Here is a 71,428-nt window from a genome sequence, read left to right on the forward strand (position 1 = left end):
TCATCATGTGCCGTCCATCAATAAAAATCTCGTTAGCGGTTCCCGCTTATGTTGAGATGGTTTTAAGTTGGTTTTCGAATCCAATAAAGTTGTAATTTCTAAGTGTGGACAATTTGTTGGAAAAGGCTATGAGTGCGGAGGCTTGTTCCACCTATCTTTGTCAGATATTTGCACTAAAGTTATTAATAATGTTTGCCACAATAACGAGTCTGATATTTGGCATTCACGACTCTGTCATATTAACTTTGGTTGCATGACGCGGTTAGCCAATATGAATTTAATTCCGAAAATCTCTACTGTCAAAGGCTCCAAGTGCCAAGTATGTGTGCAAGCTAAGCAACCTCGCAAGTCCCATAAGACTGCAGAGGCAAGAGACTTGGCGCCACTTGAGCTTATACATTCTGATCTTTGTGAGATGAATGGCGCGTTGACAAAAGGTGGAAAGAGATACTTCATGACGTTGATTGATGACTCCACTAGATATTGTTATGTGTATCTTCTGAATTCAAAAGATGAGGCTTTGACTTTCTTTAAAAACTATAAAGCTGAGGCAGAGAACCAACTTGATCGAAAAATTAAACGGCTTAGGTCCGATCGTGGTGGAGAGTATTTTTCCAATGAATTTGATCTGTTTTGTGCGGAACATGGTATAATCCATGAGAGGACGCCTCCCTACTCACCCCAGTCAAATGGGGTAGCCGAAAGAAAGAACCGAACTCTAACTGATATGGTTAACACCATGTTAGACACTTTGGGTCTATCCAAGGAATGGTGGGGGGAGGCGCTAATGACTGCGTGTCATGTCCTAAACCGAGTTCCCACAAAGCATAAGACCATGACTCCATTTGAGGAATGGGAAAGGAAAAGGTTGAAACTCTCTTACCTATGTACTTGGGGTTGTTTGGCGAAAGTCAATATACCAATTCCCAAGAAGCGCAAGCTTGGACCAAAAACCGTGGATTGTGTTCTTCTGGGCTATGCTTTTCATAGCATCGGCTATAGATTTTTGATAATAAAATCTGAGGTATCCGACATGCATGTTGGTACGATTATGGAATCAAATGATGCAACTTTCTTTGAGGACATATTTCCTATGAAGGATATGTCGAGTTCATCAAATCAGGAGATACCTACTCCATCTAGTGAGGAATTCACTGTAATTCCTGAACCCACCATTGTGATGGAACACGTTGAGAGTCCTGTTGAGGGTACCAATGGAACTCCTATGAGGAGTAAGAGACAGAGGACTGCAAAGTCTTTTGGTGATGATTTCATTGTGTACCTCGTGGATGACACACCCAGGACTATTTCAGAAGCCTATGCATCTCCTGATGCTGACTACTGGAAGGAAGCTGTACGTAGCGAGATGGATTCCATCTTAGCTAATGGTACCTGGGAGATCACTGACCGTCCTTATGGGTGCAAACCTGTAGGATGTAAGTGGGTGTTCAAGAAGAAGCTTAGACCTAATGGTACGATTGAAAAGTACAAGGCATGGCTTGTGGCCAAGGGTTATACCCAGAAAGAAGGTGAAGACTTCTTTGATACTTACTCACCCGTGGCTAGACTGACCACAATTCGGGTGCTACTATCATTGGCTACCTCACATGGTCTTCTCGTTCATCAAATGGACGTTAAGACGGTTTTCCTCAATGGAGAGTTGAAGGAGGAAATTTACATGGATCAGCCAGATGGTTTTGTAGTACCTGGTCAAGAAGGAAAGGTGTGCAAGTTATTAAAGTCTTTATTTGGCCTTAAACAAGCTCCTAAGGAGTGGCATGAGAAGTTCGAAAGAACATTAACTACTGCCGGCTTTGCAGTAAACGATGGTGACAAGTGCGTGTACTATCGCTATGGTGGGGGCGAAGGAGTTATTCTTTGTCTGTATGTCGACGACATATTGATCTTTGGAACCAAACTTGATTTAATCAAGGAGGTTAAGGATTTCTTATCTCGCTGTTTTGAGATGAAGGATCTAGGAGTAGCTGATGTTATCTTAAACATCAAGCTGTTGAGAGATGAGAATGGTGGGATCACACTGCTTCAGTCTCATTATGTGGAAAAGGTCTTGAGTCATTTTGGGTATAGCGACTGCACGCCTTCTCCAACTCCATATGATGCTAGTGTGTTGCTTCGAAAGAATCGACGGATTGCTAGAGATCAACTGAGGTATTCTCAGATTATTGGCTCGCTTATGTATTTGGCGAGTGCCACGAGGCCTGACATCTCTTTTGCTGTGAGCAAGCTGAGTCGGTTTGTGTCAAAACCGGGAGATGATCATTGGCATGCGCTTGAGAGAGTTATGCGCTATTTGAAAGGCACCGCGAGCTATGGGATTCACTACACCGGGTATCCAAGAGTATTGGAGGGTTATAGTGACTCAAACTGGATATCTGATGCTGATGAGATTAAGGCCACGAGTGGTTATGTTTTTACACTTGCTGGTGGCGCTGTTTTCTGGAAGTCTTGCAAGCAGACCATCTTAACGAGGTCAACTATGGAAGCAGAACTCACAGCATTAGACACTGCCACTGTTGAAGCAGAGTGGCTTCGTGAACTCTTGATGGACTTACATATGGTTGAAAAACCAATACCCCCTATCCTGATGAACTGTGATAATCAAACTGTGATCGTCAAGATAAACAGTTCTAAGGACAATATGAAGTCCTCAAGGCATGTGAAGAGGAGACTAAAATCTGTCAGAAAATTGAGGAACTCCGGAGTTATTGCGTTGGATTATATCCAAACGTCGAAAAACTTGGCAGATCCATTCACAAAAGGTCTATCACATAATGTGATAGATAATGCATCGATGGAGATGGGTTTGAGACCCACCGCATGAGTTGTCCATAGTGGTAAACCACTCTATGTGATCGGAGATCCCGTGAAGTAGAAGTGGGAGACAAGCTGTTGGTCAGATGGGAGGAGAGTATCCCTATATTAATTATCCCACTCCGTGAAGATGCAATACTCTCCTGATCTGCATGGCAGATTGATACTTATCTTAATGTGTTCCAAGTGGCTTATTCGGGTAAGCAGAGATGTTGTCCTGCAGAACATCTTCTGAGGAACACACCTATATGAATTTGACTATTAACGTCGCAGTCTGTGAGAATTGGGTGTTCTCTAATAAATTCATGAAAGGCCCTGGAGTATGACGTATACGCTCCACCCGCGGGGAAGCCTTGCGGCAGCCCAGTATCGGTCAAGAATTTGTGTGAAACTAGTTTCACAGAAAACTTGTAGTTCAAGGCATAGTCCACTATTCAAGTTGTGATCTAGTGTAGCATAAATTTCTAAGTGGAAGTTCAACTTCACAGTCTCCACTAAGCACCGATATATAAAACAATGTTTTGGAACTAAATGATGAGATGTGCCAATGAGACTTTGTGGGGGATTGTTGGAATTTTGCTAGTAGGCCTTTGGCCCAAAGCCCAACTAAAATTCTGAAATTCTCTTGGCCCATTCATGCACACATGTGAGTGGAGTGAGTGAGGCTAAAGTTTAGTCCCACCCCGAAAGTTGAGAGAGAGTTGCACCTCTTTATAAGGTGAGCTCTTCTACCACTTGTATGAGCATGAGAAGAGGAGACCTACACGCGCGCTCCTCCTTCTCGCAACGCCATGCCTCGTCACGACGCGCCGCGCCGCGCCGCGGCGCGGGTTGCGGGATTGAGCCGAGCCGAGGACAGAGCTATGCACGTTGTCTATATTTTTGCTGCATGGGAAAATTAATGAGTCATTAATTAATAATTAACGGACGCGTTAATTACTAAACCGTTTCCGATTCTTTTGGATCGTGACGACTCGGACGTGGGGTTTACTCCCACGACCTACCCGGCCCGCACTATATAGTCAGGCAGACGTCTACCCTAGCCGTCGCTGCTTCGTATGGTTTCTCACCACCGTTCCAGATCATTGCGCCGCCAAGCAAGTCTTCTCCATCCCTCCTTCCGGCGTGCACCGCGAGAAGGGACAGCAGGCCTCCGGAACCCCGCCTCTCGTGATCCTGTACGGGAGAGGGGCGATCAGGTTTTTGGGGAGCGCACTCGCGCAACTGCTGGCAGCGACGACTTCGCGAACGACGACTTCTTCCCCGACCTCGGCAACCTCATCCTCGACGACATGGGCGACAATGTCAACGCCGGCGGTGCTGCACCCGCTGCATCGTATGTGATTCTATCCTTCCTGTTCGAGATCGTGGTAGAATTCATGCTTCTAGTATGTGCCCTAGATGTGATATATTCATCTGCTATGCTAGTTCGCATGATTAGTTTAATCTCTGCTGCTGTGGTCATGATTTATCTTCTGTTTATTTGGATTAAATCTCGTAGTAATTTGCTCATATTTCCAACATTATTTATCTTTACACTTGCAACATCATTTTCATCACTTTACCACTGCTTTGGATCACTAAAATTTATAGGCACTTTATTTGAACCTTTCAAAGGACGAAAGATTGATTCATGTGCTCCTTGTGGAATCGATACTGTTACTTCGAAAAAGCTACAACCAAACCCTATGCACTTGCAAGACATCAAACTTTTTCTGGCGCTGTTGCCGGGGAGCTGAGCGCTTTTGATCTTTGTCTTGAGTTTGGTTTGAATTTCGTGTACTAAGTTGTTTGCAGATCCAGAGTTATCATGGCTCAAACTTTTTCTGGCGCTGTTGCCGGGGAGCTGAGCGCTTTTGATCTTTGTCTTGAGTTTGGTTTGAATTTCGTGTACTAAGTTGTTTGCAGATCCAGAGTTATCATGGCTCAAACTTTTTCTGGCACTGTTGCCGGGGAGCTGAGCGCTTTTGATCTTTGTCTTGAGTTTGGTTTGAATTTCGTGTACTAAGTTGTTTGCAGATCCAGAGTTATCATGGCTCAAACTTTTTCTGGCGCTGTTGCCGGGGAGCTGAGCGCTTTTGATCTTTGTCTTGAGTTTGGTTTGAATTTCGTGTACTAAGTTGTTTGCAGATCCAGAGTTATCATGGCTGAGTTCGGCCACAACTATCAGCTATATCGACCATGCGTCTTACGGGACCACCTATGCGAGAAATTTTCGCACCATCATGACCCAATCCAACCTCTCATATGTAGTTCTTGCGTTGGTAGTTCTTTTTTTTTAGGGATGCCCTTTGGAAGAAGCTTGGAAGAGAATGTGAGATTCTCGTTGCGAGTAGCCCGTTGGGCCCAATCGTGAACAACTCCGAGCTCGACTAGACTCCGGCCCGCGCCCGTTACGCCTTACGCCGGACCCACATCAGCGGGACCCACATGCATAGAGACGCGGACCGACCAAACCCGCACGCCGCTTGTTCTATAGCTCGGCCGCTCGGCAGGTCAAGCCGCCCGCCCGTAAACCCTATCTTCTCCTGTTCCCCTTCGCCCCCGGCCGGCGACGACGCCGCGCGCGCAGCGAACCCAGCCCCTCCTCCGGTACGCTCCCCTCCCCCCCGCCCCCTCCGTCAACTCCCCACGCCGATTGGCCCGCTCCTCTGCTGAATTCGTCGGCGGTTTGTACTCGGGGGCGTGCTCTGTTCGTCTAGGGTTTGGTGCGGGCGCGCGGATCTGCAGCCGCGCCTCCGCCCCCTCGCGGTTTTGATTTCCTCTGGAGAATCTCGGTGTTCTAGGGTTTGTGGGCGCGGGTGTGGCAGGACGGCGGGGATCTCTCGCGCCTTGAACGCCCCTTCTTGGGGATTGAAATCGTAGGCTGTTTTTGTCGGGAAATCTAGTTTTGTTCGTGCTTTTACCGGCCTGAAGTAGGCCATCAATTTCTCAGTGTGCTTGTTCGCCGTGTGAATTTGTTTGTAGTTGTGTTCGCTGTTTTGTTTGCTGTATCTGAATTCAGATATTCCTGTCAGTCTTCTTTCTAGTAGTAATAACTGTGCTGTGCTCTTCTGGGCGTGATAGGTTGCAGTAAGCAAGGAAGGATGAGTAGGCGCTGGAGCCGGACCATTTACGTTGGGAACCTCCCAGGGGATATCAGGGAGCGGGAGGTGGAGGATCTCTTCTACAAGGTTGGTATTCCCACTTCCATTACTATATGTATATATCGAAGGTGATGAAACAGTGACAGATGTATTTAGTGTATTTTTCCTGGAACATAGGAATATTGTTTAGTTTTGCTGTAATAGTACTTCAGTTAATTCCCGTCTTTTAATTTGAGTGGTATAAGATAGCATTATGGTTGTGCCACTCACTATTAAGAAAATAATGCGCAGTTACTAATTTGATCTGCTGATTGGAGTTTTATACTTGAATTCTGTGTGAAGATCTGATGTTAAAAATATTTCTTGCAGTATGGACGGATAGTTGAAATTGACTTGAAGGTCCCCCCAAGGCCTCCTGGCTTTGCTTTTGTTGAGGTAACTTGTCGAATATGTTTTATATTTGCTTCTTGGTTGATTACTGTTAGATTTGTTGGAGGTCACGAAAGCTACTTTTTGTGTGTAGTTTGAAGATCCCCGTGATGCTGAAGATGCGATTCATGGCCGAGATGGCTACAACTTTGATGGGAATCGGCTTAGGGTAGGTGCAATGTTTTCTTTGTAGTTTGCTCTTCTCAGTTCACATTTCTAATCCTTACTATGCACAGGTTGAACTTGCACATGGCGGGAGGGCCAACTCTTCATCCCTTCCGAACAGCTATGGTGGTGGGGGACGCCGTGGTGGTGTCTCTAGGCATACGGAGTATCGTGGTACGCAAAATATATATCTAAACATAATATTGATTGCTCATATTCTTTGTCTATAAACTGAACTCGTGTGCCTGCCATTTGACAGTTCTGGTTACTGGACTACCTTCTTCTGCATCATGGCAAGATCTAAAGGTCTGTAGAAAGAGTACAATATCATATATTCTGTCAACTTTTCTGTTCTTTTTCGCCTTATCATGTTTTCACTCTTCATTCTCTGAAGCTTCATAAATGTTTTTATCAGGACCATATGAGAAAGGCTGGTGATGTTTGTTTCTCTGAGGTGTACCGTGAGGGTGGTGGTGAGTTAGTTTGGGTCCCTGCTGCAGTTCTCTTCTTCCATCATAGCATTATTAGAGAAATCACTTCACTAACTTTATTTCCTGATCTATATTTAATTGTAGTTCTGCTATTATTATTTTTTTGTAAATGCTGATATACTGATGTCTTTATCCAGATCATGTTACAAAGATTTAAAATGTATTCATTACACTGGATACTCTAGCATTTTAGGCTCATGCTGTGCACTACGCCTTTAATATGCCCAGCATGCACATTGTCGAGCTTAGTACAAAAGATGACTCATTGTTAGAACATTTAATCTAGCCTTTTTGTGTTGTCAATTGCACTGACAATTTTTTCTACACTGTTTCTATTAAATTAATAAGCTGCTGTAACAATGGTTCTTTCTGTAAAGTCATGTATGCTATGTTGCTGCTACTTTTTTTGACCTACATCATTGTTTGCTATAGGTACTATTGGAATTGTTGATTATACAAACTATGATGATATGAAGTATGCTGTAAGTTCTGCTTCTCCTTTTCGGTGTCACTTCTGGTGCCTTGCTAATTTTCATTACATGGAATGCTTATTTTTCGTCACACTTATATAATCTAGTTGAACATATGGTTTTTGAGCTGTCTTTACTTTTTCATAAAGGTGGAGAAATAATTTTCTGGAATTAACCTTTTGCAGATAAGGAAGCTTGATGATACTGAATTTAAAAATGCCTTCTCTCGAGCGCCTATAAGGGTACACCGAGACGTCTATTTGTAGTTCAGTTTTGGGCATTGACTTGTTTTGAAATTAACAAATGGACCACCTTGTTGTTTTCTGAAGGTGAAGGAGTATGCTGGAAAAAGCAGCCGCTCCTATTCACGCAGCCGTAGCAGAAGCCGAAGTGGCAGCTACAGCAGGAGTCCAAGGTCAGTCTTTGATTAATTCTGTTGGTCCTGTATAATGTAACTGACCACTGACCAAATTTGGATATGCTTTCAGTCCAAAGAAAAAACCATCACGCCGTTCAGCGTCAAGATCTCGGTCGAGATCAGTTTCTTCCCATTCAAGGTCACCGTCAAAGGAACGCTCTCCATCAAGGTAACTGAGCTCCTATGGCCTGCGTACCTCCTCCTACCCCAAGAAAAAGAAAAAGAAAGATGGAACAAGTAGACATCACTGCAATTATTTTTATAATCAAATGTTGCTTGATTTGTTGGCACATCTATTACAAAAGAAGTATGTTCTGGTTGAAACTTGAAATAATAGTCTGGAAAATCCTAAATATTGTTTCTCATTGATGCAATCTTTATCAACAAAAGATGCATCAAATCTGACATTCTAAATGTCCATGTTGCCAGGTGGCAATACACCATAACCCTCTTGCATTGGCATATTGGGTTTATGTATGATATTCTGGTTAAACCTGCTGATTTTTCCTAGTGTTAAATGGAAAACTAGTGGCATAATTATTATCTATCTGGTTGCTTGGAAACTTTCACAAGTTTTATCACGCTCTGGTGTCACATGTTTCTTGTCTAACTGAACTGGCTAGTGTCCGGTGTTTCTTAAAGCCTCGAATCATTTCTTCCTTAGATGAGGGATTGTGCGGCGATCTAGGGATTGCATATTAGGAAATTGAGGATGGGGATTTGGTCAGTTTGCACCAGCTCCATTGGTTGACCGAGGTATGGTAATAAACTGGGAATTGAACTGGAAGCTAAAAATCATCTATTGTTTTTCTTTACCTAATGGACTGTAACTGATTACATCAGAGCTTGGGCATAGAGGTTTGGAACTCTGGAAGTAGAGCATTAAGGATTGACGGTTTGGACTATGACGGCACAATGGTATTTGCTCAGATTTGAGTACGCGAGGACTGGCTCCTTCACAGGCTTCAAATTGGAGGGCTGTTCTAGCGTATATGCCGTAACATTGACACAAAACACTTTCAGTACTGCATGTTTTTTGACACAAGGAACTGATTGCTTTTAATTTCTGTGAACCCATTTTACTTGCATTTGGCGATTGGAATGCCGGGGAGGATGGAGGTTCTTGGAAGCAAGCTATTAAAGCCCCATTCTGGATATTGATTTCTCTTGTTTTCTGGAACTTTTTGCAGATCACCAGCTAAATCCCGATCCCCTGTCGCTGCATCTGTAAGTATTCTCAATCGTACTTTCGCAATATCTGTTTATGAAACTTACCTTAGTTGTTTTTGCTCAGCCCGTCGTCAATGGTGAAGCAGTAAGCCCCAAGAGGGATCCAAGCAAGAGCCCATCACGTTCCCGGTCTCCTGATGTAATATAACTCTTGTACTTGTGTTCACTTATTGTCGATTGGGAAGTGTTTGTTGCTCTTATACTAAGTATCCAATTGCATTTTCAGGCCAAATCAGAGTAAAACTGATGCGAGGTTAGGGGCGGTGAGAGGCGGAGCCATGGTCTTCAAATTCTTCATATTTTGTCTTCGCCGACTTCTGCATCCGCTGTTATAGTACTATCTCTGTGTTCGGTTATTCTAGGTTCCTTGATGTTTCTGTAAAAACTTGTTTGGATGGATTCTTGAGATTTATGTACTCTTTTCATTGTCAGCATTTTTACTTGGATTATTATCTATGGTCGTTGACTCGGAAGATATTTGAATACAGTAACATTGCCGTTTGTAATGCTGAAAATACAACCTGGATTTGAGGTATTGGTTCAGTTTTCGCGACACTGTTTACATAGTACTATTTGTTTGACATCACTTGCACGCACACAAAACTACGGATTTTACAAGAGATACAACAGGATCGGCGCCACAATGACGCGATCATTTCTTGGTCTTGGGCTGCTTGACTATCATGACGGAGCAGTGCGCATGGTGGGCGCAGTAGTCGCTCACGCTCCCGAGAAATGCCCTGCAAGAAGCGTCCATGTTCAGATAAAACCCATGGCTATTAGCCAGCAGCATGCGGAACAGATCATCAGTTAATTACCTCTTGATTGCACCGTAGCCATGGCTGCCGACGACGAGCAGATCGGCGTGGTGCTTGTCGACGGCGTCGCAGAGCACGTACCTCGCCTCTCCTTCCATCACCTCTATCAGACCATGCACCTGCGATTTGGCATGAGCAGTACACTTTGAGCAAATGTCTCCGATCGAGCAATGCGGTGAACGGTGGTCGTGGCTGTTACCGAGTTGGCGACGCAGAGGCGTCGCGCCCTGTCAACGACGTCCTCGGCCCTCTTCCGCAGGTCCGCATCCACCACCCTCACCACGTCCCCGGCGGCGGCTGAAAATTCCGAAGCAGAGAGACGGAATCAAGCCATGTTTTCCCCTTAAAAAAGGCTACAAAATGGGTCTATGGCAGGCACCAGGGCTGCCGAAGGTGACGACGGAGGACGCGGGCGGCTTGGCGTGGACGACGACGAGCTCGGCCGCCACGCCGGCCGTCGCCGCGTGCCGCACGGCCCACTCGAGCGCGCGGTAGCTGTGGTCGCTGTCGTCCACGGCCACCAGCACCACCGTCTTCTTCCTACTGCCATCCTCCGCCGCAGGCGCAGTCTTGGTTTCCGCCATCGCAAGGAAACTATTGCTTTTGGTTGGCAGGTTTGCTGTGTGTGATCTGATGAGCAGCGCCATCGAGGGGCGTACATATAGGGCCACGGCCAAAAACCGGAATGGATGGATCATGGACAGTGGATACTGGTGGCGGCAGCCGGCAGGGTGCCCCGGTTTTCGCTTCGTTTGGCTGTTGGTTTTAGCTCCAGCTTTGCAACTTCCGTCCTGCGGCTGCTGGATAGCGACCCGCTAATAGTACAGCCACTCAGCCAACCAGTGCGTGCTGACTGCGACCGTTAGTTTTTCAGTTTCTGCTCCCGGAACCTGTGATTAGCCATAGTAGGCGTAGTAAGATACTTACTGGTCAACACACACACGCTTTACTTTTAAGTTGTACACGGAAGAAGATTACATAGTCTCGTATAGCGCGGAAGTGCTATTTTGATCCCGAGCTCACATGCCCCCGCCTCTTTTTTCAGCAACACCGCTTCCGATTATTGCAGTGGTCGGTAATAAGTAATAACACGGTCGCAGAAACGAAGTTTACAAGCAGCAGCATACATTGTCCATAATGTAAGACGTTTTTTGGCACTACATTTGCGTGCATTGTCCTCGAGTCCTCATGTACTTGGGTGCATCGACCTCGAGTTCTCATGTCTCTTGGCAACACAGCATCTTGGGTCACAAGTCACAACACCCAATAGGTGTGTGTGCGGCACCTTTTTGAAAAGAGAAAAAAAAAACAGTTTTGCAGTGGAAAAGCCATGCAGCATTTCGAAAGGACTTCCTTTTCGGGCTCGCGCGGAATTTAAATGGATCCATATATTGATATTCATACAACACTAAAACAACAGCTATGGTATCGCTTCTCAGTGTTAATAGCTGCGTACCTTTCTCGTCAGATGTTTGTCTTGTTAAAAGTTGTTTCAGCTATGCATGCAAAAAATGTTGCTATGCATGGGTTAACATGCATTAGCACGGCAAACATGCAGGCGTACATGTCAAACATAAAAACCTCAGGAACTACTAGTCCCACAAAATTTCTACAGAATTCATGTGATTTTTAAAAAAACGGAGGCATAAGCTGCTGGCCTTACAAGGACACCATTAAGGTCAGGCAAAAACTCGCAAAGGTAACGCAGCTTCAAGTTGTCTCTGCCAAGATTGACATAAGTAGCGGTCAACATATATGGGAAATATGGACATGGCAATTGCGTCCAGGATTCACGTATAAGAAGCACATTTCATAAAGGCATCACACCGTCTCCCATAAAAACTTGGTAAATAATCAGGCCAGTCCAAAACAAGCAAACTTGGTCAACATATACAGGGTCTTAATGACTGAAAGCATTTCATAGACATATCAAGACTAAATCAAAGCAAAAGCAAAAACTGCAGAGGGAACAAGAAAAGTTATTAGAGAGCTATACCAAAGCTGTAGCCCTATGGTTTAGCTGTGATAACTGGAGGTCCAACACTTCTAAAAGACTCCATATAATTGTCGGTAACAACTGTCAGCCTCCACCCTGGAGTCACGCTTCCACTCTTGGTTTGCCAATGCGCGAGAAAAATGGAACATAGGGAAGATATGGAGGAAATGTGTCATACAAGTGATATTTTAGACTGCAGATAACACAAACTTTACCACGGTCCATGTCATATGACAGTAGCACATCCTTGCACCTCCAAACAAAGAATATCAAATTGCATTCAGGATGGATTGCGATCAAAGCATAGTCCCTCTGGAACAAGAGATCAGCATAGTCCCGTTGTAACATGTGATTTTTCTCCCCAAAAAGCTCCCCAAAAAGTTGTGAAGTGCTGATGTTGTACTTAAAGATCCATTCATTACCATTATAGTCCTCAAGAATCCAGACTGATAATTTGGAGCTATCGTTGTCTCTCATATTTATAAAATACAATCGCCCTTGAGATTGACCAATAAAAGCCAGAGGACCTAAACAAATGTTTCCAACACACATGGTTTCAAGCAAAGAAATGGTCCTCCATGTCTTGCCTTCCGTGTCAACTGCTAGTATCTTAAACTCACATGTGAGCAAGTGCATCATTCCATTGAAAAAGACACCTCTCATGTCAACTATCTGAATCTCATTGTCGCCCCAACCATTTTCCTTGTAACTCCAGGCTCCTGTCTCTGATGAGTAGATATTAACACCTGAGATATATCCATAGTCCTCATCACCCTCTAGGATCTGGAACACATGGAAGTGGGGTGACATGGCTCCATCGAAACCCAAACGGTACGCCAATGCATCGCTTTTATGGCCAGCATCAGGCAGGACTACCCATTCCTCAGTGGCAGGATTACATACCACATAATCAGCTTCGTCTATTGGGGAGTCCTTCCAGCAGAGGCAGAAAATAAGGCCATTGCAGCAGTCCTTTGGCAAAATCTGCCTGTATCCCGTCAAGAAGGACAACGAGGAATCAGGGAATAGCTGCTCTTGGTCCCTTGATATACCATCAAAAGTGGGAAATGCTATCAAACCATCCTCATAGTTGAGTCTGTGCTTGGGGTAGAAGAAGCCGGAGATGGTCTGGGGCAGCTTTTTGCGGTGTTGGGAGATGAGGAGGTACCAGAGCCGGGAGACACACTTGAATCGGCACACTGACTTGACGGGCAGCAGGGACAGAATCTCGATGATAAGGTCATCTGTCAGGTCAGCAGCGGAGGTTGTCCCGTTCTTGGAGCAGTTCATCTGTGTGCAAGCCATTCTGACAAGTAGAGACGGAACACTAAAATAGTCATATCAAATATCAGTGCATGACAGAATGAAAGGAAGAGCACGGAGGAAGAACAGGCATACCAGTCTACTGAAGCAGGGAGCGGCAACGATGGAAGTGGCTATCAATGGCGGTTCTGCGGCTGACGGCTGGGAACAATAGTTACAGTGGCTCAGATAGTTGAATAAAATGCCAAACAACAAAGAATAAATCAAAATAGTACAAGCTATTGACAGCGACGTGTAACAAGTTGTACTATTTGAAACTTACTGGTTAGAAACAATGCCTGGGAACAAAACATCAAGACTTAAATACACTTTGTGAAAGTAAAATGTAAAGGCAGTCTTTCGTTTTCACCGCTTCCTTTGTTCTCACCAACGGTCGCCTGGAGGATGGAGCGCCAGGCACGGTGGCTGCAAGTCGGACGCGTGAGCCTGACGGACGTGCCTGAGTGAGGTGCAACCAAACACGGATAGTTGAGGCTCAAGCAAATCGCTCCAGCACAGCAACCAAACTAGCCCAACATGCATTAACATTGTGACATCTTTGTTCTACAACTGCTCCATTAAGTACAAGTTCAAAAACGAAGTCCAGCCAACTACTATAACTATTAATATGGATCGGAGGGAGTACTGAAATTTCTTTCGGATAGGTGTATATGGTGTTAGAATTTTACAGGCTCCTTTTACACCTTATTATGTTTTGGTTTTTGACGAGAATCCTTTCAGAATTTTTATTGAGTCACTTGACTTGCATTTCTGTGACTGTGAGTATACATCTGTAACTTCCACACAGAACCTAAGGCTGGAGGAGTATGAGCTACGAAGAAATGAGACCACCCATAGCATAGCAGTTAACCTAAATAGGTTTGATGTCGTACCTAGTAAGTCAGACGCCGCTGCTCTTTTCCTGTCCTGCCGGCGAGCTTCCAGACCGCCGCCGCTTCGTCCCGGTTCGTCGCCGCTGCCCGCCACATTCGGGATCGACTACAGGATCTCAAGCCATGCTTCCGCATAGTCGATCCATGGTCCGATTTAGGGATCAGGTCCCAAGATCTGAGAGTTGGCTGGAGGATTTGGGGATTAGGGTTCTTGTTCGGCCTGTGTGAAGCGGAGAAGGCCGTTTGTGCGGAGAAGAGAGAAGACGCTCTACGGGCTGCCGAAATTAGACCAGCCCACATAAAACTCCGACTGGACCTGCCATTCCACTCTAGCCACTGTAGAGACCCGGACCGATTTTCCAAGCATTTTTTATTCGGTTTTGAACAAAGCACAAAACAATGTATGTTCCAAATGGGAAAATTTGAAATCATGAAATTTAATTAAATAATGGAAATATTATAAAAAACAAACATTAAAAAAACAAAATTTGAGGACATGACATTTTTTGTTGAAAATTTCAAAAACGCGGACAATTTTTAGGCATAGTTGTGAAGCACATATGCACTTTTCACATGGTGTGCTTGACGCGAGGGGAAATACAGAACACAAAAAGATGGATCTTTTTTGTCAAGAAAACCTATGAAATAACAAACAAAATCCGAAAAACCAAAAAAATGCATGGAGACAAAAAAAAATTGTGCTCCCATGAATGCGCCCAAAGCGCGACACGTGGCGGCGGTTGGTCGCACCACATGGTTCGCCCATGTGCGCTCGTTGTGAGCTCCTCCCGGGGGTACCGCTGGTTAGTTGACCCCATTCTTAGGAGTTCTTATTAACCATCCGCAAGCTTGGCTAAGAGCAAGAGTAGGTCGGCGGCACAGTTTGCCCGTGAGCGATTTTTTAAAAATTATCTTCAGTCTTTTAGGTTGTCGGTTTGCCCGTGAGCGATTTTAAAAAAATTATCTTCAGTCTTTTAGGTTGTTTCTCAACCCCCCAAAAAATGGCTGTTGTTTTTTAGGAGCTACATATTTGAAAACCTATTTATTTTAATAATATTCTTTACAAAGTTGTTCAGTATGTTTTTTATAGAAAAGATTGTTCTATATTAAAAGAAGTTCATCGTATACTAAAAAAAATCAGTAGGAAGAAATGAATATGACATGTAGGCCCACATAGTAAGTGAGAGAAGTGAGTAATCCCGGTTTAATTTCGACCACACATACAATTTTTTTTAGGGGTAAACCATACATACAACTTCAAGCTTTAAAATAGACTTTACTCAACCCACTTCATTTCATGTGACCTTTAAAAACGGAGGCATACACGCTCCTGGCCTTACAAAGACACCATTAAGGTCAGGCAAAAACTCGCAGGTAACACACCTTCAAGTTGTCCCTACCAAGATCGGTATAAGTAGCGGTCAATGTATATGGAAAATATGGACATGGCAATTGCGTCCAGGATTCACGTATAAGAAGCACATTTCATAAAGGCATCAAACTGTCTCCCACTCTTCCATAAGCCACGAGTCGCATTGTGGCCTCCAGGGGTTGCGGATAAATTGTAGAGAGATCTATTAATGCATATACTTTAACTCCGCCTATGTTGTCTCAACATAGCCGGTCCCAAGCCCGGGTAAAGGAGGAGGGTTGTGATAGGCTTGGCGAGCCAACGTAAAAACTCAGCCACTCTTATGGAGATGAAACCCAAAAGATTTTCGTTGGGGCGTAACCCTCTCAGCGACGCGCCACATCGGAACCCGGGTGTGGTGAAAAATGGGCAAGGGCCGGGCCGTCACCCCCCAAGTGGCGCCCCGTATCTTGATCCGGATACGGTGGCAAGTGAGCGAGGATCGGGTCGTCGCATCCTTAGTGGCGCGCTACATCGGCGCCCGGATGTAGTGGAAAATAAGCAAGGGTCTTCGCATTTGACTCGACGAGTGCGAAGGGTAAGGAAGCTAGCCGAGCCTAGGAGGATTCGCTTAGGTAGCTGGAACGTAGGGTCTCTGACAGGGAAGCTTCGGGAGCTAGTTGATGCAGCAGTGAGGAGAGGTGTTGATATCCTTTGCGTCCAAGAAATCAAATGGAGAGGACAGAAGGCGAAGGAGGTGGAGGATACCGGCTTCAAGCTGTGGTACACGGGGACGGCTGCAAACAGAAATGGCGTAGACATCTTGATCAACAAGAGCCTCAAGTATGGAGTGGTAGACGTCAGGAGACGTGGGGACCGGATTATCCTGGTCAAGCTGGTAGCTGAGGACTTGGTTCTCAATGTTATCAGCGCATATGCCCCGCAAGTAGGCCACAATGAGAACACCAAGAGGGAGTTCTGGGAAGGCTTGGAAGACATGGTTAGGAGTGTACCGATTGGTGAGAAGCTCTTCATAGGAGGAGACCTCAATGGCCACGTGGGTACATCTAACACAGGTTTTGAAGGGGCGCATGGGGGCTTTGGCTATGGCATCAGGAATCAAGAAGGAGAAGATGTCTTAAGCTTTGCTCTAGCCTACAACATGATTGTAGCTAACACCCTCTTTAGAAAGAGAGAATCACATCTGGTGACTTTTAGTAGTGGCCAACACTCTAGCCAGATTGATTTCATCCTCTCGAGAAGAGAAGATAGGCGTGCGTGCCTAGACTGTAAGGTGATACCTGGGGAGAGTGTTGTATCCCAGCATAAGCTGGTGGTTGCTGACTTCCGCTTTCGGATTCGTGTCCAGCGGGATAAGCGTGCCAAGGTCGCTAGAACGAAGTGGTGGAAGCTCAAGGGGGAGGTAGCTCAGGTGTTCAAGGAGAGGGTATTTAAGGAGGGCCCTTGGGAGGAAGGAGGGGATGCGGACAATGTGTGGATGAAGATGGCGACTTGCATTCGTAAGGTGGCCTCGGAGGAGTTTGGAGTGTCCAGGGGAAGGAGAAGCGAAGATAAGGATACCTGGTGGTGGAATGATGATGTCCAGAAGGCACTTAAAGAGAAGAAAGATTGCTTCAGACGCCTATACCTGGATAGGAGTGCAGACAACATAGAGAAGTACAAGATGGCGAAGAAGGCCGCAAAGCGAGCTGTTGGTGAAGCAAGGGGTCGGGCATATGAGGACCTCTACCAACGGTTAGGCACGAAGGAAGGTGAAAGGGACATCTATAAGATGGCTAAGATCCGGGAGAGGAAGACGAGGGATATTGGCCAAGTCAAATGCATCAAGGACGGAGCAGGCCAACTCTTGGTGAAGGACGAAGAGATTAAGCATAGATGGCGGGAGTACTTCGACAAGCTGTTCAATGGGGAGAATGAGAGTTCTACCATTGAACTGAATGACTCCTTTGATGAGACCAGCATGCGTTTTGTGCGGCGCATCCAGGAGTCTGAGGTGAAGGAGGCTTTAAAAAGGATGAAAGAAGGCAAGGCGATGGGCCCTGATTGTATCCCCATTGAGGTGTGGAAAGGTCTCGGGGACATAGCGATAGTATGGCTAACCAAGCTTTTCAACCTCATTTTTCGGGCAAACAAGATGCCAGAAGAATGGAGACGGAGTATATTAGTACCAATCTTCAAGAACAAGGGGGATGTTCAGAGTTGTACTAATTACCGTGGAATTAAGCTGATGAGCCATACAATGAAGCTATGGGAGAGAGTCATTGAGCACCGCTTAAGAAGAATGACAAGCGTGACCAAAAATCAGTTTGGTTTCATGCCTGGGAGGTCGACCATGGAAGCCATTTTCTTGGTACCACAACTTATGGAGAGATATAGGGAGCATAAGAAGGACTTGCATATGGTGTTCATTGACTTGGAGAAGGCCTATGATAAGATACCGCGGAATGTCATGTGGTGGGCCTTGGAGAAACACAAAGTCCCAGCAAAGTACATTACCCTCATCAAGGACATGTACAATGATGTTGTGGCAAGTGTTCGAACAAGTGATGTCGACACCGATGACTTCCCGATTAAGATAGGACTGCATCAGGGGTCAGCTTTGAGCCCTTATCTTTTTGCATTGGTGATGGATAAGGTCACAAGGGGTATACAAGGAGATATCCCATGGTGTATGCTCTTTGCGGATGATGTGGTGCTAGTTGACGATAGTCGGACGGGGGTAAATAGGAAGTTAGAGTTATGGAGACAAACCTTGGAATCGAAAGGGTTTAGGCTTAGTAGAACTAAAACCGAGTACATGATGTGCGGTTTCAGTACTACTAGCTGTGAGGAGGAGGAGGTTAGCCTTGATGGCCAGGTGGTACCTCGGAAGGACACCTTTCGGTATTTGGGGTCAATGTTGCAGGAGGATGGGGGTATTGAGGAAGATGTGAACCATCGAATCAAAGCCGGATGGATGAAGTGGCGCCAAGCTTCTGGCATTCTCTGTGACAAGAGAGTGCCACAAAAACTAGAAGGCAAGTTCTACAGGACGGCGGTTCGACCCGCAATGTTGTATGGCGCGGAGTGTTGGCCGACTAAAAGGCGACATGTTCAACAGTTAGGTGTGGCGGAGATGCGTATGTTGAGATGGATGTGTGGCCACACGAGGAAGGATCGAGTCCGGAATGATGATATACGAGATAGAGTTGGGGTAGCACCAATTGAGGAGAAGCTTGTCCAACATCGTTTGAGATGGTTTGGGCATATTCAGCGCAGGCCTCTAGAAGCTCCAGTACATAGCGGATGGCTAAAGCGTGCGGAGAATGTCAAGAGAGGGTGGGGTCGACCGATTTTGACATGGGAGGAGTCCGTTAAGAGAGACCTGAAGGATTGGAGTATCGACAAAGAGCTAGCTATGGACAGGGGTGCGTGGAAGCTTGCTATCCATGTGCCAGAGCCATGAGTTGGTTGCGAGATCTTATGGGTTTCACCTCTAGCCTACCCCAACTTGTTTGGGACTAAAGGCTTTGTTGTTGTTGTTGTATCTATTAATGCATATACTTTAACTCAACGCATACTGTGCTTGAGCGTTCATTTTTTCCATTGTAAGTTGCCTTATCTTTATTAGCATGAGAAAGCAATGATTCATTCTTTCCATTATTCCTTAAGTATACAATTAACTCAAGGTTTTTCAATGGATATGATAAGCTGGAGAAGAAGAAATGAGCAGGCAAGAAGCCAATGACTACCACATATAATCAGGTCAGTACAAAACAAGCAGACTTGGTAAATAATCAAAGCAAAAGCAGACTTGGTAAATAATCTCAGTCAAGTCAAATTACAGGGTCTTAACGGCTGAAATCATTTCATAGATACATCAGGACTAAATCAAAGCAAAAGCAAAAACTGCAGAGGGAAAAAAAGAGGAGTCATTGGAGAGCTATACCAAAGCTGTAGCCCCATGGTTTAGTTGTGATAACTGAAGGTCCAACACTTGTAAAAGATTCCATATAATTGTCGGTAACAACTGTCAGCCTCTACCCTGGGGTCAGGCTTCCACTCTTGGTCTGCCAATGCGTGAGAAAGATGGAACATAGGGAAGATATGGAGGAAATGTATGATACGAGTGCTCTTTTAGACTGCAGATAACACGAGCTTTACCACGGTCCATGTCATATGACAGTAACACATCCTCGCACCTCCAAACAAAGAATATCAAATTGCATTCAGGATGGATTGCGATGAAAGCATAGTCCCTTTGCAACAAGAGATCAGCATAGTCCCGTTGTAACGTGACATCCTTCTCCCCAAAAGCTCCCCGAAAAGTTGTGAAGTGCTGATGTTGTACTTAAAGATCCATTCATTACCATTATAGTCCTCAAGAATCCAGACTGATAATTTGGAGCTATCATTGTCTCTCATATTTATATAATACAGTCGCCCTTGAGATTGACCAATAAAAGCAAGGTCACCTAAATAAATGTTTTCATCACACATAGTTTCCAGCAAAGAAATGGTCCTCCATGTCTTACCCTCAGTGTCAACTGCTAGTATCTTAAACTCACGTGTGAGCAAGTGCATCATTCCATTGAAAAAGACCTCTCATCTCAACTATCTGAATCTCATTGTCGCCCCAACCATTTTCCTTGTAACTCCAGGCTCCTGTCTCTGATGAGTAGATATTAACACCTGAGATATATCCATAGTCCTCATCATCCTCTAGGATCTGGAACACATGGAAGTGGAGTGACATGGCTCCATCGAAACCCAAACGGTAGGCTATTGCATCACTTTTATGGCCAGCATCAGGCAGGACTACCCATTCCTCAGTGGCAGGATTGCATACCACATAATCGGCTTCGTCTATTGGGGAGTCCTTCCAGCAGAGGCAGAAAATAAGGCCATTGCAGCAGTCCTTTGGGAAAATCTGCCTGTATGCGGTCAAGAAGGGCAACGAGGAATCAGGGAATAGCTGCTCTTGATCCCTTGAAATACCATCAAAAGTGGGAAATGTTATCACATCATACTCATCATTGAGTCTGTGCTTGGGGTAGAAGAAGCCGGAGATGGTCTGGGGAAGCCTTTTGCGGTGTTCAGGGTGGGAGATGAGGCTGTACCAGAGCCGGGAGACACACTTGAATCGGCACACTGACTTGACTGGCAGCAGGGACAGAATCTCGATGATAAGGTCATCTGTAAGGTCAGCAACAGAGGTTGCCCCGTTCTTGGAGCGGTTCATCTGTGTGCAAGCCAATCTGACAAGTTGAGAAGGAAAACGAAAATAACCAGATCAAACATCAGTGCAGGACAGAATGAAAGGATGGAAGAAAGAGCACGGAGGCAGAACAGGCATACCAGTCTACTGAAGCACGGAGCGGCAACAATGGAAGTGGCTATCAACGGCGGTTCTGCGGCTGACGGCTGGGAACAAAAGTTACAGTGGCTCAGATAGTTGAATTAATTGCCAAACAACAAAGAATAAATCAAAATAGTACAAGCTATTGATAGCGGCGTGTAACAAGTTTGCTAATACTATTTGAAACTTACTGGTTGCAAACAACGCCTGAGGACAAAACGTCAAGACTTAAATACACTTTGTGAAAGCTAAATGTAAAGGTAGTCTTTTGTTTTCATCGGTTCCTTCATTCTCACCAACGACCGCCTCGAGGATGGAGTGCCAGGCACGGTGGGCTGCAAGTCGGACGCCTGAGTCTGACGGACGTGCCTGAGTGAAGCTACGTCTCTTTGATCAGTTATCTTTCCAGAATAAATACTAGCTAGGGTTTTCAATTTTGCTCCCAGTGTATCCATAAATGAGACATTTGTTCAAGGAGGAACCCTTCCGGGAATGTAATTACGAATAAATGGTTTATTTCCAAATTAGCGCCATCTCAGTGTGGCAACCAAACACGAAACGTAGAGTCTCAAGCAAATCGCTCCAGTGCAGCAACCAAGCTAGCCCAACATGGTTAACAATGTGACATCTTTGTTCTACAACCACTCCATTAAGTACAAGTTCAAAAACGTAGTCTAGCCGACTAACTATTAACATGGATACACGGTGTTAGAATTTTACAGGCTCCTTTTACAACTTTTTTGTTTTTGTTTTTGAGAATCCTTTCAGAATTTTTATTGAGGCACTTGACTTGCATTTCTGTGACTGTGACTATACATCTGTTACTTCGACGCAGAACCTAACGCTGGAGGAGTATTAGCTGCAAAGAAATGAGACCGCCCATAGCAGTTAACCTAAATAGTACTTCCTCCATTCCTAAATATAAAGTCTTCTAGAGTTTTTAATATGGACCACATAAGGATGTATATAGACATAGTTTAGAGGGTAGATTCACTCATTTTGCTCCGTATGTAGTCTATATTGAAATCTGTAGAAACACTTGTATTTAGGAACGGAGGGAGTAGTTTTGATGTCGTACCTATTAAGTCAGACGCCGCTGCTCAACCTCCGCTTGTCCTGTCCTGCCGGCGAGCTTCCAGACCGCCGCCGCTGCCCGCCACATCCGGGATCGGCAGGAGCTCAATCCATGCTGCCGCATAGTCAATCCATGGTCCGATTTAGGGATCGGGTCTCAAGATTTGAGAGAGGGCTGGAGGATTTGGGGATTAGGGTTCTTGTTCGTCCTGTCTCCTGTGTGTATGAGGCCGTTTGTGATTTTGTGGGGAGTGCGTCACGCAAGGAGAAGACGCTCTACGGGCTTCGGCCCAAATTAGACCGGCCCGCAGAAAACTCGGCCCTAAAATCTTGTGACTGACATAATAAAGCTTTAGCGGTTTCTCAAAAAAAAAAAAGCTTTAGCGAGATTGTCAAAAAGAAACTGTAGTAATTGTTGTGAAATCATTGGTCAAGGATACTCTTTGCAAATGTCATCCTCACATCTTTTTGTGATGACAAATGGTGTACTGTATGTACGACACTTGTCACAGCCTAGGTTTTTTTTTGTATATTCATTCTTCCTAAACTTTTTATCTATTAAATCTTGCGCCCAAACCATGAACCATTATTATCCTTGCGTTTCTTGCGTTGACATCTTCAAAATTAGATCTCATGTTAATAGATTCGGACAAACCTTTTTCTGAAAAAAGCAGAAAACAAAAAAATCAGAAACTAATTCTTTTGGAAAAATGGAAATAAAAATAAAAATCAGAAAAAACACATAGTGTGCTTCACGCGAGGAAAACACACAAAAAAAGTATGGATCTTTTTTGTCGAGAAAATTTATGAAATAACAAACAAAATCTTAAAAAAACGCATGGAGACAAAAAATTGTGCTCCCACAGATGTGCCCAAAGCATGACATGTGACGGCGGTTGGCCATATCACGCGGTTCACCCATGCGTACCCGCTGTGAACTCCTCCCGGGGATACCGTTGGTTAGTTGACCCCATTCTTAAGAGCTCTTATTTACCACCCGCAAGCTTGGCTAATAGCAAGAGCAGGTTGGTGGCACAATTTGCCCGTGAGCGATATAAAAAAAATCTTCAGTCTTTTAGGTTGTTTCTCACCCCCCCCCCTCCCAAATAGTTGTTATTTTTTAAAATTAAAATGGTTGTTATTTCTTAGGAGCTACATATTTGAAAACCTATTAATTTTAATAATATTCTTTAGAAAATTGTTCAGTATGTTTTTTATAAAAAATTTGTATATTAAAAAAAGTTCATCATATATTTAAAAAGTTCAGTAGGAAGAAATGAATATGACATGTAGGCCCACATAGTAAGTGAGAGAAGTGAGTGATCCCAGTTTAATTTCGACCACACATACAATACAACTTCAAGGTTTAAAATAGACTTTACTCAACCCACTCCATTTCCTGTGATCTTTAAAAACGGAGGCATACACGCTCCTGGCCTTGCAAGGACACCATTAAGGTCAGGCAAAAACTCCCAAAGGTAACACAACTTCAAGTTGTTCCTTCCAAGATTGATATAAGTAGCGGTCAACATATATGGGAAATACGGACCTGGCAATTGCGTCCAGGATTCAGGATTCACGTACAAGAAGCACATTTCATAAAGGCATCACACTGTCTCCCATAAACCACAAATCACATTGCGGCCTTGATGGGTTGTGGATAAACTGTAGAGAGATCCATTAATGCATATACTTTAACTCGACGCATACGTGCTACAACCAGGCCCGTCGAGGAGGGTGTGCAAGCGGTGCAATCGCACAGGGCCCCGCAAATCGTAGGGGCCCCGATCAGAGAAAAAAACCATGATATGATCCGGTTCATGCGCTGCATGTTTGACTTTTTTAACTGGCTCGCCTGATCCTACCGCAAGAAAACTGCAGCCGAATGCAGCAACTCGCAGTCTCATCGTTACGGGTGAGGCCCATAGTCTTTTTTTACGAGTGAGGCCCATAGTCAATATCGTCGTTCTCCACTAGTCGCAGCAAACAGGCCCCCAGCCGGATGCACGAGATCAAATAGATAGTTTTGTCTCTCCGGAAAAAAAAAACAACTTCACCAAAGAGAAATAGGGAGGCGCCGTCTACCTGCTTCTACGAAGGGACGAGCTGCCGATAGATGGCGGACGGCCACTGCGCGTCCGCTGTACGGCCGAACGTGGGCACCTATTTCCCTGCTGCAGCAGTCTCATCTGATCATCCCAGAATATATTCCGAGGTACTCCCTCCGTTCCGAATTACTTGTCACAGGTATGGATGTATCTAGATGTATTTTAGTTCTAGATACATCTATTTCTGCGACGAGTAATTTAGAATGGAGGGAGTAAGTCGTAATCCATAAGCCCGGATTCAAAATATGCGGACGAGAAACTAGTTAGGGTTATATATTTTTTGATACAATTCTGGTTTTTTTGATGTTTTCATATCGTACCGAATGCAATCCCTACAAATAGAGCAGTGCTACTCCACTAGGCCTGTACTTCATTTTAATCAAAATTAATAGGCTTGAGACATTACCCGCAATCTAATTTTTAATTCTAGTACCATTCTTTGGTGTGTGCTTTTCTACTATACTACTAGCATATTTCATTGCAAAAAAGACTCAATCGATTTTTTCTTTTATGAGAATAGACTCGACAGATTTAAAGATTTTGTTTAAGAAATACTAGACAGATGATGCTTTTCGGTAGAATATACGTTTACTCTTTCGCATTACTATGTGATAAATATTATACGAAATAACACATATTCAAAACTATATTATTAAGTGAAAATATGTCTAGTTATATTAGTTATACAATTTTCTGCAAACCTTTGGGCCCCGTGTCACATTTTGCACTGGGGCCCCAAATTCCTGGAGACGGCCCTGGCTACAACGTCCATATGTTCCATTGTAAGTTGCCTTATTTCTATTAGCATGAGAAAGCAACAATTCATTCTTACATACGTTTAGATTTTTTCATTATTCCCTGAGGATACATCGAACTCAAGGTTTTTCAATGGATAAGATATACTGGAAGAGAAATGAGCAGGCAAGAAACCAATGAGTAGCACATATAATCAGGTCACTCAAAAACAAGCAGACTTGGTAAATAATTTCAGTCAAGTCAAACTAGAGGGTCTTAATGACTGAAACTATTTCATAGATATATCAGGACTAAACCAAAGCAAAAGCAAAAACCACAGAGAGAAAAAAGAAAAGCATTAAGAGCTATACCAAGCTGTAGCCCTATGGTTTAGTTGTGATAAACTGAAGGCCCAACACTTGTAAAAGACTCCATATCATTGTCGGTAACAACTGTCAGCCCCCACCCTGGAGTCATGCTTCCACCCTTGGTCTGCCAATGTGCGAGTAAAGTGGAACATAGGGAAGATATGGAGGAAATGTGTCGGAGAAGTGGCTTTTCAGACTGCAGATAACACAAACTTCACCACTGTCCATGTCATGACACTAGCACATCCTTGCTCCTCCAAACAAAGAATATCAAATTGCATTCAGGATGGATTGCGATCAAAGCATAGTCCCTTTGCAACATGAGATCAGCATAGTCCTGTTGTAAGTTGAGATCCTTCTCCCCAAAAAGCTCCAAAATAAGTTGTGCAATGCTGATGCTGTACTTAAAGGTCCATTCATTACCATTATAGTCCTCAAGAGTCCAGACAGATAATTTGGAGCTATCGTTGTCTGTCGTATTTATAACATACAATCGCCCTTGGGATTGACCGATAAAAGCAAGAGGACCTACAAAAAGTTTCCCAGAATCATAGTTTCCAGCAAAGAAATGGTCCTCCATGTCTTACCCTCAGTGTCAACCGCTAGTATCTTAAACTCATAGGTGAGCAAGTGCATCATTCCATTGAAAAAGACACCTCTCATGTCAACTATCTGAATCTCATTGTCGCCCCAACCATTTTCCTTGTAACTCCAGGCTCCTGTCTCCGATGAGTAGATATTAACACCTGAGACATATCCATATTCAACATCACCCTCTAGGATCTGGAACACATGGAAATGGGGTGACATGGCTGCATCGGAACCCAAACGATATGCCAATGCATTGCTTTCATGGCCAGCATCAGGCAGGACTACCCATTCCTCAGTGACAGGATTGCATACCACATAATCGGCTTCGTCTATTGGGGAGTCCTTCCAGCAGAGGCAGAAAATAAGGCCATTGCAGCAGTCCTTTGGCAAAATCTGCCTGTATCCCGTCAAGAAGGCCAACGAGGAATCAGAGAATGGCTGCTCTTGGTTCCCCAAAATACCATCAAAAGTGGGAAATGTTACCAAATCACCCTCGTCGTTGAGCCTGTGCTTGGGGTAGAAGAAGCCGGAGAGGGTCTTGGGCAGCTTCTTGCGGTGTTGGGAGATGAGGCGGTACCAGAGCGAGGAGACACACTTGAATCGGCACACTGACTTGACAGGCAGCAGGGACAGAATCTCGACGATAAGGTCATCTGGAAAGTCAGCAGAGGAGGTTGCCCCGTTCTTGGAGCATTTCATCTGTGTGCAAGCCATTCTGACAAGTTGAGATGGAAAGCGGAAATAATCAGATCAAATATCAGTGCAGGACAGAATGAAAGGCCGGAAGGAAGAGTATAGAGGCAGAACAAACATACCAGTCTACTGAAGCAGGGAGCGCCAACAATGGAAGTGGCTGTAAACAGTAGTTCTATGGCTGGCAGCTGGGAACAATAGTTACAGTGACTCAGATAGTTGAATAAAACGCCAAACAACAAAGAATAAATCAAAATAGGACAAGCTATTGATAGCAACATAAACAAGCTTGCTAATACTATTTGAAACTTATTGGTTGCAAACAATGACATGACCAATTATAGTTCTAGTCGTACAAATATTGACGACACACAAGCTGCTGGTCTGGACCAAGCTATTGCTGCTCCATTAGAGGTCGCAGCTGGCGGTGTATATGTTCCGACTTCCGACAAATCTACGATTGAGCTACAAGACCGCAGATGAGCTACTGTTCTATATATGCATGTTTATGTTTTGCAGAACGGAAGGGGTATGGACCAAAGTGAGATATATAGTACAGGAAATAAAGGAGAACAATAATAATACTTGTGGAGAGGCCAGATTCTACACGTACATATTTGGAGGCAAGCCGTACAGGTATTTTATTATTTTGCATGATTACGTGAGAGAGATAGCTGGATGGAGATATTATTATTTTGCAAACAAACTAATTAAAGTGGAGGACCTATCTGCTGCACTTATATGGTATAAATGGCAGAGGCTGGTAATCATCTACTCCTATTCCTACCACGCAGAGAAAGAAAGTGGGGATGTATTTCCATAGGTGATTTGTCGAGTCTTTGTGCTGTTGGATGGGGGCCACCTGCAAGCTTGGGGATGATGTCGGTTGCTAATATATTAGGATAGAGTTGTTTAGTTGAGGTGTGGCCGAGATGCAAAAGGCTTGCACTACCTAATATAAATAAGAGTTTGGTTCGCTTTTACGTACGTGCCGTTTCTTGTCGTCTAAGTTTTTGTCAAGTCGGCTACTCTATAAAGCCAGGGTATGAGACATTGTAAGTCAGGATATTTTAGATGAATTAGACACTATGCGTGTTCCGGCCCGTCGGCCATTATCGAGTTTAGAGAAATCTTGTTAAAAATCTCTACCGGCGTATGAGTTCCTGCGACACGACACATAGGAGATCACAAGCTGAGGCTCTACGGTTCGTTCACGTTAATTATTCCTTCGGATCTAGAGGTTAGCGTGTTGTTTCGGCAGGATTTGCGAACATCTTCGTAAACATGCTACGATTACTTGCTGCCATGGAGGTTTGTTACTAGAATTTTAAAGGCTCCTTTTAAACTTTTTGGTTTTGATGAGAATCCTTTTAGAAGTTTCATCGAGTCACTTGACTTGCATTGCTGTGACTCCGAGTATACATCTGTAACTTCCACGCAGCTCCTAAGGCTAGAGGAAAACTACTGGAAACGAAGAAACGAGACCACCCATAGCACGCTAAATAGTTTTGATGTCATACCTAGTAATTCAGGCGCCACTCTCAACCCTCCGCTTGTCCTGTCCTGCCGGCGAGCTTCCGGGCCGCCGCCGCTTCCCCCCGTTTCGCCGCCGCTGCCCGCCAAATCCGGGATCGACAGGATCTCAAGCCATGCTGCCGCATAGTCAATCCATGGTCTGATTTAGGGATCAGGTCTCCAGATTTGAGAGTGGGCTGGAGGATTTGGGGGTTAGGGTTCTTGTTCGCCCTGTGCAAAGGCCGTTTGTGCGGGGGAGTTTTTTTTTTCTTTCCAGTATACTGATATAGTGATATTTTCTTTCTCTGAGAACTACTGATATAGTGATATGCATCGCGCCATAGCCTGCCTGTAGCGGCGATCGCTCACAGGGACCGGATAGATGGGCCAGGCCCAGCGCGAAGAAAACGCAAAACACTCCGATGCAAGGCTTTGGATCATTGGATGGGGGGAATTATGGAGTCCATGCAAGAAGCATAATCTATCTAAAAAAAACACAATAAGCATATAATCCTATACGTATACTAGCAAAAATGCCCGTGCGTCACAAAAAATATATAAATATTGTACATGCAAATCCAACAATACATGAACTAAATGAAGCATATGGTTAGTATATTAGTATATATACATTTGAAATTGTAGTGGCTCAACACCGATCGTCTAGTATATACTAGTATTAAAACATGCAACATTTGGTTTTATCCTCGATAAGAAATACACATTGGATGTATAAATATCCTAAGAAAATTATTTAAAAGTAGTATATGAGATTCTTCTTATAAAAATGACAGAACACACAAGAAACTTGGAAGTGCTTAATAGCATTACATATGTGAGAATTAATCTAAGTCCAGCATATAATCGAAGGGTAGCAAATATATGTTATATGAATGCCCACGTATGTTATACGTGCAGCATGGGGCTGCAGTGGTCGGTCTCTCTCGATGCAGCTTCACTGATTTAATCAGGTCTTCATCGGGTCTTTGCCTAAGTATGTCCTCATTTAATTAAGGAGGGATCATCTCACCGATTTAACCAGGTCTTCGTCGAGTCTTCGCCCACGTACGTACGTCCTCCTCTAAATAAGGAGGGATCATCATGCATGCAAAGAGCATGTCGTTGCGTCATTGGTCTATGTAGGTTCACCGATTTAATTAGGTCTTCATCGGGTCTTTTTCCCATTAATTTCACCATATATGTCTCTATGGTAAACGGGCCAACTCTTTTCCTCCCCGTTAATTCCGTCATGGATGTCTCTCACGAATCTCAGATCTTTCCTTTCCTTCCTTAGTAAGGATAAACGAGCCCACTAGTTACCACCCCGCCCCCTCCTTATTTGTAATTCTCAAGATGACTGGTTGACTTCAGCTTGCTAACGTATATAAATTGGTAGTACTGCGTGTAAATAAGCGAGGTGGTACTATATAAGAGAAGCGAAACATGTTGCTCAAGGATCCTCACAGGGAGCGCGATATGCAAGACATGCTCGCGAAATCTTTTAGTGACCCAAATCCCACATATATGGGAGGGACCCCATGTGGAGACTTTCGCACACGACTACATAGTGTAGTGTGCTAGTCTTTGGAATACCGTTAGGAAACAACTTTTCACCAACACTATGCCCATCAGAATAGTACTCTCTCCGTCCGAAAATACTTGTCCTCGAAATGGTTGTATCTAGACTTATTTTAGTTATAGATACATCCATCTTATCTATTTCTAGGACAAGTATTTACGGACGGAGGGAGTACGATGGTAGCAGTGAATGGTCCATTTGCATTACATAGTTACATTACATGCCAAGATAGTACAATCTTCCACTTACAAGAACTGAAGTATAAGCTTTATACAAGTGCTAACAAAACTTGTAAGAAAAAGCCCAACTGTAAGGTGATAACCCTACAGCTATCACTACCGGTCTAGGCTAGTCTTGCGGCTCAATAACTCTATCATGGTGCACTATGATCATGGGTCCACATCTTCATCTCCTTTGCAATCATGGTAGTCCTTCCCCTCCAGGTGGTATCTTCTCCTTTGGTCCTTCTGGAACTCCGACAAGTTCATATTGACATCTATCAACCTAGGCCTAATGGAGACAAGATATCAAGGGAATACCTTGTATAAGTCAAGTTTTTTTTTACTTAAATTCAAGTTTTAGCAGCTTCGCAGTTAGCAATCCACCTTTGAGGTGCTTCCTCAACCTCCTCACTTTGAATTAACATCTCACAATTGGTGTATTGATGTTGCAGGGGGCATTCCAGTTTTTATAAACTATATCCTTGAAACCCCCAATTTGCAACCACCGCTTATCAAATCTAAATTGCTTATTTTTATGTGGTAAGATAGCACCGGTGTCAATAACCAGGGGTGTACGATCACTTCCAACCCTAGGCATCGTTTTCATTTGGACAACAGGGAATAAAGTTTCCCACTATGCAGAAATAAAAACTCTGTTTCTGGTGGACATGATGAGGTTGTCCTAGTTATTGGCCCATGTAAATCTCCTACCAACATTCTTATGTTTAATATAGTCAAACTTGTTAATCCAATCATTGAACAAATTAGCCCAAAGTTTTTACACCATTATTCTTGTCCCTATGTTGCCTAACATGGTTAAAATCCCCCCCAACATTATGCAACTCATTAATAATTCAAGTTTATGTTCACCATAAGGAGAACCACAACCAGAAATAAACCCCCAAGTAGTTGAATATTACTTGCACTTAATCATCCAAGAAATAAGAAAAGCAAAGCACTAAACACAATAACCTCAAAACATTATTTTTATGCCAACTAGGATACGCTCAGCTGCGTAATCACCAAGAAGCCAATTCCGCTCAAATTCACCAAGTTTATCTAATATTTAGATTCGAGAGTTAGAAAAATCTACTTCTTAGTTTCAAGAAAACCAGTGAATTAGGGTTTTTATTTGTAATGAGCTCATTTTTAGGCTTATTTAAGCCTCTGCCATTCCAGATTAGACCAACTACCATTTTAAGCTGGTGGATAGAGATTTTCTACAACCTTTCCTTCCACTGGATTCCACCCAAAAGTGGGGGTCATCATCACCATTAATGTGGGATGTAGAGGAAGGCGCAACAACATTAAAAATAGAGCAAGACGTACTGACAAATTCTTCACGGTGGATATCAATATCAGGTGGCAGAAACATGTCAAGATGATCACTATGAAACTTTTTGAGTCTACCGAGCTTAGTGGCCTTAGTTATATCCATTTCCGACTAATCTCAGCAATGGATTCACCTAACTTTGCATGATTCAATTTTTTTAGCCAAATCAATTTTCATTGACTTTTTAGATGACGTTGACTTATTAATTTTTTGATTGGGGGTTGTTGATTTGTTAAATAGGAAAGCCTATTTTTCTCTGGACCGAACAGTGTCTGGCCCAGTAAACTCTGATTCCGGCCCGCTCAGCATTTAGGTGCAAGGCCTGTTAAGCCGCCCCGAATCGATACGCTCGCCGCGACCGTCAGATCATCCTAAAATCTGACACCCAGACCCCACGCGTCATCCCCATCCTCCCCTCCGACTCTAGACTGAATCACCTCCGCCGCGTCCGATCCTAAAATCTCCGCAATTCGGCAGGATTTAGGCCCCTCGGGTAAGATTGCTCCCCTATAAATACAGAGCCAGAGAGTTCATCATCGAGCCAGGGAGCACTCGCCGGAGTCCACCATCGCCGCCGCACCTCCAGTCAAGCACCGCGACGCGAGGAAGATGTCATCGAAGCCGCAGAGCACACCCCAAGATCCACCGCCACCGGGAGAGCATCGTCCGCCTCTCAATCGGGACCAGAGATCAACAGAGCGCCGACCCAAGCAAACCCTCGCGCGCTCTGATCTACAACCACATCATCATGTCGGTGGAGCGACCATCGCCGTCCCTTTTGCCCTGATACGTCTCCAACGTATCTATAATTTTTGATTGTTCCATGCTATTATATTATCTGTTTTGGATGTTTAATGGGCTTTAATTTACCTTTTTATATTATTTTTGGGACTAACCTACTAACCAAAGGCCTAATGAAAATTGCTATTTTTTTTGCCTATTTCAGTGTTTCATAAAAAAGGAATATCAAACAAAATCTAAACGGAATGAAACCTTCGGGAGAGTTATTTTTGGAACAAACATGATCCAGGAGACTTGGAGTGGACGTGAAGAAAGAAGCGAGGAGGCCATGAGGCAGGAGGGCGCGCCCAGGGGGGTAGGCGCGCCCCACCCTCATGGGCCCCTCGCAGCTCCACCGATGTACTTCTTCCTCCTATGTATACCCATATACCCCAAAAACATCCAGGAGCACCACGGAACCCTATTCCCACTGCCGCAACCTTCTGTACCCGTGAGATCCCATCTTGGGGCCTTTTCCGGCGCTCCGCCAGAGGGGGGATCGATCACGGAGGGCTTCTACATCAACACCATAGCCTTTCCGATGATGTGTGAGTAGTTTACCACAGACCTTCGGGTCCATAGTTATTAGCTAGATGGCTTCTTCTCTCTCTTTGGATCTCAATACAAAGTTCTCCTCGATTCTCTTGGAGATCTATTCGATGTAATTCTTTTTGCGGTGTGCATGTCGAGATCCGATGAATTGTGAGTTTATGATCAAGATTATCTATGAACAATATTTGATTCTTCTCTGGAATATTTTATGCATGATTTAGTATCTTTGCAAGTCTCTTCGAATTATTAGTTTGGTTTGGACTACTAGATTGATCTTTCTTGCAATGGGAGAAGTGCTTAGCTTTGGGTTCAATCTTGCGGTGTCCTTTCCCAGTGACAGCAGGGGCAGCAAGGCACGTATTGTATTGTTGCCATCGAGGATAAAAAGATGGGGTTTATATCATATTGCTTAACTTTATACCTCTACATCATGTCATCTTGCCTAATGCGTTACTCTGTTCTTATGAACTTAATACTCTAAATACATGCTGGATAGCGGTCGATGTGTGGAGTAATAATAGTAGATGCAGAATCGTTTCAGTCTACTTGTCGCGGACGTGATGCCTATATACATGATCATGCCTAGATATTCTCATAAGTATTCGCTTTTCTATAATGCAAAATTTCTTGGGTAGCCATACTTTTGATTCTTATAATGCTATGATAGATTTGTTTGGCTGACCACCTCTCTTGGTTAATGGAACTATTTTAACTTTGGAACATGTGATGCAAAGGCTTGAAATTATTAAAAATAAAGTTGCCACTTTAGAGTTGATTGAGAATTTGGATAAAAAGATCCGCAACCAGATTACCCAATATGGATCTATGGTAGGAGTTACTCTGATTTTTTTAAAATAAAAATAACCCATAGTCAATGAAAAAATAGATCAAGATTCCACAGGAATTGATAAACTTGAGGATATTATTACCAACTTAGGGTCTGCCTTTTCTTCCGTGAAAAATACTCCAAATCCTCCCACTACTAGAGTTGCCAAGTTTATGTATGTGCCTAAAAATAAAAAGGGTGAATCTTCTAGTAAGGAAAATGCGGATCTTAAAGTAATAAGCGTTCACCCCAACTTTTTCACTATCATTAAGGAACCTTTTGCTACAATTGATTTTCTTGATTTCTTGCCTAGGAGTTTGATCATTAATAAAAAGAAGGAAACTCCTAAGGGTTATAAGTGTTCTATTGAAGAATTGCCTACCAAAGATGATAATACCTAGATCTATTCTTATTTTTATACCTAGCTAGGGGCGTTAAACGATAGCGCTTGTTGGGAGGTGATACGTCTCCAACGTATCTATAATTTTTGATTGTTCCACGCTATTATATTATCTGTTTTGGATGTTTAATGGGCTTTAATTTACACTTTTACATTATTTTTGCGATAAACCTACTAACCAAAGGCCCAGTGCAAATTGCTGTTTTTTTTGCCTATTTCAGTGTTTCGCAGGAAAGCAATATCAAACGGAATCCAAACGGAATGAAACCTTTGGGAGAGTTATTTTTGGAACAAACGTGATCCAGGAGACTTGGAGTGGCCGTCAAGAAAGAAGCAAGGAGGCCACGAGGCAGGGGGGCGCGCCCAAGGGGGCAGGCGTGCCTCCCACCCTCATGGGACCATCGCAGCTCCACTGGCGTACTTCTTCCTCCTATATATACCCATATACCCCGAAAACATCCAGGAGCACCACGAAACACTATTTCCACCGCCGCAACCTTCTATACCCATGAGATCCCATCTTGGGGCCTTTTCCGGAGCTCCGCCGGAGGGGGAATCAATCACGGAGGGCTTCTACATCAACACCATAGCCTCTCCGATGATGTGTGAGTAATTTACCACAGACCTTCGGGTCCATAGTTATTAGCTAGATGGCTTCTTCTCTCTCTTTGGATCTCAATACAAAGTTCTCCTCGATCTTCTTGGAGATCTATTCGATGTAATTCTTTTTGTGGTGTGTTTGTCGAGATCCGATGACTTGTGGGTTTATGATCAAGTTTATGTATGAACAATATTTGATTCTTCTCTGAAATATTTTATGTATGATTGGTTATCTTTGAAAGTCTATTCAAATTATCAGTTTGGTTTGGCCTACTAGATTGATCTTTCTTGCAATGGGAGAAGTGCTTAGCTTTGGGTTCAATCTTGCGATGTCCTTTCCCAGTGACAGCAGGGGCAGCAAGGCACGTATTGTATTGTTGCCACCGAGGATAAAAAGATGGGGTTTATATCATATTGCTTGAGTTTATCCCTCTACATCATGTCATCTTGCCTAATGCGTTACTCTGTTCTTATGAACTTAATACTCTAGATGCATGCTGGATAGCAGTCGATGTGTGGAGTAATAGTAGTAGATGTGGAATCGTTTCGGTCTACTTGTCGCGGACGTGATGCCTATATACATGATCATGCATAGATATTCTCATAACTATGCACTTTTCTATCAATTGCTCGACAGTAATTTGTTCACCCACCGTAATACTTATGCTATCTTGAGAGAAGCCACTAGTGAAAGCTATGGCCCTCGGGTCTATCTTCCATCATATTATTTTCATATCCACTTGCTATTTCTATTTTTTGCAATTTTTATTTTCCAATCTATATCATAAAAATACCAAAAAAATTATCTTATTATCTCTATCAGATCTCACTCTCGTAAGTGACTGTGAAGGGATTGACAACCCCTTTATCATGTTGGTTGCGAGGTTCTTGTTTGTTTGTGCAGGTACTAGGTGACCTGTGTGTTAGCTCCTACTGGATTCATACCTTGGTTCTCAAAAACCGAGGGAAATACTTACGCTACTGTGCTGCATCACCCTTTCCTCTTCAAGGGAAAACCAACGCATGCTCAAGAGGTAGCAAGAAGGATTTCAGGCGCCGTTGCCGGGGAGGTTGCATCAAGTCAAGACATACCAAGTACCCATCACAAACTCTTATCCCTCGCATTACATTATTTGCCTTTTGCCTCTCGTTTTCCTCTCCCCCACTTCACCCTTGCCGTTTTATTCGCCCTCTTTTCCATTCGCCTCTTTTTGCTTGCCTCTTGCTTGCTTGTGTGTTGGATTGTTTGCCGCGATGGCTTTACCAAAAAGTGTTGATCCTCAGCTTAGAAGGTTGGAAGAAATTGAAAACAATGTTAGAAGTTTTATGTCCTTGTAGTTTGAGCATAATAATTTCTTCAGAAACGAGCTTAAAGAACAAAAAAGTTTTATGGGGTACATGAATAAAGAGCTCGATGATATGTCTAAAGAATTTTATGGTTTGAAATCTCAGTTCGCTCATCTTGAAAAATTAATAGCCCAACTTTCGGATAAGCAGGTCACCTTAGTTAATAAGATGGCCGCCAAACCAGAAGAACTAGACGATAATAAGGATGGAGATCTAAAAGTGATTGATGTGTCTCCTATTAAATCTTTGTTTTGCAATATGAATCTTGATAATGATGGGACTGAAGATGAGTCAACTTTAGTTAAAAGGCGTCCCAATGATTCGGAGTTTTTAGATCTTGATGCAAAAATTGGTAAAATTAGGATTGAAGAGGTCAAAACTTTACATAACAACGAACCCACTATTTTGGATTTCAAGGAATTTAATTATGATAATTGTTCTTTAATAGATTGTATTTCCTTGTTGCAATCCGTGTTAAATTCTCCTCATGCTTATAGTCAAAATAAAGCTTTTACCAAACATATTGTTGATGCTTTAATGCAATATTATGAAGAAAAGCTTGAATTAGAAGTTTCTATCCCTAGAAAACTTTATGATGAGTGGGAAACTACTATTAAAATTAAGATTAAAGATCATGAATGCTTTGCTTTATGTGATTTGGGTGCTAGTGTTTCCATGATTCCAAAAACTTTGTGTGATGTGTTAGGTTTCCGTGAATTTGATGATTATTCCTTAAACTTGCATCTTGTGGATTCCGCTATTAAGAAACCCATGGGAAGGATTAATGATGTTCTTATTGTTGCAAATAGGAATTATGTGCCCGTAGATTTCATTGTTCTTGACATAGATTGCAATCCCACATGTCCTATTATTCTTGGTAGACCTTTCCTTAGAACGATTGGTGCAATTATTGATAAGAAATAAGTAAACATTAGATTCCAATTTCCGTTAAGGAAAGGCATGGAACACTTTCCTAGATTATGGATTGCATACCAAAGATGACAATACCTAGATCTATTCTTGTTTTTATGCCTAGCTAGGGGTGTTAAACGATAGCGCTTGTTGGGAGGCAACCCAATTTTATTTTTGTTTCTTGCTTTTTGGTTCTATTTAGTAATAAATAATTCATCTAGCTTCTGTTTAGATGTGGTTTTATGCTTTTAATTAGTGTTTGTGCCAAGTAGAATCTTTGGGAAGACGTGGGGGGAGTTTTTGCAATCTTGCTGTAAAAACAGAAACTTTAGCGCTCACGAGATTTGCTGCCATTTTTTTACTGGAGAGTGAGATTAGGTTGATTATTTTTGCAGATGATTAATAGACAAATTCGTCACATCCACCAATTTATTTCAGAATTTTTGGGGTTACATAAGTATACAAAACCTACAGATTACTACAGACTGTTCTGTTTTTGACAGATTCTGTTTTTCGTGTGTTGTTTGCTTATTTTGATGAATCTATGGCTAGTATCGGGGGGTATGAACCATGGAGAATTTGGAATACAGTAGGTTTAACACCAATATAAATAAAGAATGAGTTCATTACAGTACCTTGAAGTGGTGGTTTGTTTTCTTATACTAACGGAGTTCATGAGATTTTCTGTTGAAGTTTTGTGTTGTGAAGTTTTCAAGTTTTGGGTAAAGATTTGATGGATTTTGGAACAAGGAGTGGCAAGAGCCTAAGCTTTGGGAGGCCCAAGGAACCCCAAGGTAAAATTAAAGGACAACCAAAAGCCTAAGCTTGGGGATGCCCCGGAAGGCATCCCCTCTTTCGTCTTCGTCCATCGGTAACTTTAGTTGATGCTATATTTTTATTCACCACATGATATGTGTTTTGCTTGGAGCGTCTTGTATGATTTGAGTCTTTTCTTTTTAGTTTACCACAATCATCCTTGCTATACACACCTTTTGGGAGATACACACATGAATTGTAATTTATTAGAATACTCTATGTGCTTCACTTATATCTTTTGAGCTAGATAATTTTGCTCTAGTGCTTCACTTATATCTTTTTAGAGCACGGTGGTGGTTTTATTTTATAGAAATTATTGATCTCTCATGCTTCACTTATATTATTTTTAGATTCCTTTATAACAGCATGGTAATTTGCTTTGGTTATAAAATTAGTCCTAATATGATAGGCATCCAGGATGGGTATAATAAAAACTATCATAAAAGTGCATTTAATACTATGAGAAGTTTGATACTTGATGATTGTTTTGAGATATGAAGATGGTGATATTAGAGTCATGCTAGTTAAGTAGTTGTGAATTTGAGAAATACTTGTGTTAAAGTTTGTGATTCCCATAGCATGCACGTATGGTGAACCGTTATGTGATGAAGTCGGAGCATGATTTATTTATTGATTGTCTTCCTTATGGGTGGCGGTCGGGGACGAGCGATGGTCTTTTCCTACCAATCTATCCCCCTAGGAGCATGCGCGTAGTACTTTGTTTTGATAACTAATAGATTTTTGCAATAAGTATGTGATTTCTTTATGACTAATGTTGAGTCCATGGATTATACACACTCTCACCCTTCCACCATTGTTAGCCTCTCTAGTACCGCGCAACTTTTGTCGGCACCATAAACCCACCATATACTTTCCTCAAAACAGCCACCATACCTACCTATTATGGCATTTCCATAGCCATTCCGAGATATATTGCCATGCAACTTACCACCGTTCCGTTTATTATGACACGCTTCATCATTGTCATATTGCTTTGCATGATCATGTAGTTGACATCGTATTTGTGGCAAAGCCACGTTCATAATTCTTTCATGCATGTCACTCTTGATTCATTGCACATCCCGGTACGCCGCCGAAGGCATTCACATACATGTCACTCTTGATTCATATTTTGTTCTAGTATCGAGTTGTAATTTTTGAGTTGTAAGTAAATAAAAGTGTGATGATCATCATTATTAGAGCATTGTCCCAAGTGAGGAAAGGATGATGGAGACTATGATTCCCCCACAAGTCGGGATGAGACTCCGGACGAAAAAGAAAAAAAGAAAAAAAGAAAAAAAGAGGCGATAAAAAAGGAGAAGGCCCAAATAAAAAAATGAGAGAAAAAGAGAGAAGGGACAATGTTACTATCCTTTTACCACACTTGTGCTTCAAAGTAGCACCATGATCTTCATCATAGATAGTCTCCTATGTAGTCACTTTCATATACTAGTGGGAATCTTTGATTATACAACTTGGCTTGTGTATTCCAATGACGGTCTTCCTCAAAATGCCCTAGGTCTTCATGAGCAAGCAAGTTGGATGCACACCCACTTAGTTTATTTTTGAGCTTTCATACACTTATAGCTCTAGTGCATCCGTTGCATGGCAATTCCTACTCACTCACATTGATATCTATTGATGGGCATCTCTATAGCTCGTTGATACGCCTAGTTGGTGTGATACTATCTTCTCCTTTTTGTCTTCTCCACAACCACCATTCTATTCCACATGTAGTGCTATGTCCATGGCTCATGCTCATATATTGCCTGAAGATTGAAAAAGTTTGAGAACACCAAAAGTATGAAACAATTGCTTGGCTTGTCATCGGGGTTGTGCATGATTTAAATACTCTGTGTGGTGAAGATAGAGCATAGCCAGACTATATGATTTTGTAGGGATAACTTTCTTTGGCCATGTTATTTTGAGAAGACATGATTGCTTTATTAGTATGATTGAAGTATTATTATTTTTATGTCAATATTAAACTTTTGTCTTGAATCTTTCGGATCTGAACAATCATGCCACAATAAAGAAAATTACATCGAGAATTATGCTAGGTAGCATTCCACATCAAACAATTCTATTTTTATCATTTACCTTCTCGAGGACGAGCAGGAATTAAGCTTGGGGATGCTTGATACGTTTCCAACGTATCTATACTTTTTTATTGTTCCATGCTATTATATTATCTGTTTTGGATGTTTAATGGGCTTTAATTTACACTTTTATATTATTTTTGGGACTAACCTACTAACCAAAGGCCCAATGCAAATTGTTTTTTTGCCTATTTCAGTGTTTCGCAGAAAAGGAATATCGAAATGAAACCTTCGGGAGAGTTATTTTTGGAACAAACGTGATCCAGGAGACTTGGAGTAGCCGTCAAGAAAGAAGCGAGGAGGCCACGAGGCAGGGGGGTGCGCCCCCCACCCTTGTGGGCCCCTCGTAGCTCCACTAACGTACTTCTTCCTCCTATATATACCCATATACCCCGAAAACATTCAGGAGCACCACAAAAAAAATACACTTCCGTGATGATACGTGTTTGTCACAGTAGGTCGCTTTTTTTGTCATGCATGTACATCCATGACAAATTTATGACAGAATCAAGATAGTCATACCTGTGCTGTCGTAGAAGTGTTCCATGACATTACCAAAATTATCATCACGGAAGTGTCCACTTCCATGACGATAAATCACGCGTCACAGAAGAGCTTTCGTCAAGGGTGACCGACACGTGGCATCCACTGTGACGGAATGCCGTTAAGCTATCAGGTCGGGTTTTGGATCCGATAACCCATTAACAGCCCCGACCAACGGGGATTTTCCATGTGCAAAATCATCATTGGCTGGAGGAAACACATGTCGGCTCATCGTTGGGACAGATGTCAACCACTCATTGGACGGAAGGCGCCTATGATACGTCGACATGTGGCACGGCCCAACAGAGGCCCATTCTTGTGAAAAGGCCAGCCCATTTGACTTGGTCAAAAGCTGGCGGGCCGGCCCATGGAAAGCCTGTTAACGGCCTGTTCGAATATAGCCCATTTACAGCCCGCTAACCCAAGGCCCGTTACGCCCTATCTGAATTAGGCCCAGTAGCGTCATCTGGGCCATCCAATATGATTCCAGCCTGTTTTCACTTCTGGCCCATGTATGGCCCATGATGTCTTTCGGCCCATATGAGGCCCTATGTAACTCTTGGCCTACTAACGGCCCGTGGTGAAACTAGCCCGTAATGAACAGTGTATCACTTTACACCCATTAACGGCCCGTGGTGAAACTGACCCGTAATGAACAGTGTATTACTTTATACCCATTAACGGCCCGTTATTCCGTTGGGCCGTTTCCAGCCCATGTTATCTTTCGGCCTTCTCAGAGCTCATTTATTCTTGGGCTCATTTCCAGCATTCGTTTACTTATGACCCGTTACTGTCATTTTCTTCTTATGGGCCAAATTCAGCCCGTGGTTACAGTCGGCCCATTTTGTGGTCCATTAATACGTTGGGCCGATTTCATAGCGTCATCAAATACGGCCTATTAACGATGACCCGCTATGGTCGGCCCATGAACGGACAATTTCAACTCTAGCCCGTTTACGGCCATAATGCGGTCTATTTGGCCCATGTTTGGCCAATCGATTATACGGCCCGTATAAGGCCCATTGATAATACGGCCCGCAGAAGGCCCATTGTTTCTACGGCCCGTAGAAGGCCCACTGTTTCTACGGCCAGTAGGAGGCCCAGTGTCACTACAGTAAATATTAGCCCATGGTTATTGTGGCCTAGTTTTAAAAAATAGGTTATTGCAGCCACTAGCTAACCGCGAAAAAAGAACTGCAATGACTACAAGCAAACAAATAAACAAGACAATAAGGAAATAAATAAGCAAGCAACTAACGCTAGGCTATCACGGCTATTGCACATAATACATCCGCTGGGCATCAAAGTTCGCCACCAGTGCAAATATAGGGAACAAAGCAGCATATCATATACACTGGTTGTCAAAGTTGGCGACCAGCGCAAATAAATGCCGCAGCAAAACAAATCCAGAACTGAAACCACTTCAGAAGATCTCAAGAAACAATATCCTGGGTACCCATAATGCTGGCAAGATGCTTAGCAAGCTTATTAACTTTCTCTTGTTTGGTGCTTAAATCCTCCAGCGCTTGCTATTGCACCAGAAAATATGCATCTAAATTCTGCAGGGACTTCCTCAGTCCTTCAACTTCCTGTCGCAGCACATCTGATCGATGTCTTTGAACTTGAAGTTGAGACTCAAGAAGACGAACTGATTCAGGTAGCGAGTTCGAAGAGCTTGTGCCAGCAGTAGTGGCCAGTAACTCGAACACTACATCAAGACAGGAATTTTGGGTTCCTTCACTGTCGTCAAGATAGTTTTTATCAGCTTTCTTGGAGACCAACAGGGATGTCTCACTATCTTGAACCTTATCTGCATTAGTTCCTTTACCATTGGATAACGCGGTACTGTTCTCCAATATTTTGTCCGCATTCTAAAAGAGAAACAAGCAGACACATCACATGTTTACCATGTTGTATATGAAACTCATTTTGGTAAATGAGTTCAGTAGTAAAGTGGACAGGATAACAACATGAAACAAACATATATCTATGTACCATGGTCACTTTATGGTCCATATCATTCTAGTTTTTGTTGCCAAATCAAGATAGAGACACAGTTCAAATAATATTTGTTCAAGACAAAGCAGAATAGACAGAATATAAGTGTGGGTAACTATAGAGCAATAACAACACTTGTAATGTCCATGACATGAGAACACAACTGTTTATTCAATTGAAACTGAAATCAACATAGAGCAGGTTACAACAACAAACCTGTTAAAGAAACATGTTTAAAACATACCTGTTGCGCCATTGGAGTTTCAATTCCATCCTTCAAATTTGAAAATAGTTGGTATGAGTAAATACAGTCATGCAAGAGCAAAGGAGTATGAACCATAGCTACAGAACCTGACCTGAGAACGAATCTTCTTCTCCTTTAAGCATTGAGTTGGGATTCAGAGTGGTGGTCCTCGTGCTTTGGGCACTGCAGTTCCATTACTAACTGATCGTGTTTGGGTGCTCTGTGGTGGAGACGGTGCTATGTCAACTGGAACTGGGTTACTATCTGCCGGGGTTGGGGTTAGAAGGGGTGTAGCTGGTTCTCTGTCCAACTGGGTAGGGGTACAATCTGTGAGAGTTTGGGTTATGTGTGGTAGATCTGGTCCTTGGGCAAGTACAACTGTGGTTCTATCTGCATCAACTAGTAGCACTATCTTTTCTGAAGACCGTGTTGTTACCCCCTTAGATACTGCCATCACGCTCTCCAATTCAAATGGCCGATAAACAAGAAAAGTAATTGAAAGTACAGACATTGTATGATAGACAGGTGCGATGGATAGTGGGGAATAAAAGAGGGCATGAAATAATTCATATTTATGTTGTCTAACCAAACAGGATAGCATGACACAATTTCACATATATGATGGCTAACTAAACAGGATAGCATGACACAATTTCACATTATGATGGCTAACTAAAAAAGATGGAAAGACATAGTTCAAAATATGAGACTATGTAAATAGGATGACATGACATAACTATATAATGTGTTTATTAAATAGGTTGGCTTGCCATAATTCACATACATTCACGGATATAATGCCATAATTCAAAATATGATGATTGTAAACACTAAACAGGATGAGATGATATAACTATATGATGTCTTTATTAAATGGGTTGCCATGCCATAATTCAGATAGATGATGTGTATGTACTATGTAAACATGATGGCATGATATAATTCAAATATATGATTTATATAGTAAGCAAGTAAGCAAATGACAATCCATATATGATGTAAAAACTAAGCAATGCAAGACAACATGCATGACATGGGTAATATAACCCTGCCAAGTTTGAGGATAGACCTCAGGGGGAAAATAGGACTGGTCATCAGTCTCTGAATCCTCCTCTGAGGAGCTCTCTATAACCAGCAAGATGTCTGCTTCAGCAGGTAGCATTGTCTGCTCTGAATACCTTGTTTTCACTCTAGATACTTCCATCACCGCTTCAAATGGCTGATGCACAGGAAGAGTAGTTGAATATACAAATGTTGTCACCAAATGGAACACGTAATACAAAAAAAATGATAGTACATGATGATTGGCTAAACAACATGGCATTGCATAATTCACATATATAATGCCTTTGCAATAAGATAGCATTGTATAATTCACATATATAATGTCTTGCAACAAGATGGCAATGCATAATTCACATATATGGTAATTAGACACTGAACAGGTGGCATTCACACAAAGCATGTCTAAACTAATCAAATAACATAGCAATGCGAGACACCATACACACGATATGAGCAACATAACCCTGCCAAGTTAGAGCATACACCTCGGGGGGGGGGGGATAGGAATGGTCATCTGTCTCTAAATCCTCCTCCAAGGAGCTATCCGTAACCAGCGAGATATGCGCTTCGTCAGATAGCATAGTCTGCTCTGAAGACCTTGTTTTCACTCCAGAATTTGCCATCACCGTGTCAAATGGCTGATGCACATGAAGAGCAGTTGAATGTAATAACATTGTTGACAAATGTAATATGTAACAGAAAAAAGGATGGCCTGATATAATTTACATATAAGATGACTGGCTAAGCAGGATGGCATTGCAAAATTCACATATATGATGCCTGGCTAAACAAGATGGCGTTGCATAATTCACATAAACGATGAATAAACTAAATAGATGGCATTCACACAAAGGATGTCTAAACTAAGCAGATGACATATTTGATGTATAAAGTAAGAAATGCAAGACACCATATGCATGATATAACCAACATCAGCATGCCAAGTTAGAGCGAAGACCTCAGGGGGTAAATAGGAGTTGTCTTCTCCTTCTGAATCCCCCTCAGAACAGATATCTTCCTCTCGATTACAATCCGAAATGCGTGGAGGGGGGCTGCCTTTGCGCCTACCATGGAGCGCTGTCTGCATGAAATTTTATTGCCACACAAGGCTCGTCTCTTTTGCTCTACATGTTCAGTTCCATTGTTTACAATAACTGTCATGCATAGGAATAAAACATAGTGAGATTATGTAAGGAGTGCATGCAGAAATCCAGAGTGATGGTAGCAACCTGTGGATAGACCCAAAACCAATAATAGCAGGCAGATAATGGCTTCAGTTAAAAAATACAGATAATGGCTTCTTTACTGTTTGTTTCCCACCCAACATGAAACTCATAGTAGACACCGGAGATTAACCAGATAGTAGATAGACACACTTGATAGCGGCCCCGATATGTACCCCACAACCATTTAAAAACTCAAGTTTGACCATTAGTTTGGAGTTGACTCAGAGTCTAATCGGTGAACAGGACAATAAAGTAGCATGTAATATTAAGCGATGCATAATGTAAGCAGACACGAAAGAGTGCGACCTCTCTTACGGACCCGTGTAGTCCTCGAGGTCATCTGCTCGGTTGATGATGGTAGTGCAGTTTTCATGGCTGCCAGCGGCGGGGAAGAAGATCTGAGGCGGCGAAAGACAGTCTGGAGGCCAGATCCCTGCTGTGCTGGACCCTTCTGTCATTGGAGCAGCTGAGCTGGGGTGGACGACAGCGCAGCAGGAGCGGGACAAACCACGCAAGGTTTTCTTTGACAACTATCTGTAAGAGAAGTAATTCTGTAAGGGCTCGTTTGAATTGGAGGATTCTAACAATGCAGGGATAGGAAATAGACAGGAATAGGATAGGAATGCACGTGCAAAATAGAGAGTATAAAAACACGGGATTTCTGCCAATCTGGGTGTTTGATTCACAACAATTGGAAGATCACAGGATGCAAAGAAGCATGGTGAGATTAAGTCAAACCACAAGAAAATGTACGGTTATAATGTATTATGCTACTATCTCTTAGTCTTGTGCTTCATGAATAGGAATTTGAAAAGGAGGACAAGTGAAAATTAAAATTCCTACGTTTTTTCTTTCAAGGAGACACTAAAGGAACAAATCCGTGTGCTCAGTGGACAATATATATAACATGTAGAGTAAAAAAGAGATGCAACAAGTGTACAACCTCTTTGGCGAAGCCATGTCGATCTCAGCGTGATTGGGTTGGCCGGTGAGGATGCTCCGGCTGACTTGGCTGTCGGAGGAGGGGAAGAAGATCTTAGGCGTCTGGAGATGGAGCCCGAGGTACTGCTCCGCTGTGATGGAGGGTTTCGTCGTTGGAGCAGCTCCGGTGAGTTGTACGACGCTGAGGCTGAAGCAGGACAAGAGAGACAACGAACAATGTTAACCTAAGTGGAATTCTAATAGCATATCCAATACATGACGTAAAATACATAACCACAAAGTGCTAGATGTAAAATACATCAGCCGCTCATCTCTAAACTTAACTGTCAAAACTGAATTTAACTGTCGAACCCGAACTTAACTGCCAAAACTGAACTTAACTGTCGAAACTGAATTTTGCTGTCGAAACTAAATTTTGCTGTCAAAACTGAACGCACTAGCAAGGTGAGGCTACACGTCGGTCGGCTGACTTTTTCATCTCTGGTCAGTCGATTTTGCAGCCGTTGGATACAAAATCAAGGGCCTGCGGTTCATCTTCAACCTCCACCCCCCTGAGCCGGCCAAATAGCAGCCCCCCGCCGCCCGCGGCCGGCGGTGCGCCGCCCTGCCCGCCCCGAAAACACTCCCCACCGCCGGTCCGCCGCGGCCCCGGCCATCCCTCTAGGCCCCCGTGCCGAGCTTTTTCTCCGGAGATCCCCACGCCACCGCCCCGCCAACGCCCCGCCACCGCCGGCGATCACCGCCCCCATCCTGAACCTTAAGATAAATAGTGGGGTACCTCTCCGGTGAGCCCCCCTCCCTACTGTGGCTGGTTCTTCCTTCACCCCGGCGGCATCAGAGTGAAGTGTAGCTAAATCGGAGCAGCATCGCAAGCAAGAGCAAGAGCGGGAGCAGCAGTGCGAGCAAGAGCAATAGCAAGAGCAGACCAGGTAGGGGACCGAGAGCAAGAGCAGAGCAGCAGCGCGAGCGAGAGCTAAAGTAGCAGCAGGTCCTACTGATGTGGACGTCGCCGCTGAGGGAGCGACGCCATGGAGGAAGTGGCCGGCGACGCCGCCGTGGATGGAGCCGCGCCGTGTCGGCTCGGGACCGAGCGCCGGCAGCACCGTGAGATCGAATCAAGAAGAAAATGCGATGATTAGTGTACAACCTCTTTGGTGGCGCCGATTAGGCCACAACTTCATCCGAGGAAACGGTGATGATGATGCTCTTCCGGTGGTGCAGGTGAAGACGGCGGTGTGGGAATGGAGGTGGCACGAAAGACGAGGGGAATGTCGGGGCAGCTCCTTGGAGGTGGAGGATGGGGTGGCTGAACCGGCGGGACGATGAGATCAACGATGAATCCTCATCCAGTACGATGGAGAGGGATGTCGAGGTGTTGCTGTGGACGACGTCATCAGGGAAGAGGCTCCGGCTGGGTGGCGGACGGAGCAGGGTGTGGGGTTTCGTCGCGGGTTTTCGCGGCCTCGGTGTACGAATGGGTGGGCGGATGGGATGGTAGTGGGGAGCCATGGCTTAGAGACGCGCTTGTACGAAATGTGGGGTAAGTTACGAAAGTACCCCCACCGATTTGAGGTGGTTCTTTCTGTTCAGGGGTACCACAAGCATTTCACGTGTCGGGATTTCACAAGAGGTGGGAGTTTTTGCGCGCGTTGTAATTTCGGAATAGCAAGGCGTGGGTTGAGATGGAGGGAGTTGTCAGAGCACAACGAGACAAAGATATATCTTAAATATTTCGGGCTAACAAGGCGCTGGTTGAAATTTCCGGACAAGCCTAATGTGTACTGTACCAAATCAATGCGCCCTACAAATGTCATTCAAAACTTTGAATTCATGTTATGTTCAATTAAAATATTTCGCTACGTGTATAATGCATGCAACCTACTACTCAAATGAACGTTTTAGTGCATTCCAAACGTATATACTACCGCTTCAATATGAACTAAATTTGAATTCGTTTCTCTATTTGAATAAGATCTACAGTAATGATTGTTGTGAAGTCAAAGCATTTGAATTCGTTTCTCTGTTTTAATAAGATCTACAATCATCATTATTGTCAAGTTAAACCATCGTTTGTGTATTATCTTCACAACACACCACATGATTAGTCTCGAGTTACATATGAACTATGTGTATTATATGAACTCGAACTAGATTTTTTGAATCCACTTTATTTTGATTTCAAATCACATTACATTTCTAGCTCTAGCTAGATCTTCATAATCTAAACCATGTCTCATATGTATAATGTGTTTATTACATTATGTATGGTGCCCCGCCCCCTATGCCTACAAGTATTTAGATGTGAGTTGCAAACACCACACATTACCACGAATTCAAATAAAATGTGAGAATGTTCGATATATAGTATTATTTAGATTGTTCGATATTTAGTTGTAAGATGCAAGCGCCACACATTATCACAAATTCAAATGAAATGTGAGATTGTTTGATGTATAGTATGGTTTAGATTGTTTGGCATTTAGCTGTGAGTTGCAAACACCATGCATTATCACATTATGGTATAACATGTGCACAACACATGTATCACCGCTATATTCATGCATGCAATGTTTAAAACACTATGATCTCCTATTCAAATATATGAATCCGCTTTCATATCAAATTATGATCTTTGTTAGTCTCTTACACCCACACAATCCTCTAACCTTTGTAGCTACCACTAACTTTCTCTGTTGCATGCACACGCCCTCCTCGCCCTCCCCCTCCCTCGGCATTCTATCCACCGGGCACATTCATTTTTTTCTTTAGGTCGTTCTCCCAGAGTCTCCACAACCCCTTTCCGACACACACCGATCGATAAACCTCTCCAGCGATGCCTGCCTACAACATACAAACACACCTTCAATCTCCTCCTTTATGTGTCCTTGCCTCGTGTCTCTCATACGGTCAGACACACGTGTAAACTCTCGCCCCTCTTTTCATCGCTCTCACAACCGCACACTCCTCCCCCTATCTAGCTAGTAGTTGGGCCTCTCGCACCACCTCCTAGCTCCATTCTCTCTGTCTATCCGTCTCGCTGGGCCTTATTTGCCTCTAACAAATGGACGTACACCGACCGATCTCTCGCTATACATATAGCTAGCTAGGTCCTTATAACTCGTTTTTACCCACATGTCAATCGATCTACCTCATTAGTTGCGTCTCTCCCTTCCTCCGATAAACAACAATTGATCTACTGATCTAGTTAGGTTTGCTTACCAAACACATGGTTCCCCTTCATCATCCATGGATGTGTCCCGAGAGATCTATCACGCACAGGCACACACAGAAACACATCCCCACTCTTATTGATAACATTACAGTTCCACCCTCAGTTTGTCTAGTAGGCCTCTCCCACCATCTTCGAGAAGCAACTCCATCACCCATCCATCACTCTACCCCTCTCCCTCCCTCTCTCTCTCCTCTCTCTCTCCCATCATATTTCCCGTCCTTCAGTTATGTATGGATGTCGACTGATCTCCCTCAAGACATAGCTGGGTCTCTCCTTCTCAACACATATACGAGTCATTCTACCTCTATAGTTAGGCCTCTGCCTACCCCTTCCACCACCCCCCACACACCGATACATCGAGCGCTCTAGTCATGTCTCCCTGCCACACACAAACTTGACGTGTGCCCTCCAACGTTTCGGTAGGCCAGTCGCCCTATATCTTTGACTTGTACACACACACAATTTCGATGGCTCTCTTCATCGATCTCGCACCCACCCACTTGATCCTCTCTTTGACTCTATCGATAGCTATGACCCCTCCCTCTATTCTCGTGGATTGCCCGACCCTCTATGTATGATATGGATAGGCCTCCATTTCACACACATTGCATGCAAAATTTTGTTTGAGATTTCATCGACACATATTCCCACAAATAATTCACGAAATCAACCCCCACCCCACCCCCACCCCAAAACAAAAAACACTCACGAATGCGGTTTGTATCTCTCACACACTCCCACGTAGGTGGGGGACGCGCACGAAGAGAAGAGGTGCATGCACGGCGCACGTACTCCCGTCTCTTTCCCAACCACACCCACGCGGTTACACGGTGGAGCTCATTTCTGTACGAAAAAGGCAGCCCACGTGGTAATTTGGCATGTGTACTGGTTGTCCACTTGGTGGAGGGAGGATCATCTACCACAAGTGAACAAACAAATTGCGACTTGACGTGTTATGTTAAAAAAGAGGCAAACCATGTGGGGCCTACCTTAGAGGCAAGGCTCTATACACTAGAGTACTTTTGATGTGTCCCGTCAACTCGCAGAACGAGGAGAAGCTTGCTTAGTACGCCGTCTCCCCCGCCCACGGGCGCGGTGGCTCGCAGGATGAGGTGAAGCTTGCTTACTATGCCTTACGCTCGCTCCCTCGCCCATGCGTGCGGTGGCTCGCAGGACGAGGAGAAAAAATTACTACTCCCTCCGTTTACTCCTCGTCCCTACTACCTTGGTTATAGAGATTATATCATATTGTTTGGAATATATATGTCCTTTAGTAGATTTCAATATGAACTACTAGTACATACTCCAAACACTGATGTATATAGACGTATTTTAGAGTGTAGATTCACTCATTTTTCTCCATATGTAGCACTCTCCCTCGCCCCTCACCCCTCGCCCACGTGGTGGACGTGCAGCAATTCATTCGGTCTCATATAGCCAGAACGATATATACTGCACTACCATTATTGCTCGACTTCCCGAAGAGGCGAAGAGCCAATCGCAAGGTCAATATTTTGAGATGCCAAGCGCAAGGTTATAGGAGAACGAGTAGTAGGTGCCGCATCATTTATAAATAAAGTTTTTTTCTTCGGTGGCACGTACGCAATATGATAGGTTCATATGGAGAGAAAAGGAAACCGCTCCACTATATACATAGTCAGGACGGGCCAGCCTACACGGTTGCTTGCTGGGGTTGCTCTCTTCACACTCTCTCGCACAAAACGACTATGGCCACATCTCTAACATCCCGGCGGATCATGTCCGCTTGGGGAAGGGGTGGTTGCTTAGTGTAGATGCGGTGGCCATCGCCGAAGGCGAAAACCCACTATCGGCACGTCCCGATCAGGGGTCCCCGCCGTTCTCTCTCACAAAGCCGGTGAGGTTGCCTTCGTCCCTTCCTCACTACCGCAACGTGGGCAGTTGCCGCCTCCCGCCGCCCTCCTCAAGGTTGAGCTACGTCCCTCAGGTGCAACTCCCTTTACAGCCGGCTTGCACCACTGCTCCAGCTGCCCACATCACTCCCTATGGATATTTCTCTACTTCTTTGCCCCGCACATACCTCTACTGGCTTTGTGCTGTATTTGTGATGAGTTTATGTCTCATCAACTAGTCCCAGTAATCTTATTCTAATCACGCTTGTTCAATTTCTTTGCCACAGGGATGCTCATCTCGATTTTGGTGAAACTGCACAAAATGATCCGATGGTCAAAAGGTTGCAAACTTCATTTATTAGGAAGCTCAAACATTGCCAGCAAATTGAAGCCTGGTCAGGGTTCACGGTTCAAGGGCTAGGGACTGCATGGATCGTTTTTTTCTTTAGCCGCCTCTGTTCCAAAATAAGTGTCAACTTTAGTAGTAATACAACTTTGTACTAAAGTTTGCACAAAGTTGAGAAACTTATTTTGGAACAGAGGGAGTACATATTTGCTATGATCTGTCAATCATTGAGATGCAATAACATGCATGTTAGTCTCCTTTGTATTTGTTGAAATGTTGCAACGGGCAACCTTGGATGCAAGATACATGTAACAGAAGCTGGAAGCTTCATAGCATTGTACAAATTTATCTCGCTGATAAATTACAGTACATACTATACTAGTACTTCCTCCCTTCCTAAATATAAGTCTTTGTAGAGATTTCACCATGAACCACATGTGGATGTATATAGATGCATTTTAAGTGTAGATTCATTCATTTTGTTCCGTATGTAGTGGAATCTCTACAAAGACTTATATCTACTAGTAATAGCTAGCCCCCACTACTAGGAATTCTCTATCCTCTCCTTGAGCCACGTCATCAAAATTGATGTAGCCGTTAGATGAAGTAAATCAGTCCATAATAGCCGTCTGATCTTGACGTTGAGAGGCTCCGCACTAAGACACATGCAAGCATGCAGAAATACCGTGCCACATGCATGTGAGTGGGTTTTAAATCACATCAACATGTCTGCATGCAATCATGCACCGGTAGCATGCATGTAAGTGAGCTTTTAAGTCCCATTAACATGTCAAAAAGAAAAATATAATCCCATTATGCAGTAGGAGTTGGCTGATCTTTTTTCCTTACGTGGGATGATCTAAATGATGATGGGAGTTTATTTTGTTTGGCTACCACATTTGTCATGCGGTTATAGAGTTTTTTTGTTCTATGAAATCGATAATTTTGCGCAGAGAGATATACCGCTGTTCCGCGCCAACACGCGGGGACTCATCTAGTAATATTTAGGAACGGAGGGAGTACTATGTAAAGAGTTAGGTGTCGCACGGTGATAGTGTGAGGTGGGCCATGTAATCACCTGCATGTTTTCACTGCTCTTGCACGCCTCCGCTGTAAGAATGGAGAAAATTGTAATCTAGTAGTAGTAGTATACCTCCTTTCGCCGAAAGCGTAGGACATCCGGCAGTCCTACCACCTCAGTAATAAAGACCAATGAGCCGTCAAATCACATAGACCCAGCAGTAAGTTGGACGGACGAAGCAAGCATCACTCTTGCGCCAGTGAGAGGTCGCACCCGCTCTGCCCGGGCATGAATGCGGCACCGATTCTTTAGAGCAGCGCTGACCGTTTTGGGCGGGAAGCACGCACGGGCGATGGAGGGGCTTTGGGTGGGCCAGGCTGGTCAGGAGCGGGCGTGGCAGCTGTCCGCATGTCCCTACCGGACACGCCCGGAAACGAGAGGATGCACTGACTCTCGCGGCTAAAATGGTACACTACACAACATCTCTCTGTAGGAGTAGGTCGATCTGTCGCTCTCTCTAACACACACATGGTGTTAAACACACACACACACACACACACACACACACACACACACACACACACACACACGCACCTTGGTCCCGTTGCACCTTCTAACATGACTTATTACACCTAGACGAAGGGAGTAGTAAGTATACGAGATACGGTGGCACACTGACTTAAGTCGAATACAAGTGCCCAAAATTTGTGTGCATGTTATAATAAGGATTCACTTAAAATAGTACGTGAGCGAACAGAGGGATCAATTGGATAGTGTTCCCGAGCAGTAGCGAGATGTGTGAGGTAAGATACACCGCTGGCGCTTTTAATTTTTCTTTTTAATTTGTTTGTTTCACCCTCTGACTGGTGGGACCCAACATACTACGTGGAGAGAGGTAAGGTGACTAAGGCTGCATTATTTCTGCACCACTGTGGATAGTATTACCACCAAAGCCACATGACACGATTATGATTGAAATCCCAATGACTCCCACACCCACAAAAAAAACACAGCATGCTTGTCACACGAATGCAGGAATGTATAAAGGGTTATTTCCCTCTCGTTGAACATAACGGGAGGGTTGTGTAGCTGGTTAGCCTGTTCGCTCACTCTCTCGCCCTCTCCTGCTGGAGCCTCAACGCTTGTAGTTGCTCTCTTCACACTCTCTCGCCCTCTCCAGATCTAAACAAGACTTCGTTGGCCTCTCTCTCTCCCCTCACTGCTGCTCAAAGAGCCGGCAGGATCCGTCCACCGGGAAGGGAAGGAGGCTTAACGCTGTCGCCGTCGGCGAGGGACTACCGGTGCAGCTGTTCACTTTCCACCCAGCGGCGGCGCGGGAGGGCCTCCGACCCCTTCTTCTTCGCCGTTGTCCCGTCGCGCACCGAACCACGCCCCAAGAACCTTAAGGTATAATTTACTTACTCCACATGCATTGCTCTAGTTGCATGTATACCATGAATCTAGGACGTGGTTCAAAGAGGAAAGGAGTGGGGGAAAGTAGTGGGAAAAGTTGTATATAGCATGAATCTAGGACGTGGTTCAAAGAGGAAATGAAGGGGGAAAGTTGTATAGCATTAATCTAGTACGTGGTTCAAAGAGGAAAGGAATGGGGGAAAGTAGTGGGGAAAGTTGTATCACATAAATCTAGGACGTGGTTCAAATAGGAAAGGAAGGGGCAAAAGTACTAGTTCAAAAAGGAAAGGAAGGGACAAGTCTGTAGAGTTTGAGCATGACTAGATTTGCTGCGCTCACATAGGGAAAGGCGTCTAAAGATAACAAAACTGGGACCAACACAAATATGCTCCTTGGTTGCTTGTTCTTTGTTGCAACAGACTGTGCATGACCATAGTACATCGGTAGATGCACATGGTGCTGGTGCGTCCACTGTCCCGTGCAACTCATTAGCTGTTGTTAATCTAAGGCTCTGTTTGGTTAAAAACTCCCTAGTCCCTACCTGCTGGGTTCCAGGGACTAAACATGGACTAGAGGTTATTAAATGACATGCTAAAATACCATGTTACCCCTAGTAATGAAAACTATTGGAAAAAGTCCCAAAAAGACTCCCTCGGGGTCTTCTTTCTTTAGTCCCAAATGCCCACTTTTAGTCTCTAAAAGTCCCTCCTCTTTGGTTTAGATGGGACCGACACGGAGTTTTTTTAGTCCCTACACCAAAATGTCCCTGTAAACAAACACCCTCTAATAATGCCGCTGGAAAATTGATGCAATGCCACAGTTAAAAGCAAATTACATGTTTAACAAATTTTATTGTTAATATAATCTCTATGTTAATATTAATCAATGCCACCATTTGAGAAATGCTACTGTCTTGCTTTCTTTCCCATTTAGATAAGGTAGATGCTTCTTTTTGTTGGCTTCTGTGTCATCCATCGTTATTGACCACTAATTGTTTCCTTTGCACCTCTGTGTAAACAGGGTTATCTGCTTCACCTCGTTGCCATTGTGACCTTTTGTTGCACTGCACAAAACACTTTTGTTTTAAGAGTGTTTTGTGCAGTCCAACCAAAATGTCACACCGACAACGTTGCTTGATTGCTTGATCTTAGTGGAACTGCACAAGAGGAGATCTTACTTCCTATTCGTTAAGGCGAATTTGGTTCAAATCTTGTTCTTGTGAGTTGTTTGAATTCCACATCATGAGAGGTCAGTACTAGCCTTCTTTCACATGATTCTGCAGTGTGCATTCATATGTTGTGCTACTTGTACGATAATGTTGCTTGACTTTAGTGAACTGCACAAATGGAGACAAGACTTCCAATCTGTATGTGCATCATAATATCCCATTGAGGTAAGATAAGGATATTTCACAACTGCTGGCCTGTATTTTGCCACTTTCATCAGAAAATTAAGTTTAGTACTATACTTGTGCTCCCTAATTGACATGCCAAATCTTACATTGAAGGCGAAGCTTGTTTGTTATTGAACCAAGTGATGAAGGGGAAGAACAAGGGGAAGAAAAACAAAAATCAACTCCCGGTGCTATAATGAAGCACTGGAACTGTGATGGCACAAGTAATGATATAGTTTTGCATCTTAATTTATTGCTATGGCTGGAACGAGCAATTGTTTTGCCACTGATTTGATGCCACTCTTAATGTAATATGTAATTATCTCTACTTGTGCAAACAAGGATCTTCTTTGAAGATACCATATATTTTAGTGGAACCGCACAAGAAGATGTTGGAAACATTAAACTAATCGAGGAGTATATAGTAAGCATGGCCACCACCGTAGATTGCAACCGATGGTTCCGGAGAATTGCTTCATCTGTATGCTCTACACAATAAGCCTCCTGACAAAGGTTGGTACTCGCCCACTGATTTCATCCATATGATTGAGCTTTGTCATCTCTATTGGTGTTGTGCTACTATTTAGATACTGTCATGAAAAAGTGGTATTGTCCTTGAGAAGTGCTTCATCTGTGCTGTTTTAAATATTTCCTTTCCTTTTTTTCGAGCAAACAGTGATGCTAGCATTTAGTAGTCCTCTTGTCTTTGCACAACAGGATCATCTTTCTCTGAAGAAGAATATGGAGTACGTGAAGTGACTAGTTCTGATTATGCCAGGATGAAGAAGCCCTGTCTATCTTATCATCAGAAGGAGCAGTTGAAGGATGGTTACATTACTCCCCACAAGACCAAACTAACTTCAGCTCAGAAGGACTGATAAAATCTCCATTTTTTGCTGTGATGCGCGAGTACAATGTTGTTCTAGGATTTTTTCTGGTGAGTTCCATTTTTCTAAAAGTGTGCTCTACATGGACCATGTATGTGCCTGTTGAAACTGTCAATTAATAGTACAGTTTGCTCTATACTAATCACTTTTTTGTATTTGTGCAAATAGGGGTGCTCAGCTTGATTTCAATGGGAACTGCACAAAATGTTCATGAATACATCGAATCATTCATTTCCACCACAAGAAAGGAGGTGCCGATAAGTTCAAGGCATTACAACATATAAGGGCGAAATCATACAAGCTACGCGTGAATTTGGTTGATTTTGGTGGAACTGCACAAAAAGAACAACTGGTTTATTTATCATGAGGTGCCATGTCAATGTCCGAACTGATGGCAAACCCTGCCCATTCCACAATCGTAGGCATTTGATATTTTGGAATGGGACAACCTTGTCAAATTTTGCTCATTGATTTTAGCAAGACATGCATTTGATATTTTCGAATGGGACGCCCTTGCTGTCAGCAGCGTCGATCAATTTTTTCTTTATTCTTTAGTTGTGAAGTAAATATTGCCTCTGACATGTGAGTCACTGAGATGCATAATCATCGATTGTTTTGAATGTTCTCTATGAATTGTCAGACCTGTGTGTTTGAATGCAATGTACAGAAACACTAAAAACCTGGTGAAACTCTTTGTACTCCTTCTGTTCCTTTTTACTTTGCACATTGTGAAAGTGCATACTTTTTTGTATAAGATTGGTCAAAGTAGAGATACTTTGACTGCAGACAAAACTTGTATGCAGACTAGAAAGGACCGGAGGGAGTACATGTGAAACTGCTGCAAACGAGGTGATCACCCTGGGAATAATGTTAGTACATATTGTTTTGCATGTTCATCCAATGCCAGTGATATAGGAATTCGAACTAATCGAAATAAATTCATTCATACACGGTCGGATTTCATATAAACATGCCAGATTTCATTACATTTCATACATTCTTCAACTAAAAAGGGGTGCGCTGGAGGTATAATTAATTAACCAAAGCTACCCACCTGTGTCCCGCTGAGCCGAACAGAAGCTTCAGTGACTTAACTGCAGGTGCAGTTGCATAACTGACATGTGGCCTGTTGGGCCCACGTGTCAGTCAGCCAACTACACCAGTAGTTAAGTAGAAGCAGCGTTACTCTCCAACAGAACTCCCCGACTCCACATAGCCGCCAAGAAGCTAACCGGCCGTCAATGGTCAGCCCGCCTAGCTTGGCTTCAACAGGAGGGTAGCAGCGGTGGCCTTACTTGGACCCAAGTGGCGGCGACCTACCGTGTTCTACTCTTTCTTGTTTTCTGTGTGGCGCGGCCTCGTTGGCACCGGGGCGGGGCCTCGGCGGAGCCGGCGATGTCCTCTGTCTCGTTGCCGGCGGGCGGCGCCTCAGCGGAGCGGTGGAAATCCTCGCCCGCGTTGCTGGCAGAGTGGGGCCTCGGCTGAGCCGGCGATGTCCTCTGCCTCGTTGTTGTTGGGGCGGGGCCTCGGCGGAGCCGGTGGTGTCCTCTGCCTCGTTGTTGGCGCCGCGGGGCCTCGGCAGAGCAGGGCCTCGTCGACGCCAACGGAGCGGGGACTCGTCGGAGTCGGCATTGTCCTCTGCCTCGTCCTCGGTCTCACCAAACAGCGCCTCGCTCGCAGCCTCCGCCACCCGCATGCGGTCCCGCCAGCGCTCGAGGCGGCCCTTGTGGGCAAAGCGGTACGAGTTGAGCAGCGCCTCCTGCTCCGCCCGCTCCGCGGCGATCTACTCCTCCGCCTGCAAGTGCTCCTGGAGGAGATGGTGGTTGTAGGTGGCGTCGGCCTGTGCCTCTCGGAACTGCTCCTGACGCATCTGCCTCACACTGTCCATATATTGGGCACGGGCCTCGCCGATGGTCATGGTGCAATGCACCGGTGAGGATGGCGTGGATGAGGGGGTTTGCGCCGGATCGTCGACTACCATGTTCTCCATTGGGACATTGTCGTCCTCCGGCTGCCTACCGTCCAGCCGGTCGGCAGCAATGGCTGCCATCTCCTTGTGGTCCGTCGTCCACCCGCCCCGAAGAGCGCTGAAGCACGAGGAAGCCATGGTGGGCAGTAGTGGCATGGATAGGAGAAAGGGAACGAATGCGGATGACTGCGACTATGGCTGGCGCAGCAGTTTATATAGCAATGGTGGGCGGGCGGAGGGACAGACGTGTGGCGCCGAAGTAGCCGCCTCGGCAACCACGTATCACTAATGTGGGCGGCAGATGGACGGACGGACGACACTTGTGTCGTTTGAAGGCGAAGCAATCGCCTGCACCAGGAAGCGGGGCGGGCGGCGCTGACTGTTTCAGGAGGAAAGCGCGCGCGGGCGAGGAGATGACTTTACTTGGAGAGGATGATAATGGGGACCTACCAGGTACATAGCCTCACGTATGCAAGTGCCTCCTTATTATATATATATGTATAAAACTATACTCCCTCCGTCTAGGTGAATAAGTCGTAATAGAAGGTGCATCACGACCTAGGTGCAAGCAGATTGGTGGAAAAGAAGAATATTTCTCTCTTCTAAACACAACATTTAATCACAGTAGTTAAGAGGATACCTTATTAGCTACCCATGCAGGCCATCGTAATTCATAGCATGCAAAGCGCTTTTATTTCTTGCATAATAACCGCATGGACGTGCTGCATGCATTGGTCCTTGCCCGAGCAAAAAAAAGGGAGGAAAGGGGTTTCCACGGGAGACAACGAGACAGAGGTGGAAGCGCTTGCTGGAGTTATTTATTTTGCTTCCCCCTGGTTTCCTGACATCACGGTCCCACACCATTGTCAACCTATGTAGTACTAGTCAATAAACGAGAGAATTGCACAAGAAGCGGCCGATAGCTGGGACCAAGCAGCTCGAGCAGTATTTGTGTTTTTGAGGTGGGAGCACTGCAGAGTTTTTCGATGTTTAGCCCAGATATTAATTTTTCTCCTCTGAACAACAACGAAAACATCGCTGCAGGCATTAACTGGGCAAGCTGTGGCCCGTCTAGCCCAGCCCAGATATTAATTTTTTTCAAGCTGAAAATGTCTAGCCCAGCTATACTTTTTTTAGGAATACCCAGGCAAGGTCAAGTTGTTATTCTCCGCCCCGCTGGGCTGCAAATCTTTCCTAGGAGGGATGCATTAGGCTTAACAAGAAAATGAGCTTTAAGAAATAATGAATGGGATGTAATTATAAAAACTGGGCAGTAACTATAAAAAATGCACCAAACACGTGATTACTTTATAAAATATTATTTTTTGGATATTGAAAATTTTAATTTCATTAATTGTTGTGAGTGCAATGTTTCGTTGGATTTTTACGTAATATAAATTTATATTGAAATTGTATTTAATCTGACTAGAAATTTCGGGATAAAAATATTTCGGATCCCATCAAAATGTGGGAAATTTTATTGAATTCTGTTTTGAACGGTTGGTTGAAATGGGCTGTACTTTTAACAAACTGTAAATGGGCTATAGTAAATTCCATTAGAATTCAAAAATGGGCTACACATTCTTACAAATCTCAAATGGGCTATAAGTTCTCTGCCACACGCTTCTGGCCTTACTAAGTTGACACATCCCCTAAAAAAACAGAGTTGACGCGTATGCAAGGCTTTGTCAACTTATAGTCAACACACAGTTCTAGCAGCAGTGGCCGTTGGATGTCCATCCAACGGATGCCGTGCTTCTTCTTCAATCTCGGATATTCTAGCTTCACCCGCCCAAAAAATGATTCCTCCCCCTGACATCTGGGGCGCACCGTTTTGGAAGCTGACCTGTGGGCCTACTAAGTTAATGTACCAAGGGCTTTGTCAACTTAGTCAATATAAACGATTCTAGCTGCAGTGACCGTACGATGTCCATCCAACGGCCGTAGTGCTTCTTCAACCTCTGGTCTTCTTGCTCCAGCCGCCCAAAGCAGCGCCGGTCGTGCCGCCTGCTCCTGCCTCCCGTGGCCGGCTGTGCTGCCGTGGAGGCCTCATCGCCCCTACTATTCCCGCCGCTGGCCAGGCCCTGCGGCGACGACAGCCTCACACCGCAGCCGAACGAGTGAACCCTCATACTCCTCTCCATGTGGGCATCCACTGCCGCATCTTCACCGGCTCCGCGTCGTCCCCTTCCTAGGTCTCGCTGTCGTCCACCGCCTTGGTGCTCTTGGCGCAGCGTGGTCAACGTGGAAGGAACGACTTCCATCGGAAGTGGACCGTACGTGGAGAGGCTGACAGCTGGGTCCATGGCGGCAGCAAGGAAGTGCCTCCTTATTACACGGAAAATAATGATTCCTCCACCTGACAGCAAGGACCCACCGGACGGGCCACCAGTATTTTGCAAAAAAAATCGTTTCCCCCTGACTGCTGGGACCCACCGGACGGGCCACCGTATTTCATGAAAAAAATGTTCCCCCCGCTGTCAGCTCAGACCCACCGGAAGTGCCTCCTTATTACGCACAAAAAAATGAATACTCCCCCGGCTAGCTGGGACCCACCTTGCTGGGAGGCGGACTTGTGGGCCTACTAAGTTGACGGGGACGAAGGGCTTTGTCAACTTAGTCAATATGAACGATTCTAGCTCCAGTGACCATACGATGTCCATCCAACTGCCGTAGTGCTTCTTCAACCTCTGGTCTTCTTGCTCCAGCCGCCCAAAGCAGCGCCGGTCGTGCCGCATGCTCCTGCCTCCCGTGGCTGGCTGTGCTGCCGCAGAGGCCTCACCGCCCCCTACTATTCCCACCGCTGGCCAGGCCCTGCGGCGACGGCAGCCTCACACCATAGCCGAACTAGTGAACCCTCGTAGTCCTCTCCGCGCAGGCTTCCACTGCCGCGTCGTCCCCTTCCTAGGCCTCACCGTCGTTCACCGCCGTGGTGCTCTCCGCGCGGCGTGGTCAACATGGTCAAGGAACGACTTCCATCGGAAGAGTACTGTACGTGAAGAGGCTGACAGCTGGGTCCACGGCCACAGCCCAGTTTTTTTTTTGTGATTTGCCAAGTAAATCTTTCAAGACGAGGAGAGCTTTCATTCGGCTGGCCGAGAAAATGGCCCATCAGTAATGAGAAATGGGTTGTACATTTTTAAAACACATCAAATTGGCAATTAGTTTCAAATATCTTTTTTTCATTTCAAGATTTTAAATTACATTAATTTTTATGCGTGGAGAATTTGTTGGATTTTATATTGATATACATTTATTTTTAAAATCAGTTTGAATGTGAGTCGAAATTTCAGGATTAAAATCAGTTCGGACCGCACCGAAATATGCAAAATTTCATATAATTTTTTAATCGTTGCCACAATATGGGCTGTAATGCTAACAAAAAGAATATGGGCTCCAAAAAAACCTTAAGAATTAGCAAATGGGCTGTAAATTATTAGAAATAATGGCAGATGGGCTGTATGCTATTTTCCACAGATTTGAGGCTTTCCTAAAAAAAGAGGTTGACGCACAAGCACTGACTGTTGGATGTCCATCCAACGGCCGTCGTGCTTCTTCAATCTCTGCTCTTCCTGCTCCAGCCGCTCAAACAAGCGCCGGCGAGACCGCCTGCTCCCTCCTCCTCGCGGCCGGCTGTGCTGCCGCGCAGGCCTCACCGCCCGACCGTACTCAGATGAGTACGGTCTAGCCATCCCTCTACTCACCCACACCTGCTGTTATTCTCTGGCGACGGCAGACGAACCAGTAAACCCTCGTACGGTCGTACTCCCCTCCGCGTGGGAAACAACTACCGAGTCTTCCCTGCCTCCGTGTCGTCCCCTTCCTAGGCCTCGCCGTCGTCCACCGCCCTGGTGCTCTCGGCGCGACGTGGTCAACGTGGTCAAGGAACGACTTCTATCGAACATGGACTATACGTGGAGAGGCTGACAGCTGGGTCCACGGCCGCAGCAAGGAAGTGCCTCCTTATTACGCGGAAAATAATGATTCCTCCACCTGACAGCTGGGACCCACCGGACGGGCCACTGTATTTCGCGAAAAAACGTTTCCCCCTGACTACTGGGACCCACCAGCTACATCTTCGCACGCAAGGAAGTGCGTCCGGGCAAAAAAAATGATTCACCCCCTGACTGCTAGGACCCACCAGCTACATCTTCGCATGCAAGGAAGTGCCTGACAGTCGGGACCCATCTGGTCGAAGCGTACGTAGCGTTGTCATTCTGGTCGCGAACGTATATGTACATACTGGTCGATGTAGAGGCACACACGTGTCATAGTAGAGGCGCGCACGTAGCATGTACACATACGTACAACGGCCAGGGTGCAAGAAAGAAAATACGGCCACATATGTGTACATACGGGCGGTGTCTCGAACGCCTACTCGCGCATACGTACGGCCATGGCTCGTGTACATGGCTGGGTCGGAACGGAGAAATAGCATCGTCGTCATGTTCATGGGGAGGCAACGGAATGCGTCGTGTTCATGGGGAGGCAACGCAACGCATGGGAGCCAACCGACTGGGTCGGAACGGAATGCGTGGTCGTGTTCATTGGGAGGGCTTGGACGGAACATGCGATGGAAACGAGGCCTGGCGTACCGCACAACAGAGGAAACGGACCTCCTACGTACGGAACGGGGTCCTGTTAATCGGGAGGGGTCTGGTGTACCGCAAAACGGAGGAAACGGACCTCCTACGGTCGAAGCAGGGGTCCTGTTGATCGGGAGGGGTGTGGCATACCGCAAAACGGACAAAACGGACTTGTGTTGGAGCGCTACGGTCGAAACGGGGGTCCTGTTCATTGGGAGGGGTGTGGCGTACCGCAAAACGAGACTCCACAGGATACTGTTCATCTCCACCGTCGACCCCTCCAGCCTCCACGAGCTACTGTTCATCCACCGTCGACCTCCTCCAGCCTCCACCTGCGACTATTCATCCATGGGCTCTTGTTCATCTAGCCTCCACCGCTCTATACTCCACCGGCTACTGTTCAACCAGCCCTCTCCACGGGCTCCTGTTCAACCACCCCTCCACGGGCTACTGTTCATCCTGCCCTCCACCATCTACTGTTCATCCTGCCCTCCACGGGGTGGTCCTGTTCATCCAGCCCTCCACGGGGTCCTATTCATCCAGCCCCAATCGGCTCGATCGATCGGGGTCCTATTCATCCAGAGGCAACACCACGGGGTCCTGTTCATCCACCCCCACCGGGAACTGTTCATCCGAACCCCCCGCAAAGCTCACTATTCATCCAGAGGCAGCATCGATCGGCTTCAGTTAGCAGCAGTAGCGAAGGAATCGCTCGTTCGGGTTCAGCTAACAGCCATCGATCGATCGCTCGGGTTCAATAACGCGTAGCCTGCAGTGCAATCGCTTGGGTTCAGTTAGAGCCCAACGCCTCGCTCGGGTTCAGTTAGAGCCAACGCCTCGCACACACGTGCGTACGTGTACGAGAGAAACGCGCATCGCTCGGCCCCCGACCTCCCACCGTAATCGGGAACTCCCCGAAATTTTCCTCGCCCTCGCTTCTACCATGGTTTTTTCCGTCATGGATGGCCCAAAGAATGTCATGCAGCCGTGTCTCCGGCCCGCCCAGGACGAAAAGCCCATTTTCTGTCATAGAAGTAGGAGCCCACCACATCTATGATGATACCGGGTTTTGTCACAATTATCGTCATAGAAGTGTCATATGTATAACAGAAAAAAAATTCGTTCGGCTCAAAATGTCACGGCTGTGTCTTTTTTTTGTAGTGTATTTCCACCGCCGCACCCTTCTGTAGCCATGAGATCCCATCTTGGGGCCTTTTTGGGAGCTCCGCCGGAGGGGGAATCGATCATAGAGGGCTTCTACATCAACACCATAGCCTCTCTGATGATGTGTGAGTAGTTTACCACAGACCTTCGGGTCCATAGTTATTAGCTAGATGGCATCTTCTCTCTCTTTGGATCTCAATACAAAGTTCTCCTCAATTCTCTTGGAGATCTATTCGATGTAATTCTTTTTGCGGTGTGTTTGTCGAGATCCAATGAATTGTGGGTTTATGATCAAGATTATCTATGAACAATATTTGATTCTTCTCTGAAATCTTTTATGCATGATTTAAATATCTTTGCAAGTCTCTTCGAATTATCAGTTTGGTTTGGCCTACTAGATTGATATTTCTTGCAATGGGAGAAGTGCTTAGCTTTGGGTTCAATCTTGGGGTGTCCTTTCCAAGTGACAGCATGGGCAACAAGGCACGTATTGTATTGTTGCCATCGAGGATAAAAAGATGGCGTTTATATCATATTGCTTGAGTTTATCCCTCTACATCATCATGTCATCTTGCCTAATGCGTTACTCTGTTCTTATGAACTTAATACTCTAGATGCATGCTGGATAGCGGTCGATGTGTGAAGTAATAGTAGTAGATGCAGAATTGTTTCGGTCTACTTGTCGCGGACGTGATGCCTTGCTACCTCTTGAGCACTGCGTTGGTTTTCCCTTGAAGAGGAAAGGGTGATGCGGCAAAGTAGTGTAAGTATTTCCCTTAGTTTTTGAGAACCAAGGTATCAGTCCAGTAGGAGACTACACGCAAGTCCCTCATACCTACACAAACAAATAAGAACCTCGCAACCAACACGATAAAGGGGTTGTCAATCCCTTCACGGTCACTTACGAGAGTGAGATTTGATAAGCATAATAAGATAAATATTTTTGGTATTTTTATGATATAGATTGAAAGTAAAGATTGCAAAATAAAATAGATTGGAAACTTATATGATAAAAGATAGACCCGAGGGCAAAGGTTTCACTAGTGTCTTCTCTCAAGATAGCATAAGTATTACGGTGGGTGAACAAATTACTGCCGAACAATTGATAGAAAAGTGCATAATTATGAGAATATCTAGGCATGATCATGTATATAGGCATTGTTGGAAATATGCCCTAGAGGCAATAATAAAATGGTTATTATTATATTTCTTTGTTCATGATAATTGTCTATTGTTCATGCTATAATTGTGTTATCCGGAAATCGTAATACATGTGTGAATACATAGACCACAACACGTCCCTAGTGAGTCTCTAGTTGACTAGCTCGTTGATCAAAAGATAGTCATGGTTTCCTAACTATGGGCATTGGATGTCATTGATAACGGGATCACATCATTAGGAGAATGATGTGATGGACAAGACCCAATCCTAAGCATAGCTCAAAGATCATGTAGTTCGTTTGCTATAGCTTTTCCGAATGTCAAGTATCATTTCCTTAGACCATGAGATTGTGCAACTCCCAGATACCATAGGAGTGCTTTGGGTGTGCCAAACGTCACAACATAACTGGGTGACTATAAAGGTACACTACAGGTATCTCCGAAAGTGTCTGTTGGGTTGGCACGAATCGAGACTGGGATTTGTCACTCCGTATGACGGAGAGGTATCTCTAGGCCCACTCGGTAATGCATCATCATAATGAGCTCAATGTGAACAAGTGGTTGATCACGGGATCATGCATTACGGTACGAGTAAAGTGACTTGCCGGTAATGAGATTGAACGAGGTATTGGGATACCGACGATCGAGTCTTGGGCAAGTAACGTACCGATTGACAAAGGGAATTGTATACGGGATTGATCGAATCCTCGACATCGTGGTTCATCCGATGAGATCATCGAGGAGCATGTGGGAGCCAACATGGATATCCAGATCCCGCTGTTGGTAATTGACTGGAGAGTCGTCTCGGTCATGTATGCGTGTCTCTCGATCCCGTAGGGTCTACACACTTAAGGTTCGGTGATGCTAGGGTTGTTGAGATATTAGTATACGGTAACCCAAAAGTTGTTCGGAGTCCCGGATGAGATCCCGGACGTCACGAGGAGTTCCGGATTGGTCCGGAGGTGAAGATTTATATATAGGAAGTCAAGTTTCGGCCGTCGGGAAGGTTTTCGGGGTAATCGGTATTGTACCGGGACCACCGGAAGGGTCCCGGGGGTCCACCGGGTGGGGCCACCTATCCCGGAGGGCCCCATGGGCTGAAGTTGGAGGGGAACCAGCCCCAGATGGGCTGGTGCGCCCCCATGGGCCTCCCCTGCGCCTAGGGTTGGAAACCCTAGGGGTGGTGGCGCCCCACTTGGCTTGGGGGGCACTCCACCCCCCTTGGCCGCCGCCCGCCTTGGAGATTCAATCTCCTAGGGCCGGCGCCCCCTAGGGGTCCTATAAATAGTAGGGGGGAGGGAGGGAAGCCGCACCCTAGCCCCTGGCGCCTCCCTCTCCCTCCCGTGACACTCCTCCCTCTCCCTGAGCTTGGCGAAGCCCTGCCGAGATCACCGTTGCCTCCACCACCACGCCGTCATGCTGCTGGATCTCCATCAACCTCTCCTTCCCCCTTGCTGGATCAAGTTGGAGGAGACGTCTTCCCAACCGTACATGTGTTGAACGCGGAGGTTCCGTCCGTTCGGCGCTAGGTCATCGGTGATTTGGTTCACGACAAGTACGGCTCCATCAACCCCGTTCTCTTGAACGTTTCCGCTCGCGATCTACAAGGGTATGTAGATGCACTCCCCTCTCCCTCGTTGCTAGATGACTCCATAGATTGATCTTGGTGATGCGTAGAAAATTTTAAAATTATGCTACGTTCCCCACAGTGGCATCATGAGCTAGGTCTATGCGTAGTTTCTATGCACGAGTAGAACACAAAGCAGTTGTGGGCATGGATATTGTCAATTTGCTTGCCGTTACTAGTCTTATCTTGATTTGGCGACATCGTGGGATGAAGCGGCCCGGACCGACCTTACACGTACACTTACGTGAGACTGGTTCCACCGATTGACATGCACTAGTTGCATAAGGTGGCTGGCGGGTGTCTGTCTCTCCCACTTTACTCGGATCGGATTCGATGAAAAGGGTCCTTATGAAGGGTAAATAGAAATTGGCATATCACGTTGTGGCTTTGGCGTAGGTAAGAAACGTTCTTGCTAGAAACCTATAGCAGCCACGTAAAAACTTGCAACAACAATTAGAGGACGTCTAACTTGTTTTTGCAGCATGTGCCGTGTGATGTGATATGGCCAAAAGGATGTGATGAATGATATATGTGATGTATGAGATTGATCATGTTCTTGTAATAGGAATCACGACTTGCATGTCGATGAGTATGATAACCGGCAGGAGCCATAGGAGTTGTCTTTATTTATTTATGACCTGCGTGTCAACATAAACGTCATGTAATTACTTTACTTTATTGCTAAAGCGTTAGCCATAGTAGTAGAAGTAATAGATGACGAGACAACTTCAAGAAGACACGATGATGGAGATCATGGTGTCATGCCGGTGACAACGATGATCATGAAGCCCCGAAGATGGAGATCAAAAGGAGCAAATGATATTGGCCATATCATGTCACTATTTGATTACATGTGATGTTTATCATGTTTTACATCTTATTTGCTTAGAACAATGGTAGCTTAAATAAGAGATCCCTCATAATAATTTCAAGAAAGTGTTCCCCCTAACTGTTCACCGTTGCGAAGGTTCGTTGTTTTGAAGCACCACGTGATGATCAGGTGTGATAGATTCTAACGTTCGAATACAACGGGTGTAAGCCAGATTTACACACGCAATACACTTAGGTTGACTTGACGAGCCTAGCATGTACAGACATGGCCTCAGAACATGGAAGACCGAAAGGTCGAGCATGAGTCGTATAGAAGATACAATCAACATGAAGATGTTCACCGATGTTAACTAGTCTGTCTCACGTGATGATCGGACACAGCCTAGTTAACTCGGATCATGTTTCACTTAGATGACTAGAGGGATGTCTATCTGAGTGGGAGTTCACTGAATAATTTGATTAGATGAACTTAATTATCATAAACTTAGTCTAAAATCTTTACACTATGTCTTGTAGATCAAATGGCCCACGCTAATGTTGCCCTCAACTTCAACGCGTTCCTAGAGAAAACCAAGCTGAAAGATGATGGCGGCAACTATACGGACTGGGTCCGGAACCTGAGGACCATCCTCATAGCTGCGGAGAAAGATTATGTCCTAGAAGAACCGCTAGGTGATGCACCCATCCCAGAGAACCAAGACGTTATGAACGCTTCGCAGTCACGTGCTGATGATTACTCCCTCGTTCAGTGCGGCATGCTTTACAGCTTAGAACCGGGGCTCCAAAAGCGTTTTGAGAGACACGGAGCATATGAGATGTTCGAAGAGCTGAAAATGGTTTTCCAAGATCATGCCCGGGTCGAGAGATATGAAGTCTCCGACAAGTTCTTTAGTTGTAAGATGGAGGAAAATAGTTCTGTTAGTGAGCACATACTCAAAATGTCTGGGTTGCATAAACGCTTGACTCAGCTGGGAGTTAATCTCCCGAATGATGCGGTCATTGACAGAATCCTTCAGTCGCTTCCACTGAGCTACAAGAGCTTTGTGATGAACTTCAATATGCAGGGGATGGAAAAGACCATTCCCGAGGTATATTCGATGCTGAAATCAGCGGAGGTGGAAATCAAAAAGGAACATCAATTGTTGATGGTGAATAAAACCACTAAGTTCAAGAAAGGCAAGGGTAAAAAGAACTTCAAGAAGGACGGCAAGGGAGTTGCCGCGCCCCGTAAGCAAGCTGCCGGGAAGAAGTCAAATAATGGACCCAAGCCTGAGACTGAGTGTTTTTATTGCAAGGGAAGTGGTCACTGGAAGCGGAACTGCCCCAAATACTTAGCGGACAAGAAGGCCGACAACACTAAAGGTATATGTGATATACATGTAATTGATGTGTACCTTACCAGTACTCGTAGTATCTCCTGGGTATTTGATACCGGTGCGGTTGCTCACATTTGTAACTCAAAGCAGGAGCTGCGGAATAAGCGGAGACTGGCGAAGGACGAGGTGACGATGCACGTCGGGAATGGTTCCAAGGTCGATGTGATCTCCGTCGGCACGCTACCTCTACATTTACCTACGGGATTAGTTTTAAACCTCAATAATTGTTATTTAGTGCCAGCTTTGAGCATGAACATTGTATCAGGATCTCGTTTAATTCGAGATGGCTACTCATTTAAATCCGAGAATAATGGTTGTTCTATTTATATGAGAGATATGTTTTATGGTCATGCTCCGCTGGTGAATGGTTTATTCTTAATGAATCTCGAGCGTAATGTTACACATATTCATAGTGTGAATACCAAAAGATGTAAGGTTGCTAATGATAGTCCCACATACTTGTGGCACTGCCGTCTTGGTCACATAGGTGTCAAACGCATGAAGAAGCTCCATGCAGATGGACTTTTGGAGTCTCTTGATTACGAATCATTTGACACGTGCGAACCATGCCTCATGGGTAAAATGACCAAGACTCCGTTCTCAGGAACAATGGAGCGAGCAACCAACTTATTGGAAATCATACATACTGATGTGTGCGGTCCAATGAGTGTTGAGGCTTGCAGTGGCTATCGTTATGTTCTCACCCTCACTGATGACTTGAGTAGATATGGGTATGTCTACTTAATGAAACACAAGTCTGAGACCTTTGAAAAGTTCAAGGAATTTCAGAGTGAGGTTGAGAATCAACGTGACAGGAAAATCAAGTTCTTGCAATCAGATCGTGGGGGAGAATACTTGAGTCACGAATTTGGCACACACTTAAGAAAATGTGGAATAGTTTCACAACTCACGCCGCCTGGAACACCTCAGTGTAATGGTGTGTCCGAACGTCGTAATCGCACTCTATTGGATATGGTGCGATCTATGATGTCTCTTACCGATCTACCGCTGTCATTTTGGGGCTATGCTTTAGAGACTGCCGCATTCACTTTAAATAGGGCTCCGTCGAAATCCGTTGAGACGACACCGTATGAATTATGGTTTGGGAAGAAACCTAAGCTATCGTTTCTAAAAGTTTGGGGATGCGATGCTTATGTCAAGAAACTTCAACCTGAAAAGCTCGAACCCAAGTCGGAAAAATGCGTCTTCATAGGATACCCTAAAGAAACTATTGGGTACACCTTCTACCTCAGATCCGAAGGCAAGATCTTTGTTGCCAAGAATGGATCCTTTCTAGAGAAAGAGTTTCTCTCGAAAGAAATAAGTGGGAAGAAAGTAGAACTCGATGAAGTATTACCTCTTGAACCGGTAAGTAGCGCAGCTCAAGAAAATGTTCCTGAGGTGCTTGCACCGACTAGAGAGGAAGTTAATGATGATGATCATGAAACTTCAGATCAAGTTGCTACTGAACTTCGTAGGTCCACAAGGACACGTTCCGCACTAGAGTGGTACGACAACCCTGTCTTGGAAATCATGTTGTTAGAGAACGGTGAACCTTCAAACTATGAAGAAGCGATGGCGGGCCCAGATTCCGACAAATGGCTGGAAGCCATGAAATCCGAGATAGGATCCATGTATGAAAACGAAGTATGGACTTTGACTGACTTGCCCAATGATCGGCGAGCCATAGAAAATAAATGGATCTTTAAGAAGAAGACAGACGGGGATGGTAATGTAACCATCTATAAAGCTCAGCTTGTCGCTAAGGGTTATCGACAAGTTCAAGGGGTTGACTATGATGAGACTTTCTCACCCGTAGCGAAGCTGAAGTCTGTCCGAATCATGTTAGCAATTGTCGCATTTTATGATTATGAGATATGGCAAATGGACGTCAAAACGACATTCCTTAATGGTTTCCTTAAGGAAGAATTGTATATGATGCAACCGGAAGGTTTTGTCGATCCTAAGAATGCTGACAAGGTGTGCAAGCTCCAACGCTCGATTTATGGGCTGGTGCAAGCATCTCGGAGTTTGAACATTCGTTTTGATGAGATGATCAAAGCGTTTGGGTTTATGCAGACTTATGGAGAAGCCTGCATTTACAAGAAAGTGAGTGGGAGCTCTGTAGCATTTCTCATATTGTATGTGGATGACATACTGTTGATGGGAAATGATATAGAATTCTTGGAAAGCATAAAGGCCTACTTGAACAAGTGTTTTTCAATGAAGGATCTTGGAGAAGCTGCTTATATATTAGGCATCAAGATCTACAGAGATAGATCAAGACGCCTCATTGGTCTTTCACAGAGTACGTACCTTGACAAGATATTGAAGAAGTTCAAAATGGATTAGTCAAAGAAGGGGTTCTTGCCTGTACTGCAAGGTACGAGATTGAGCACGGCTCAATGCCCGACCATGGCAGAAGATAGAGAAAAGATGAGTGTCGTCCCCTATGCTTCGGCCATAGGGTCTATCATGTATGCTATGCTGTGTACCAGACCTGATGTAAACCTTGCCGTAAGTTTGGTAGGAAGGTACCAAAGTAATCCCGACATGGAACACTGGATAACGGTCAAGAATATCCTGAAGTACCTGAAGAGGACTAAGGATATGTTTCTCGTTTATGGAGGTGATGAAGAGCTTGTCGTAAAGGGTTACGTCGATGCTAGCTTCACACAGATCTGGATGACTCCAAGCCACAAACCGGATACGTGTATATTTTGAATGGTGGGGCAGTAAGCTGGTGCAGTTGCAAGCAAAGCGTTGTGGCGGGATCTACATGTGAAGTGGAGTACATGGCAGCCTCGGAGGCAGCACAAGAGGCAATCTGGGTGAAGGAGTTCATTACCGACCTAGGAGTCATACCCAATGCGTCGGGACCAATGACTCTCTTCTGTGACAACACTTGAGCTATTGCGCTTGCCAAGGAGCCTAGGTTTCACAGCAAGACCAGGCATATCAAGCGTCGCTTCAACTCCATTCGTGAAAGTGTTCAAAATGGAGACATAGATATTTGTAAAGTACATACGGACCTGAATGTGGCAGATCCGTTGACTAAACCTCTCCCTAGAGCAAAACATGATCAACACCAGAACTGCATGGGTGTTCGATTCATCACAATGTAACTAGACTATTGACTCTAGT

At 44.5% G+C, this 71,428-nt stretch overlaps 4 protein-coding genes and 1 pseudogene across 9 annotated transcripts; 1 reads left to right on the forward strand and 4 right to left on the reverse strand.

Annotated features, from left to right (window-relative positions):
- Positions 1-5,290: 5,290 nt before the first annotated feature.
- Positions 5,291-9,641, forward strand: LOC119353334 (serine/arginine-rich-splicing factor SR34-like). 2 transcript variants are annotated; one of them, XM_037619932.1, is made up of 14 exons: positions 5,291-5,424; positions 5,899-6,005; positions 6,288-6,353; positions 6,442-6,516; positions 6,584-6,686; positions 6,772-6,818; positions 6,928-6,985; positions 7,436-7,485; positions 7,659-7,715; positions 7,803-7,888; positions 7,962-8,060; positions 9,082-9,118; positions 9,186-9,260; positions 9,348-9,641. In XM_037619932.1, exons 2-14 carry the CDS (start codon positions 5,919-5,921, stop codon positions 9,360-9,362), a joined length of 855 nt encoding a protein of 284 aa, XP_037475829.1. In that variant the 5' UTR covers positions 5,291-5,424; positions 5,899-5,918; the 3' UTR covers positions 9,363-9,641. The 2 variants fall into 2 exon arrangements, 1 of the variants encoding a protein (XP_037475829.1); XR_005170395.1 differs by lacking the exons at positions 9,082-9,118; positions 9,186-9,260; positions 9,348-9,641 and adding exons at positions 8,556-8,647; positions 8,735-9,075.
- LOC119353336 (universal stress protein PHOS34-like) lies at positions 9,599-10,613 on the reverse strand. Its single transcript, XM_037619933.1, has 4 exons — positions 10,319-10,613; positions 10,139-10,236; positions 9,940-10,058; positions 9,599-9,861 (listed from the first exon to the last, which is right to left on the reverse strand). The coding sequence occupies exons 1-4, from the start codon at positions 10,584-10,586 to the stop codon at positions 9,774-9,776; spliced, it is 573 nt and encodes a 190-aa protein (XP_037475830.1). The 5' UTR covers positions 10,587-10,613; the 3' UTR covers positions 9,599-9,773.
- A 1,155-nt stretch (positions 10,614-11,768) lies between these two features.
- LOC119353337 (F-box protein At5g07610-like) lies at positions 11,769-21,218 on the reverse strand. Of its 4 annotated transcripts, none has more exons than XM_037619936.1 (4): positions 14,131-14,406; positions 13,626-13,697; positions 13,334-13,399; positions 11,769-13,241 (listed from the first exon to the last, which is right to left on the reverse strand). In XM_037619936.1, the coding sequence occupies exon 4, from the start codon at positions 13,238-13,240 to the stop codon at positions 12,038-12,040; it is 1,203 nt and encodes a 400-aa protein (XP_037475833.1). In that variant the 5' UTR covers position 13,241; positions 13,334-13,399; positions 13,626-13,697; positions 14,131-14,406; the 3' UTR covers positions 11,769-12,037. The 4 variants fall into 4 exon arrangements, with proteins under 4 accessions (XP_037475833.1, XP_037475832.1, XP_037475834.1 ...); XM_037619935.1 differs by having other exon boundaries at positions 13,608-13,697; XM_037619937.1 differs by lacking the exons at positions 13,626-13,697; positions 14,131-14,406 and adding an exon at positions 21,032-21,218.
- LOC119353338 (F-box protein At5g07610-like) lies at positions 19,653-22,147 on the reverse strand. Of its 2 annotated transcripts, XM_037619939.1 has the most exons (4): positions 21,919-22,147; positions 20,840-20,905; positions 20,512-20,739; positions 19,653-20,415 (listed from the first exon to the last, which is right to left on the reverse strand). In XM_037619939.1, exons 3-4 carry the CDS (start codon positions 20,721-20,723, stop codon positions 20,046-20,048), a joined length of 582 nt encoding a protein of 193 aa, XP_037475836.1. In that variant the 5' UTR covers positions 20,724-20,739; positions 20,840-20,905; positions 21,919-22,147; the 3' UTR covers positions 19,653-20,045. The 2 variants fall into 2 exon arrangements, with proteins under 2 accessions (XP_037475836.1, XP_037475835.1); XM_037619938.1 differs by having other exon boundaries at positions 19,653-20,739.
- A 2,789-nt stretch (positions 22,148-24,936) lies between these two features.
- Positions 24,937-28,187, reverse strand: LOC119353339 (annotated as a pseudogene).
- Between the last annotated feature and the right edge of the window lie 43,241 nt (positions 28,188-71,428).

The sequence above is a fragment of the Triticum dicoccoides genome, chromosome 2A, assembly GCF_002162155.2.
Source record: "Triticum dicoccoides isolate Atlit2015 ecotype Zavitan chromosome 2A, WEW_v2.0, whole genome shotgun sequence".
Lineage (NCBI taxonomy): Eukaryota > Viridiplantae > Streptophyta > Magnoliopsida > Poales > Poaceae > Triticum > Triticum dicoccoides.

Coding starts and splice junctions, on each gene's coding strand:
- LOC119353334 (XM_037619932.1), top strand. CDS start 5,919: ATGAGTAGGCGCTGGAGCCGGACCATTTACGTTGGGAACCTCCCAGGG. Junction 6,006..6,287: donor TGGAGGATCTCTTCTACAAG/GTTGGTATTCCC, acceptor TATTTCTTGCAG/TATGGACGGATAGTTGAAAT. Junction 6,986..7,435: donor GGTGTACCGTGAGGGTGGTG/GTGAGTTAGTTT, acceptor TGTTTGCTATAG/GTACTATTGGAATTGTTGAT.
- LOC119353336 (XM_037619933.1), bottom strand. CDS start 10,586: ATGGCGCTGCTCATCAGATCACACACAGCAAACCTGCCAACCAAAAGC. Junction 10,237..10,318: donor CGTCACCTTCGGCAGCCCTG/GTGCCTGCCATA, acceptor CGGAATTTTCAG/CCGCCGCCGGGGACGTGGTG. Junction 9,862..9,939: donor GGCTACGGTGCAATCAAGAG/GTAATTAACTGA, acceptor CGCTTCTTGCAG/GGCATTTCTCGGGAGCGTGA.
- LOC119353337 (XM_037619937.1), bottom strand. CDS start 13,240: ATGGCTTGCACACAGATGAACTGCTCCAAGAACGGGACAACCTCCGCT.
- LOC119353338 (XM_037619938.1), bottom strand. CDS start 20,723: ATGAACCGCTCCAAGAACGGGGCAACCTCTGTTGCTGACCTTACAGAT.